The following is a 72089-nucleotide window of genomic DNA, read 5'->3' as shown; positions in this document are numbered from 1 at the left end:
GGAAACAGTGTCACACTTTATTTTTGGGGGCTCCAAAATCACTGCAGATGGTGACTGCAGCCATGCAATTAAAAGATGCTTACTCCTTGGAAGGAAAGTTATGACCAACCTCGATAGCATATTCAAAAGCAGAGACATTACTTTGCCAACAAAGGTCCGTCTAGTCAAGGCTATGGTTTTGCCAGTGGTCATGTATGGATGTGAGAGTTGGACTGTGAAGAAAGTTGAGCACTGAAGAATTGATGCTTTTGAATTGTGGTGTTGGAGAAGACTCTTGAGAGTCCCTTGGACTGCAAGGAGATCCAACCAGTCCATTCTGAAGGAGATCAGCCCTGGGATTTCTTTGGAAGGAATGATGCTAAAGCTGAAACTCCAGTACTTTGGCCACCTCATGCAAAGAGTTGACTCATTGGAAAAGACTCTGATTCTAGGAGGGATTGGAGGCAGGAGGAGAAGGGGACAACAGGATGAGATGGCTGGATGGCATCATGGACTTGATGGACGTGAGTCTGAGTGAACTCTGGGAGATGGTGATGGACAGGGAGGCCTGGCATGCTGCGATTCAGGGGGTTACAAAGAGTCGGACACAACTGAGCGACTGAACTGAACTGAACTGAACTGAACTGAAGGACACAAGGTGGAATCTGCGAGGGGATCTCTGGAGAAAATTTCTACCTTGGCACAAAAGTCAAACTGTGAGGAAGGCGGAGTAGAGGTTGAAAAAATCCTGTGTAGTGGATATCCTTTTTATGATTCTGATCTAACCTATCTTTAAATAGTCATACTTTCCAATTTTGAAGTAGGCTAATGAATGTCTTACTGGCCACAGCATTTGGAGTTGGGACATTAATATGAACATCCATCTCTACCCTAAATGGATACTATTAACCAGGAATTGTTTTGTACACTTAGGTCCAAGTAAGACCATGTGGCCAAAATGTAATAATTATAAACTAGTCCATCTTCTTTTAAATTTATATTAAATTTTATGTTAAATCAAGTTGAAACATAAAGTCATGTTATTTTTAGATTTTTAAACTATGTTTACTTCAGAAACAAAGTGTTCTAATGAAAGTAATTATTTGAGAATTTTTCTTATGTAAGTAAAGCTTATAGTTTTGTGTGTGATAGATAATCCTTAATTATGAAGCACATTTCAATCTTCAGGTTTGCTTTGTTTTGCCACTTTTGATTAAAGTAATACAGTAAAAAAGATTATCCAATAATTAAAATGAATCAAATGAATTATAAAAGTGAACATTTTTATTGGATCAAAATTATCTCAAATATTAGTGATTCCATGAGGATTTCATGTTATGTAACATATCATTTCTGGAAACCTCAGAGATAAAATTCACATATCAGGGATGATGTCTATACACTCCATACCTGTGAAACTTACTACTTGACATTGATGGCTTATAAATGATTATTTCCAGGAAACCTGCCATATGATTTGGGAGTAAAGTGTAGTTTAATAACCTTTTTTTATCGTTCGATTGTTTCCATTGTACCTCTCTGATTAGGGACCATCAAATCGCTCTTGTGTTTTAGATCAATAAAACCCTTTGGGTGGCTATCCCAAAGGTAAAGAGATAAAAGAATATTTCTATATTTCACTTGACTTCAGATTAAAAAATTGGCCTATAAAAATTACTTTTTAATATTACAGAATGAAATGCCACTTAAAGGGCTACATTTCCAAAGATATCCTCTGAAAATGACCCCTATGTCCTGTGTGCTAAAAGTAATCACCTTCTTTCCTGCAATGAAGGATTTTATTAATTCCCAAATTTTTATGATCTTTATTTTTCATCATATTCTCCATTGCATTCATAGCTCAATTCTTAAAAATCAGAACAGTGTGCTGAAACTGATAGCTGACATTTACTTGAATGAAAAGAGGCATCATTTAGTGTGAACTTTCCTTTTGATCTTTCCATACCCTGATTCCATTCCACACATTTTATTTTCTCTTTATCACAGATGTGAAACCAGTATTTCCTGAACAAGCTCCTTTGTTAAGTGACTCATCTATGAAATAAAATTGACTTATGCTCTAGGAGTCCAGAATATAAACACTGTAATATTAACTTTTTTTCCTGAACAGTAAAGTGATTATTAGTAAAGATCTAGAGCATGCATTTGGACTCTGACATTCTGCACTTATGAGATATAGTTTAATGTGGATGAAATTTGTGAAGCCTGAAGGTTAAATTGACATTTAGATGCCAGATACAGTCTATGGGTATTATATTCACACAATGAAAAGATGAAGTAAGTATTGGTTTTAAGAGAATGGTCAAGCTCTATAGTTCCTTCCACTACACTTTAATATGTATAATAGCCTTCAGTTTTTCCATTTAGACATAAAGTCAATGAATACATGACCACCACTAATATAATAATTTCCCACAGCAAAAATCTATAGTTCAACAACTGGTCATATATTTGAAGAAATAACTGTGAGGCTCTGAAGCCCTGGACAGAATGTCTGTGACTTTAATTAGGCAACTGATTTAAGGAATTTAATGGGGTTGGCAAAATAGTTTGGACCCAATAAGCTGAAAGTGTAAATACCTAACTTTTTTTAAAGCTCTAGATTTGATACACAAAAATACAAATCATTATTACATAATTTCTTATTTTTTGTGGCAAAACATAGATACACCAGAAATAAGGAAAAGATGCTGAGGGATACTTTTAGACTATCTTACATTGCTACTGCACTTCTGCTTCTTTTCACTATTTTCAGTTCAGTTCAGTTCAGTTCAGTCGCTCAGTCATGTCTGACTCTTTGCGACCCCATGAATTGCAGCACGCCGGGCCTCTCTGTCCATCACCAACTCCCAGAGTTCACTCAAACTCATGTCCATCGAGTCGGTAATGACATCCAGCCATCTCATCCTCTGTCTTCCCCTTTTCCTCCTGCCCCCAATCCCTCCCAGCATCAGGGTCTTTTCCAATGAGTCAACTCTTTGCATGAGGTGGCCAAAGTACTGGAGTTTCAGCTTTAGCATCATTCCTTCCAGAGAAATCCCAGGGCTGATATCCTTTAGAATGGACTGGTTGGATCTCCTTGCAGCCCAGGGGACTCTCAAGAGTCTTCTCCAACGCCACAGTTCAAAAGCATCAATTCTTCGGTGCTCAGCTTTCTTCACAGTCCAACTCTCACATCCATACATGACCACTGGCAAAACCATAGCCTTGACTAGACGAACCTTAGTTGGCAAAGTAATGTCTCTGCTTTTGAATATGCTATCTAGGTTGGTCATAACTTTCCTTCCAAGGAGTAAGCGTCTTTTAATTTCATGGCCGCAATTACCATCTTGCAGTGATTTTGGAGCCCCCCAAAATAAAGTCTGACACTGTTTCCACTATTTCCCCATCTATTTGCCATGAAGTGATGGGACCAGATGTCATGATTTTCATTTTCTGAATGTTGAGCTTTAAGCCAACTTTTTCACTCTCCTCTTTCACTTTCATCAAGAGGCTTTTTAGTTCCTCTTCACTTTCTGCCATAAGGGTGGTGTCATTTGCATATCTGAGGTTATTGATATTTCTCCTGGCAATCTTGATTCCAGCTTGTGTTTCTTCCAGTCCAGCGTTTCTCATGATGTACTCTTCATATAAGTTAAATAAACAGGGTGACAATATACAGCCTTGATGTACTCCTTTTCCTATTTGGAACCAGTCTGTTGTTCCATGTCCAGTTCTAACTGTTGCTTCCTGACCTGCATACAGGTTTCTCAAGAGGCAGGTCAGGTGGTCTGGCATTCCCATCTCTTTCAGAATTTTCCACAGTTTACTATTTTACCTATTTTCAATTTATTTTCACACATATATTTTTATATATACTATTTACTGACTGAAGACATTTAATAGAGTTAAGATGAAATTGAAAAAGTTATCTGTGTTTACAATAGTTTAAAAAAAAGAAGGGAATGTTATAAATGTATATACAATGGTGCTTTGCATATAATAACAGACATGGGAATGATAGTATCTTAACCTATACTTCTATGTAGATAATAATCACCATTGTCATTATCATACTATAGTTTTCATTATAGAAAATAAAATTTCACAACTTAAGTATTAACATGACTAAAATTATTTCTGGTCTCTGCCAAGTGCTGAATTATTTCAGCATGAAACATGGTAGAGTTCTGGAGTCTTTTCCTCTGTTCTAGGGGCCCAATTTGGAATTCTTCATAAGCCAATAGACATTCATTGTAAGATATACACATGCAACTCATTAAATTCCAGAAGTTTGGCAAAAATCATGATGACATATCTGTTTTCCTAATTCTACAGTCTCTTAATCAGTCTCTCCAATTATGCTGCTTATATTTCCAATACTTTCACTCTCTGGAATGCTCATAATATTCACTAGTTTATAAAATTCTTCCCATTTTGGTCTATGAGGACAAAAACATTGTCCTTCATTATTCAGTATTGTGCCCATTATTTACTTGTAAAAGCCTCATGTATCATAGATTTTCAACAAATATATATTCAATTAGTGACATATAAAACTGGGGAATGTTAATGGCATTCCACAAAGCTAAGCATAAGCTTTTGAAAAAATGTTTATTCATAATCTCCAGTGTTTGTGACTGAAAATATGTGTCCTATAGTTTATAAATATTCAAATTTTATAGGTCTTATGGTTTATTAAAACTTAATTCAATTATAGTCATTTTGATTATATGATTATTCTTTGTGAATGTTTAAATATTTTTGAATACATGTTTCCAGATTTGATCCTTTTGGGGTGCCTTGTAACATTTTTATTCTTACCCCTGTCCTTTTAAATGTATTTGGTACATGTTAGGATGTTTGCTATATTTTAGGGATATTGACAAAGTAATACACACTGGAATATATTAAAAAATTTGCTAGGTACCACCTGACCCCAAATTATATATAAAGAAAGACTCACAACCAGAAAATATGACATCTGTAACCACTCCCCTTATGGTTTTAGAAAAACATGATACTTAGTTGAGGTATTTTTAAATAAGGAGGGGGCTTCCCAGATGGCTCAGTGGGTAAAGAATCAGTGTGCAGTGCAGGAGACACAGGAGACGTGGGTTTGATCTCTGGCTCAGGAAGATCCACTGGAGGAGGGCATGACAACCTGCTCCAGTGTTCTTGCCTGGAGAATCCCATAGATAGAGGACCCTGGTGGGCTACATTCCATATGGTCACAAAGATTTGGACATGACTGACAATACACCTTAAAAAATGTTTTGTTCAGTGCTTCAAGTAAATTGTATGAATATGTAAAACAATTCTAATTTTTCCATTGTTTTGAAATAATGATTTCCACATCATGTTGAATGACTGTCAGAATCTTCCAAGTTTCTTCTGAGTTAGTGAGAAAGTGAATTTTATTCAGCTATTTTTTTAAATGTTAAGTAAGTCTCTGGTCGTCAAGTAGAAACCTCAGTTCCCTAATAAAATGAGCTTAGAAGGAAAGAATGGACATTATAGACATGTGTTGAACCCATTCTTACAAGGTATTCATATTTCCCTACAACAATCCCACTTTTTAGTTATAATAAAGCAAAAGTCTATGTTTTATACTTTAATTATGGTCCAGGATAGTGCTTTGAAAAATAAAATATTTCTTAAAGTGAATCTTGATTAAGACAAGTGTTTATTTAATGCTTTTTATAAAATGGAAGAATTCTATTTCTTACAGGTTATAATGATGACTTTGAGATCCATAAGTAAAGTTTTAAAGTAGAACTGTATTTTAAGAAAATATTAAATTGATTTCACAGTCATGGAAAACTATCTGAAGTAATATATCAAGAAACATGATAAATAGCAATATATTACATTGAGGAAGTTGTCTTATGGTCTGTCACAGAGGTCATTCTTTGACTCCATCTGATTTAATATCCTGTTTAGCATTTTAATTAAGAATTTTAGAAGAGCAAGTAAATGGAATATTAATAAGGTTCTAATATGATACAAAGTAGAGAGGTGTTACAAACTATGTCAAAAACAGAGAAATAATACAAATAGACATAATGAGGTTAGTAGCAGGGACAGTATTGAATAAAATGAAATGTATTTATTAAAAAGATGAGTTAATGTGCATTTCACAATTCAGGGGCATGTAAGTATAAAAATGTGTAGATGAAGAAGATGAATAAGGAGAAAAAATTGTGCATGCGGAATGCTTAGACATATTGTAATGCTTTCTATTATACAAAGATGCTACCTGGGTTCAGCTATAGAAATTAAGGTCTAAACTAATGATTGCAATACTAAGTCCAACCCAACATTTTGAAGAGTATAAAACCCACATATTTTGATTAAATAATTAAAATACATAAACAAGCTAAAGCTATTAAGTAAGTAATGTCCAATTCTCCTACCTTGAAGAGATATCTTTATAGTCTTCAGAAGAACAGGTATGAACTTTAAGAACTCTGTTCTGGAACACTGATGATATGAGAAGAGCCAGCACCCTGGACACCAGTGCCTCTAGGACTATACTAAGTGACAAGTGTCTTTGCACTTGCTTTCTTGGACATTCCCATCCAGCACTTTAGCACTTTCTAAAGGACTCTTGAGAGTCCCTTGGACTGCAAGGAGATCCAAACAGTCCATCCTAAAGGAGATCAGTCTTGGGTATTCATTGGAAGGACTGATGCTGAAGCTGAAACTCCAATATTTTGGCCACCTCATGCGAAGAGTTGACTCATTGGAAAAGAACCTGATGCTGGGAAGGATTGAGGGCAGGAGGAGAAGGGGACAACAGAAGATGAGATGGCTGGATGTCATCACCAACTCGATGGACATGAGTTTGAGTGAACTCCGGGAGTTGGTGATGGACAGGGAAGCCTGGTGTGCTGTGATTCATGGGGTTGCAAAGAGTCAGACACGACTGAGTGACTGAACTGAACTGAACTGAAAGGACCAATTGCCATAACTTTCAGGCTTAGGGATGAACTCACCAGTCGTATGCTTCTCCCAGGGATGAACTCCCCAGTAGTATGATTCTCTCATACTTTGGCAACACATTTTGGGAAAAAAGCCAATACCAGGCATAGACTTTAGCTTAGTTTTGTGGTAAGAAGTCCAAAGTCCTGGGAGCCTGGACTGGAGTCTACAGAAGTGACCTGAGGTCATGTGTATAAGAATCCATTCTTCAAGTGCCTGAATCAATAGTAGGAGATACAATTAGAGAAAGGCTAGAATATATATTCTCTACCAAAGCCAAGCAAATTACCCCTCTTCCCAGCATTTGAAAATTGTACTGTGTGATATAATAGAAGATACCATTATTGGATTACTCAGCTACTCAGCTGACCAAAGGCAGGGGCTTCCCTGATGGTTCAGCAAGTAAAGAATCTGCCTGCACTGCAGAAGACTCAGAGACGTGGGTTTGACCTCTGGGTGGAGACAATTCCCTGGAGAAGAGGTACCCACTCCAGTATTCTTGCCTGGAGAATTCCATAGACAGTGAAGTCTGGTGGGTTACAGTGCTTGGGGTTGTAAAGAGTGGGACACAACTGAGGGACTAAATCACAGAGTGACAGGTTTTGTAGAAACCTGTACCTATAGAGCAATGGCAGGAACATACACAGTTGGTCCTTGAACAGTGCAGGTTGAAAGTGCAAGGGGGTCACTTCTATGTGGATATTTTTCCATACATATGCATTACAGTACTATATGGTCCAGGGTTGGTTAAATCCGCAGAGGCAGAACCACAGATACATAGGGCCTACTCTAAAGTTATAACCATATTTTCAACTTTGCAGGGCTCAGTGCCTCTAACCCCCAGGTTGTTCAAGGCCTTACTGTATCTTTAATGGATTACAATGGAGAAAGTGTAAAATCTGTACCTTAAATTTAAAACCTTATGGTGACAAATTGTCTTAGTTTGGCTTTCCTGGAAGCAGAAGCTGATACAGGGTCTTAGTTGACCATGGTTTGTTTAAGGAATTTTCTCTCCATCTCAAAATAGAGGGAGTGAAGTAAGAAGAATAGGGCAAAAGTTGAATGAGATCATAGTGAGGAAGCAGCTTCTGATTCCATGCGATGTTCTGGAGCATGAAGAGTTCAACAAATGGGTCTCAGCTTGAGGCAGGAGGAAAGCTTAAGCATCCTTGTCAGCCAATCATTGACTGTAGGTTGCTGCCTGCAATGAGCATAACATATCCTTTTTGGACAACAGTAACCTTTTGAAAGGGAGGGAGCTGTGAATCAGTAAGAGATAACTCTCAAGGCTAGGATACATTGTCCTAATAAAGGGGACTTAAATGGGACATCATTAGTCTCCACCATGGTCAACATGTTGCATTGCTCAGATCTGCTTTGTTCTCACATTTGCTTCATTGCATCAAGGCCAAATGTTGGCCACAACTTAGGAGAAACTTTATAATAGAAAGATTATTACAAAGAACTGCAGTACATGCTGCTAGAGTTGATCTAAGGCTGTAATTGATACACATAGTCTAGCTTTTCTGCTGCCCACCGCTATTACCTTTAAGTAGTGCTTCCACTAGTCTATGTGGTTGCATGGTGGAAATTCTGATCCCTAAGGATTCCAACCTTGGTCACTGTATTTGTATCAAGTTGTGTCTATTTACTGACTCATTTACAATTAAAGTTAAGCAAAAAAATTACTAAGAAATACCCACAGGATTTCCTGACTGCCAAGAACATTTTACCTTGGCCTGTTATGGGACAGCAGTCCTCATGATGATCACCTCTGCCAGTATAGTAACATCCTTCTGGACCAGCTGATCAAAGAGCCCAAAGACACTAGGTAGCAGTTACAGCTTTAAATCCATAAGGGTAATATCTTTAAGTAAATAGTGATAATCTTAGTGCATCTCCTTATGGAAGTGACCCGCTAAACATTTGGTCTAGAGGAGACAGGAAGCACAAACTGGTCACTGGGATGCTGGTGAGTGGAACCACTGGTACTTCCACTCATTCCCAGAAAGATGCATTCCATTTATTGGAAACAAGACACTGTATCACAGCCATTGCTTTAAGGATTATTCCACATTCTGAATAAAGAATCTCATTCTCTCAAAGAGTCATCTTCAAGTTGGCACTTCAGTTGTTTCTTCAAGAGGCTATTAACCTGCTTTATCAGACAAACAGCTTCAGGACAGTGAAGTCTGTGGCTAAACCAAGGTCATGTGCACACTGCTGCAGTACTTCTACTGTGAAGGGTCCTTTTTTTGAGAATATGTTATAGGAGATCCCACATTGGTATGTATTTAAGTAGTGGGGTTGGCTGAGCCATGGCACAAATGGAAAGCAAAACTATTTCTAGAATACATGACAATTCAGGACAAGCCATTGTCCTTTCCAGATTCTAAGGAATTTATTGTAACCAAATTGAAACCAAATAGCTTCTCAGGTGGTGAAGTGGTAAAGAATCTCCCTGTCAATTCAGGAGACGCCAAAGATGAGAGTTCAATCCCTGGGTTGGGAAGATCCTTTGGAGAAGGAAATGGTAACCCACTCTAATATTATTGCCTGGAGAATTCCATGACAGTGAAGCCTGGAGTGCTACAGTCCATGGTGTCACAAAGAAGCAGAGATGACTGAGCGACTGAGCACACACACAGCATAATTGGACCTTCTACTTGAGGGATGATGCTTTACAATGGGCTCAGCACTGTTCTCTGGTACTGACATGTCATATACTCAGCACCAGGAAGAACTACAGCACACTGGTTTAAGATAACATGCTCCTGGATCTCCATCTGTACTACCATGGCTGTTCCTTTCATGATCTATAGCATAAGCACCAGGATGTCAAGTGACAAAGACTGGCTGACATTTAATGACATTTAATTTAATATGTATCTTGTGCACTTGGTGGTTTAGTGCTTCTACTTCAGTTGATGCTCTATGAAGGGCATTAACTCTTGATGAAAATATTCACACAGAATATTTTGCATCTTATAGGCCCATCCATAAGCTTCTTGTATACATTTCCTCAGGCTAATTCTCTTTCTATACAAAGTGGATTATCAGTAACACTGCCTAAACTCTGCCTCTTGAGAATACACTCTTCACCACTGTCTTTCAAGGTTGAGCTGGCTTAGGACTACAGAACATAAGCAGACCATGACATGCACACACATACCAAGCTACCTTATCCTTGATTTAACCTTGGGCTTTTCCATTCTCCATTAGGAAGGTATAGGAAATCTCAATAAGGCCATAGTTGCAATTTGCCAAAGAATTATCGGTGCAATAATGGAAGATAACACTGGAGCTTGATCATCTTTTGTGTAGTTTACATGTGCCCTCTGGACCCCCTGCCCAGTTTCAAACTGACCACTTTCAGTCTATAGTGGATGTCTTCTGGGCTCACCTGAACTTAAACTCAGTTGTCAATGCTGCCTTTTTGGTAAATTGATGTAAAGATTCTAGAAGGAGCCAACAGCACGCAATGAGATGTTTGCCAAATGGTACATACTTATCTTCTGGAGGTCTTTGAGCCAGAACTCTAAGGTATTCAGTGAGTGAATATGTTATTAGGCCTTGTCATTGGTTTCACCAGCCTTACTTCTTACCACATTTACCCTCAATACCTTGGAATCACTTTATTCACATGGCAGGAGTGGAAAAGCTGCTGTCCTAAAGTGTTGACTTTCAGAAGAGACCTTTTATGTTCAGGAAAACGCTCAAAATAAGCAGCTCTTTATGTAGCTTGATAAATTATCTGTTTAAGAGTTTTCTCCAAGCATTAAATATATGTCCTAAAAACCTCAAGGAAATCTCCCATGTGTTGTGTTTCTTTTAAAGTGGTAGGAATTACTTACTGATCTATCTTGTCTTTAATTTTGCAAGGAATATCCCAGGGTGTCACAGAAATACTAAAACTCCTAAAGTATCACAACTGTGGTAGGTCCCTTAGTATTTTTATGGTTTATCTTATACCAGATCTACAACCCTTAAATAGTCTGTAGAACATCACATTAGTCCTCTTTATTGGTGACATAATATTAATTAAAACTAATCAGAGGAAATGGAAAGTACTCGGATACCTTGGTAAGACACACAAAACACATACCCACACCCACCCAAATACATATATACATACATATTGTCAGCAGCATCATTTGGATTACACAACTCCCATTTATTTAGTGGTAAATTAGTACTAGTTAGAAAATTTTCCAGAGGAGTATTCTGCTGAGAGATTTCACCAAACAGCACTGAAATACTCTACTGAAAAATCACTGACACGACTGTCTATGTAGAAAATCTGAGAAAATAGGCAAAAAAAAAAAAAAACTTCATGGAAGTATGCAAGTATAGCAAGTTTGTGGATACAAAGTTAATATACAGAAGTTAATTGTTTTCATAAGTATCAGCAATAAACAAATGGAATCTAAAATTGAAAACACAATACAATATATATTAGGTTCAGTTCAGTTCAGTTCAGTTCAGTCACTCAATTGTGTCTGACTCTGTGACCCCATGGGCTGCAGCACTCCAGACTTCCCTGTCCATCACCAGTTCCTGGAGCTTGCTTAAACTGATGTCCATTGAATTGGTGATGCCATCCAACCATCTCATCTTCTATCGCCCCCTTCTCCTCCTGCCTTCAATCTTTCCCAGCATTAGGGTCTTTTCCAGTGAGTCAGTTCTTTGCATCAGGTGGTCAAAGTATTGGAGCTTCAGGTTCAGCATCAGTCCTTCCAATGAATATTCAGAGCTGATTTATTCTAGGATTGATCAGTTTGATCTCTTTGCTCTCCAAGGGACTCTCAAGAGTCTTCTCCAGCACCACACTTCAAAAGCATCAATTCTTCAGTGCTCAGCTTTCTTTATGATCCAACTCTCACATCCAAACATGACTACTGGGAAAACCATAGCTTTGACTAGATAGACCTTTGTCAGCCAAATAATGTCTCTGCTTCCTAATAGGCCTGTCTAGGTTGGTCATAGCTTTTCTTCCAAGGAGCAAGCATCTTTTAATTTCATTGCTGCAGTCACCATCTGCGGAGATTTTGGAGCCCAAGAAAATAAAGCCTGTGACTGTTCCAATGTTTCTCCATCTTTTTGCCATGAAGTGATGGGACCGGATGCCATGATCTTAGTTTTATGGATGTTGAGTTTTCACAATTTATATTAGCACCCATCACAAAAAGTAACTCAAAATGATAGAGACTTCCATGCAAAAAGCGAAACTATAAAACTTGGAGAAGATAACATATAAGAAATCCTGGATGACCTTGGATTTGGCAATGATATTTCAGATACAACACCAAAGTGAATCATCATAAAATAAATAATTGTTAAGCTGGATTTCACTAGCCACAGATTGGGAGACAATATTTGCAAAGATGTATCTGGTACAACCATGTGACATTCTGGAAAAGCCAGAACTATGGAGAAGGTAAAAAGATCAGTAGTTGCTAGGGACTGAGTGAAAAGAGGGATGAATAGGCAAAGCACAGGAGATTTTCAGGGTAGTGAAAACACTCTGTGTGATACCGTAATTAAGAATATATGTCATTCAACATTTGTCCAAGCCTGTAGAATTGTATAGGCTTCCCAGATGGTGCAGTGGTAAAGAATCCACCTGCCAGTGCAAGGTATGCAGGTTCAATCCCCGCGTTGGAAAGATCTTCTGGAGTAGGAAATGGCAACCTGCTACAGTATTCTTGCTTGGAAAAATTCCATGTACAGAGGAGCCTGGTGGACTACTGTTTCCATGGGGTTGCAAAGAGTCGACAATACATAGAATTGTACAGTATGTAGACTGAACTGTAAGGTTGACTATGGTTTTGGGTGATCATGATGTATCAGAGGGCTTCTATGCTGGCTCAGACAGTAAAGAATCTGTGGAGAATGCAGGAGACTCAGGTTCAATATCTGGGTTGGGAAGATCACCTGGAGAAAGGAATGGCTTCCCATTCCAGTATTCTTGCCTATAGAATTCCATGGGCAGAGGAGTCTGGCAGTCTACAGTCTATAGGGTCGCAAAGAGCTGGACATGACTGAGTGACTAACAAACACACATGATGTATCCACATAGCTTTATCAGTTATAACATAGCTTCCACTCTGGTGAGTGATGCTGATAATGCATAAGACTATGCACATGTTGGGTTAGGAGGTACATGGGAAATCTCTCTACCTTCCCACAAATTTTCTGTGAACCTAAAATTACTCTAAAAAATATAAAACCCTATAAAAATACACTACCAAACCTGCAATTAAAATTATTTTCTGAAGTAGTGCTAGAAAGAAAATGTTTATAAATATTAGAAACAGAAAAGGCAAAGCATGCCTTGCATTGAGGGGGAAGTATAAAGTGAGATATCATTGTCGTATCTGGTTAAACTAAGATTTTTAAAAAATAATATTTAAAAAGTTTTCACCAACATTTATTTGTATCTTATATATCAAATATTACTTGGTAACATATACTTACACATTTGCTAACTTGTATAGACAACTTATTAAAAACGTTTGGACTTTTCTATAACAATCAAGATTTTATCATTAAAAGAATGTTCAGGAATATATGTAGGTGTCTACCTTTTTTAAAGAAATATTTATTTTAACTGGAGGTTAATTACTTACAATATTGTGATGGGTTTTGCCATACATCAACATGAATTGGCCACAGGTATACATGTGTTCCCTCCCTCCTGAACCTCCCTCTGAAATTAGAATAAATGTTTTCTTTCAGGACTTTTATGTGATTACTTTTAAAAAATGAAGAAATGTACAATGCTATATTCAATTGTAGGAATATATTTTTAGCTTCAATTTAATATAATGCAAAAAGTTTCTCTACAATAATAAACTTTAAAATAAAAAAATAAAAATCTATATATATGAATATATTTTTAAATGATTTTTAAATATAAATGACTAATTAATGAACAGTTTGTGTAAAATTTTACAGAAATTTTTTTTCAGCTGCTACATAAATAAAGGCAGTTAAACTAATAAAAGACCAATATGCCATTTTGACTATTATAATAATATTTGACATTTTGATGGCATTCTCATAGGACTTATTTTAATTTAATTCTTAAATATTCTTTGTTTCAAATGCCCTATTATTCCAACTTTCATAATAGATTGCAAAACTCAATTATAGCAAAAATTTATGGTCTTAAAAATGTCAAATAATGAATAACAATGAAGGATTGAGATGGTTTTTGTTTGAAATAACTATTAATTTAACTTAGAAATGAATCACATAAATTGATAACTCTATATAACCATATGGGCTTCCCAGGTGGCACTAGTGGTAAAAAATCCACCTGCCAATGCATGTAGACATAAAAGATGTGGGTTCAGCCCCTTGATAGGGAAGATCCCCCAGAGGAGGGCATGGCAACCCACTTCAGAATTCTTGCCTGGAGAATCCCATGAACAAACGAGTCTGGCAGTCTGTAGTCCATAGGGTCACACAGAGTCAGACACAACTGAAGTGACTTAACATCAGATATGACCATATAATTTCACCCTCCAAAATAAAAAAAAAAATCATATTTCAAAACAAATTTCCCCCTAATTCCAAACTCATATAGCATTAAATTGTGAAGAAAAATAAATTGTTTTATGTTTGTTGATTTTTTAATTGTTTATGTTTGTAATTTTGCCTTTAGTTAGCTATGTTTAAAGACATATAAAAAATATAGATGGTAAATATCTATGTACAGATATTTAAATTTTTATTGTGATAAGCACATGTGATCTACCCTCAACAAGTTGTATGTATACATAACACTATTATTGGCTATGGGTACAATATTGTACAGCAAATCCGTAGAGCTTATTTATCTTAATTGAAAATATATCCATGTTGAGTAATAACTGCTTGTTTCCTCCTCCTTCCTGCGTCCTGGTAACCACCACTCTAGTCTTTGATTTTATAAATTTGACTACTTTAGATACCTCATCTAAGACTTGTCTTTCTGAGCCTGGTTTATTTCTTTCAGCTGAATGTCTTCAAGAATTTTTGGTCTTTTTTAAAAAGACTTTCATCTAAATCATACATATATAAAATTACCCATTTGAAGTTAAATGTGGAAAAGGCTACAGTCAATAATTTATGCAAAACACACAAAATAATGAAATTATGACTATGTGTTTTTGAAGGAAATACTTTCTATACTTGTGAATGCTTAAAACTATTTAATAAAAAAGATCCAGTGAGAAAGAAAGTTTCTTCCTGCCATTATTTTTGGGCTTTACTTCTTAGTTTTATTTTGTGTGTATTTTTAAAAGAAAATACAATACCACATTCTTTGGAAAAAATTAATGATGGTTAAAAATTTTGCATTTAAGAGTCTTAATTTGTATCTGTCCCTTCTTTCATTCAATCATTTTGATTTTTGTAAGTCACTTTCTCAGTATCCATGTTTTCTTATTAGTGAATTAGAATAAGACTTTTATTAACAACAACAATAATAAAACCTTCACAGTAATCAGGATCATTGTACAAATTGTATTAGGCAGTGCATGTATTTGGAACTCTCATGTAAGTGAATTTATATCAAAAATTTTTCAGTTACTTGAATTCCTGGCTTTTGTTAATTTTTAAGAACTAACTTAAAAAGGAAAGGGAAACTAGGACAGACAGGGAAATTGGAGTCGATGTTCTCTTCAATAAAACAGCAAAATATAGTAAAAGAATAAATAGGTCAGAAAGAACTGGTGATTAGATGCAAGAGATCTAAAGAAAGAAAACAGACTGCAAAAGAAAGAAAGGGACTCAAGAAATTTTTGTAGATGTAATAATTCTCATCCTGTAAACCTTTATTTCTCTATGTTACTTTAAAAAGAATTCTCCTGTATGCCCTTGTGCCCCCATTTCTGTTCAAACTCATTTTCCCTTATAGCCACTGCTTTCCCTGAGATTCCTCTTGCCACTTTTCTGTGAAAGAAGTATTGATTGAGTGATAAAGCAAATCCAGTTACATGTCTGTAGTGATCTCATTTCACAAAAGAGTCTGGAGAAATAAATGTATCCTAAGAGTAAACTTCAGATCACTTAACAGTTTTGAAATCCTGAAATGCCAAATAAAAGAACATTTCCAGGGGAAAGGAATAGCGAAAAGAGCATGAGTCAGAAGCCAGAACAAGCGAAATATCCAGCCCTGGAAAAGAAACTGAATGGAGAAACAGAGAGTGACCAATGCTATTAAAACTTTTCTCTGGTTGTTTCCAGTATTAGAAACCAGGCCTGCAGTAGGATTCAAGAGACTTATAAAAGTGGAACCATGACACAATTTGTTCATTTTTTTTCTTCTTTTCTTCCGTCCTTCTTGTTTTTTGCCCTCTGTTCAAGTTTTTCAGGTAAGTTATTTCTAAGACTTTCTCAGCATTATTTGTAACGCCTTAAGTGTATGGATTTAATTAAAAAGGTATTGTACCACGCAGACTGCCTTAGATAAGAGGTGGTGCAAGGGGATTTTGAAACATGATCTAATAGGAGGCTGAAGAATCATATTCTTCTGGGACTACCAACAGGGAAAGGGACACTGACAGCAATCAATAATCCAATTTGAGGATTTAGGACTAAGAGTCAGGTCAAATGTTTCAGAAAATCCTTGATGTTGATAGAAAGAGAGTCCTGATCAGCATAAAATCACACAGGGGGCAAGTTAGATTATGAGAGCAAAAGTAGAAATGCACAAAATGGTACTAAGTCATGGCCAATTTTACTTCAACCTCAGAATATAAGTTTAACTTACTAAAGAAACAATGTATTTACCATATTAATATTATTAAAAATAAACGTTATCATCTCAATATATGCATACACAGTTGATAATTTTTAACATCCATTTTTGTCTCAAAAAAGTCTTAAGATATCCAGACCTAAATAAATTGTTCTTAATCTGATAATAAGAGATCAACTACTGACCTATATTACATAATTTTATCAGCAGTTTGAAAATTTTCCTCTGGGATCAGGCACAAATAACGATTCTGCAATCTACAAATTTCATCCATATTAAATCTTGTACACACAGTCTTAGCCATTGCAATAAGGGGGAATAAAAAGGAAATCAAAGGATTGGTGGCAAAGAAATATAACAACCATAAATACCATTATGTTTAAAAACCATGATCATTGAGTTAAAGTGATCTATAATTAAATTATACAAATCAACAGTTAATAAATGAATTCTACAAAGTCCCTGAACTCAATACACAAAGATCAGTAGAATCAAAGCATTAGAAAATTGTAAAAGATCATACTATTTGATGTACAATCAAAAATATTGGAGGGAGTGACACCACCCAAATACTTTGGCATAAATTTAACTAAGGAAGTGAAAGACCTCTTCAAGTCCTATAAGACATTGATAAAAGAAATCAAAGAAGATAAAATTAAATTTAAATGTATCTTTTATTCATGAATTGGAAGAATTAATATTGTTAAAATGTCAATACTATCTAAGGTCATCTATAGGTTTAGCCTGTCCCCACAGAGACTTTAATGACACTTTTTACAGAAGTAGAAAATATACTGTGAAAATTTATATAGAACTATAAAAGACCACTGAACAGCTAAAGCGATACTAAGAAGATCCAAACAGGAGACATCACATTTCCTGTTTTCAAGCTGTTTTAAAGCTACAATAATCAAAAAGAGTATGGTACTGGCATAAAGACAGACAAATACACCAGTGAAACAGAATTGAGAGCCTAGAAGTAAACCCAAGCATAAACAGTCAAGCAATATTTGATAAGGGTGCCAGGAATGCTCACTAGAGAAAATATGGTCTGTTTAGTAAGTAGTGCTATGATAACTGGAGATTCACATGTAATTAAACTGGACTCCTTTCTTATACCACTCACAAAAATTAATCAAAATAGATCAAAGACCTAAGTGTAAAACTTAAAACCATGAAACTCCTAGAAGGAAACAAGAGTAAAGCTCCTTGAAACAGGTCTTGGTAATGATTTTTGGGTATTATACCAGAGCACAAGCAACAAAATATAATGTAAACAAGTAGGACTACATCAAGCTAGAAAGCTTTTGTTAAGCAAAATAAATCGTCAACAAAAGGATAAACAATCTATAAAGGGAGGAAAAAATTTGCAAACCATTTATCTGATAAGGGATTAATTTAAAATATATAAATAACTCATACAATTCAATAGCAAATAAATAAATAACAACTCCCCAAATCCCAGATACTTCAATTAAGAAATGAGCAAAGAACCTGAATAGAAACTTATCTAAAGAATATATATAAAAGGTCAACATGTTCATGAAAAGAAATTCAAAATCACTTGTCATTATTGAAATGAATATTAAAACCACAATGAGATATGACTTCAAATCTATTAGAATGGCTATCATAAATATACACAATAAAAAAATGATGGCATGGACATGGAGAAAAAGAAACCATATTGGACTGCTGTAGGGATTGTAAATTGGTACAGCCACTACGTGAAACACATGGAAGATTCTCAAGAAATTAAAAACAGAACTACAGTGGGATGCAGTAATTCTACTCCTGGGAATATATCCAAAGGAAACAATCCCATCTTCATACCTGCAATAGTGACACTGTCTAAGACATGGTAACAACCTGAGTCTGAGAGTCCATCAAAAGATGACGGATAAAGAAGTTATACATACATATGTGGGATTCCCTTGTGGCTCAGCTGGTAAAGAATCGGCCTGCAATGTGGGAGACCTGGGTTTGATCCCTGGGTTGGGAAGATACCCCAGAGAAGGGAAAGGTTAACTACTCCAGTATTCTGGTCTGGAGAGTGATTATATTATTTTCAGTCAAAGATGAAGAAGCTCTACACAGTCAGTAAAAACAAGACTGGGAGCTGACTGTGGCTCAGATCATGAACTCATTGCAAAATTCAGACTTAAATTGAAGAAGTTAGGGAAGAACACCACACCATTCAGGTATGACCTAAATCAAATCCCTTACAATTATATAGTAGAAGTGACAAATGGATTCAAGGGATTAGATCTGATAGACAGAGTGCCTGAAGAACTATGGATGGAGGTTCGTGACATTGTCTAAGAGGAAGTGATCAAGACCATCCCCAAGAAAAAGAAATGCAAAAAGGCAAAATATTTGTCTGCGGAGGCCATACGACTAGTTGAGAAAAGAAGAAAGCTAAAGACAAAGGAGAAAAGGAAAGATATACCCATTTGAATGCAGAGTTCCAAAGAATAGCAAGGGAGATAAGAAAGCCTTCCTCAGTGATCAATGCAAAGAAATAGAGGAAAAGAATAAAATGGGAAAGATGAGATCGCTTCAAGAAAATTAGAGACACTAACGGAGAATTTCACACAAAGATGGGCACAATAAAGGACAGAAATGGCATGGACCTAACAGAAGCTGCAGATACTAATAAGAGGTGGCAAGAATACACAGAAGAATTATACAAAAAGGATTTTCATGACCCCGATAACCACAATGGTGTGATCACTCACCTAGACCCAGACATCCTGGAATGTGAAGTCAAGTAGGCCTTAGGAAGCATCGCTATCTCTAGTGGAGGTGATGGAATTCCAGTTGAGCTATTCCAAATCTTAAAAGATGATGCTGTGAAAGCGCTGCATTCAATATACCAGCAAATTTGGAAAACTCAGCAGTGGCCACAGGAAGGAAAAAGTCAGTTTTCCTTCCAATCCAAAAGAAAGGCAATGCCAAAGAATGCTCTAAATACTGCACAATAGCACTCATCTCACATGCTAGCAAAGTAAGGGTCAAAATTCTCCAAGCCAAGCTTCAGCAATATGTGAATTGTAAACTTCCAGATGTTAAAGCTGGATTCAGAGAAGGCAGAGGAACCAGAGATCAAATTACCAACATCTGTTGAATCATTGAAAAAAGCTGAGAGTTCCAGAAAAAACATATACTTCTGCTTCATTGACTATGCCAAAGACTTTGACTGTGTGGATCATAATAAACTATGAAAAATTCTTCAAGAGATGGGAATATCAGACCACCTTACCTGCCTCCTGAGAAATTTGTATGCAGGTCAAGAAGCAACAGTTAGAACTAGACATGGAACAACAGACTGGTTCCAAAATGGGGAAGGAGTATGTCAAGGCTGTATATTGTCATGCTGCTTATTTAACTTATATGCAAAGTACATCATGTGAAATGCTGTGCTGGATGAAGTACAAGCTGGAAATAAGACTAATGGGAGAAATAGCAATAACCTCAGACATACAGATGATACCAACCTTATGGCAGAAAATGAAGAAAAACTAAAATTCCTCTTGATGAAAGTGAAAGAGAAGAGTGAAAAAGTTGGCTTAAAACCCAACATTCAAAAAACTAAGATCATGGCATCTAGTCCCATCACTTCATGGCAAATAGATGGGGCAACAGTGGAAACAGTGACAGACTTTATCTTTGGGGCTCCAAATCACTGCAGATGGTATAAAAGATGCTTGCCCCTTGGAAGAAAATCTTGATCAACCTAGACAACATATTAAAAAACAGAAATATTATTTTGCTGAACAAGGTCTGTCTCATCAAAGCTATGGCTTTTCTAATAATCATGCATGGATGTGTGAGTTGGGCTATAGATCAAGCTGAGCATTGAGGAATTGGTGCTTTTGAAGTGTGGTCTTAGAGAAGACTCTCAAGAGTCCCTTGGACTGCAAGGAGATCAAAGCAGTCAACCCTAAAAGAAATATTCATTGCAAGGACTGACGCTGAAGCTGAAACTCCAGTGCTGATGGGAAGAACTGACTCATTTGAAAAGACCCTGATGCTGGCAAAGATTGAAGGCAGAAGGAGAAGGGGATGACGGAAGGTAAGATGGTTGGATGGTATCACTGACTCAATAAACATGAGTTTCAGCAGGCTCTGGGAGCAGCTGATGGACAGGGAAGCCTGGTATGCTGCAGTCCATGGGGCTGCAAAGAGTCAGACACGACAGAGCAACTAAACTGAACTGAACATACATATGTATGTATATATAAATCTATATTCACAAGAACGATGGATTATTGTTTAGCCATAAAAATGGGTGAAATATTGAAGGCATCATACAAAGTAAAGTAGGTTAGACAGTGCAAGATAATACTGTATGAGCTCACTCCTATACAGAATTAAAAAAGGAGAAAAAACTTGTAGTTATCAAAGGCTGAAGATGAAGCAAGAGGGGATTGGAGAAAGATTGTCGAAACTTATAATCTTCACTTAGAAGTCAGTGTCCTTAGTTGCTCCGTCATGTCCGACTCTTTGTGACTCCATGGACCGTAGCTCACCAGGTGCTTCTATCCATGGAACTCTCCAGGCAAGAATACTGGAGTGGGTGGCTGTTTCCTTCTCCAGGGGATCTTCCTGACCCAGGGATTGAACACAGGCCTCCCTCATTGCAGGCATATTCTATACTGTCTGAGTCATCAGTGTAATTACAACATGATAACTATAGCTAATATTATTATAAGATAAAATATAGGATTTTTAAAGAGAGTAAATCCTAAGATTTCTATGATAATTTGTTTTCCTTTTCTTTCTTATTGTGTCTATTGGCGTATGTGCATGTTAACTGAATTTAATATGGTAATCAATTCACAGTACATGCATACCAAATCACCCTTCTGTATACCTTAAACATACACAGTGATATATGTCAATTATTTCTGAATAAAACCAGAAAAAAAGACCTGCAAACAAATCTAAAAGATGTGCAAGCTCTTTATGAAGAAAACTTTGAAATATTATGAGACACTAAAAAAAAATTAGATGATTTATAAAGTCTATGAGTCAGAACATAATGTTATAATGATAAAAAATGTTCTCCAGATTAATCTAAAAATTTTAAAAACCCCAAATACATCCCAGATTTTTTTTTTTACAGAAATAAAGTTGGTGACTTCACAATATACATAGCAATGTAAAGGAATATGATCATCCAAGACAATACTGAAATCCAACAAAGTCAGAGACCTTCCTTCACCAAATTTCAAGATATGCTATGAAGTTACAGCAAATAATATTATGAGGTTTTGGTGCAAGAAGAGACAAATAAACATATGCACTAGGGAGAAAAGTCCAGAAATAGATTGATATATGTATTAACATTTGGTTTATACCACACATGACATTGTAGAACAATCTGGAAAGGACAATCTTTTCAAAGAATGGTATTCTATCAATTGAGTATTTATGTATCTATGAAGAAATTATAAAAATTATCTCCTGCCTAAAAAATAAAATTATTTTTAAGTGAACTATAGATATGAATATGAAATTAAGTGAACATTTTCAAGAAAATAATTCAGGGAAATAATTTCATATTCCAAAGTAGGGAAAGATGACTTAAGTGAGACAAAAAGGCAGCAACTATAAAGAAAAAAAATGGTAAATAACATTACATAAAATAAAAGAAAATTTTATTCTTCTCATGAATAAACATCACTAACAGAGAAAAACAGAATATTTCATTTGTGTTTTTACAGTAAATGTATTATATTCATGTGAAGGAATACCATACAAAGTAAAAATAGGAAATTAAGTTATAGAAAATCACATGATTCTCAAAAACATATTAAGGCAAAGAAATTAGCTGTTATGGAAAGCATACTGAATACATATTTCCACATGTCTATTTGCAAAAAGAGGCACAACATCTACAGTATTAGAAGTTAGAGGACAGTTTTTTGGGGAAAAGGAAGACAAATATTGATTTTGGAAAGGAGAAAAGAAAGTCTTCAGTGTTGTTGGCAGCAATATATTTCTTGACTTGGGTAATGTTAAATGTTAATACTCTGCTACTACTTGCTAAATTCTACACCTAATGTATTTTATACTTTTTAATGTATTTTACTGCAATAAAATTAAGTTAATAAAATACCAAGAAACTTCTATTTTCCAGACATTGTTTTGTGTCCCTTTACACATAGTAACTCATTTATTTAACCTCCCTGATCTCTTAGGTAGATATTATTATGCCTAATTTTAAGATGAAAACATAATTAAAGACTAAGAAGTAATGGAGTATTTAAGTATTATAATGAGTAAGTTGCTGATCCAGGATGTCCATCTAGATATCTGGCTGCAAAATTTGTATTATTAACTAAAATACTTTGCTCTATTTCAAATTCACATTTTGCATAGGTGGAAAATTTTCCAGTCTTCAAATGCAACATTGTTTTATCTCCAATGGCAACTGAGCATCAAATGACTCACTACAGGAGAAAGGTTTCAGGTCAAGACTTTATCAATCTATACCACCCACATATATGTAACACTTCGTGTTTATACATGCTTATTTTTTTTTACAACTTTATCTCAATTATATTACTTTTAATGTATAAGTTTAAATTACTCATACAGTCATTAATCATACTTATATTTGAATAATTATTTTTGTATTATTTTGTATTCTGCATATGGAGCATGCCCTGAGAATATTGTTTAAAAATTCAGTGCATTATGTAGTGAAAAGTTGGATGAGTCTCTCTTTCCTGATAATTTATTGAACAGGCTACCCACAGATAAACTTAGTGACTATGTTACAGTAAATTATTTTGTGGATTGATGATTCATGGAGGTTCCGGGGTTAATAAATAATATGGACCAAGCTATTTTTCTACTGTTCTCAGTTGTATCTGACTCTTTGTAGTACCATAGACCGTAGCCTGCCAGGATCCTATGCCCATGCAATTTCCCAAGCAAGAATACTGGAATAGGATGTCATGTCTTTAAGTGGGGTGCCATTTCCTACTCCAGGGCGTCTTCCAGACACAAAGATCAAAGCCACATTCCCTGTGTCTCCTGCATTGGCAGGCAGATTCTTTACCACTAGTGCCACCTGTGAAGCTCATTTATTTTTTCCCATTAGCAGATATAAATATATTTTTTACTTACCTATGTATGTGGTTCTAGTTCCATATACCTATGTGATTGGAGAAAAAAGCACCTACTTTTGTAATGTCATCTACATTTTGAGAAGGATGGACTAAACTGTTTTAAAGATAACTTTGTGTGATTTCAGTATTTGTAGAATCAATGCATCATATGACTGTTGTTTCAGCAAGTTGACACTAGGTGGAGATTATATTTAATAAATAACGTTTGTCTTACAAGCTACATTTTTCAAATATAGGGTTCCCTCACTAACTGAAAGTAGAGCTGCTGCTGCTGCTAAGTCGCTTCAGTCGTGCCCGACTCTGTGTGACCCCATAGACAGCAGCCCACCAGGCTCCCCTGTCCCTGGGATTCTCTAGGCAAGAACACTGGAGTGGGTTGCCATTTAGAGCAGTCCTGTGAAATCTTTCCTGAGGCAAAATGGCCTAAAGTAAAGATGTGGTTACCTTAGGACACATCTTACTAATGCACACACAAAATAAACTGAGGTAAAGCACACATGATCACATAGTTCAAAATCATGGTGGCTTGATGCTGTGATACTAAGTGTAGTTCCTGGGGAAGGAGCTTGGCATTGTCACTGTCCCTCAGAGTGTTGGCTTCCTCTATCATAGAGACCTGCTACAAAACAGACGTTGAACACTGTATTTGCTTTTTGTCTTTTTTCTTTCCTGTAAAGTCAAAGATCCTCTTTGGATTTCTTTAGGTTAAGAAAAATAGGTAGTAATGTAGGTCTTTCATAAAAGTGAAGTGGTATAAAGAGAATGCTCAAAAAGCGGGAGATACCTGTACTTTGATTTTCAGAGTAAAACAATTATTCTTCACATATTTAATTATTTTGAATTTATTAACATGTAATTTTTAAAAATCAACAATTGACATCATTATAATTAAATTGCTTGAAAGGAAAAAAAAAGTATAAAAGAATAACTGCATGGAGTTTCAGCTTTAGCATCATTCCTTCCAAAGAAATCCCAGGGCTGATCTCCTTCATAAAGAACTGGTTGGATCTCCTTGCAGTCCAAAGGACTCTCAAGAGTCTTCTCCAACGCCACAGTTCAAAAGCGTCAATTCTTCGGCGCTCAGCTTTCTTCACAGTCCAACTCTCGCATCTATACATGACTACTGGAAAAACCATAGCCTTGACTAGACAGACCTTTGTTGGCAAAGTAATGTCTCTGCTTTTCAATATGCTATCCAGGTTGGTCATAAGTTTTCTTCCAAGGAGTAAGCGTCTTTTAATTTCATGGCTGCAATCACCATCTGCAGTGATTTTGGAGCCCAAAAATTTAAAGTCTGACACTGTTTCCACTGTTTCCCCATCTATTTCCCCTGAAGTGATGGGACCAGATGCCATGATCTTCGTTTTCTGAATGTTGAATTTTAAGCCAACACTTTCACTCTCCTCTTTTCCCTTCATCAAGAGGCTTTTTAGTTCCTCTTCACTTTCTGCCATAAGGGTGGTGTCATCTGCATATCTGAGGTTATTGATATTTCTCCCAGCAATCTTGATTCCAGCTTGTGCTTCTTCTAGCACAGCATTTCTCATGATCTACTCTGCATACAAGTTAAATAAGCAGGGTGACAATATACAGCTTTAAAGTACTCCTTTTCCTATTTGGAACCAGTCTGTTGTTCCATGTCCAGTTCTAACTGTTGCTTCTTGACCTGCATACAGGTTTTTCAAGAGGTAGATCAGGTGGTCTGGTACTGCCATCTTTTTCAGAATTTTCCATGGTTTATTGTTATCCACACAGTCAAAAGCTTTGGCATAGTCAATAAAGCAGAAATACATGTTTTTCTGGAACTCTCTTGCTTTTTCAATGATCCAGCGGATGTTGACAATTTGATCTTTGGTTCCTCTACCTTTTCTAAAACCAACTTGAACATTTGGCAGTTCACGGTTCACGTATTGCTGAGGCCTGGCTTGGAGAATTTTGAGCATTACTTTACTAGCGTGTGAGATGAGTGCAATTGTGTGGTAGTTTGAGCATTCTTTGGCATTGCCTTTCTTTGGGATTGGAATGAAAACTGACCTTTTCCAGTCCTCTGGCCACTGCTGAGTTTTCCAAATTTGTTGGCATTTTGAGTGCAGCATCATCTTTCAGGATTTGAAATAACCCAACTGGAATTCCATCACCTTCACTAGCTTTGTTCGTAGTGATACTTTCTAAGGCCCACTTGACTTCACATTCCAGGATATCTGGCTCTAGGTGAGTGATCACACCATCGTGATTATCTGGGTCGTGAAGATCTTTTTTGTACAGTTCTTCTGTGTATTCTTGCCACCTCTTCTTAATATCTTCTGCTTCTGTTAGGTCCATACTATTTCTGTCCTTTATCAAGCCCATCTTTGCACGAAATGTTCCCTTGGTATCTCTAATTTTTTTTTGAAGTGATCTCTAGTCTTTCCCATTCTGTTATTTTCCTCTATTTCTTTGCATTGATCACTGAGGAAGGCTTTCTTATCTCTTCTTGCTATTCTTTGGAACTCTGCATTCAGATGCTTATATCTTTCCTTTTCTCCTTTGCTTTTTGCTTCTTTTAGGTCCTATTTTGGACCACATGAACTGAATCTGTGAAAGTGGCCCCCAAACATTGGTATTTAAAAACATTTTTCTACAATTTAGAGTTACAGTGAGTATTGAGAACCACTCTACTAGCACCTTAATTCAATTCTCCTAGAAGCTTGATTCTTGGGGGAACCTCCATCAATAACTTCATCAATACTTTTATTGGCAAATTTACATGTGATCAAATGGAGAGGGCATCCTATATTTTATGCAGTTGATGCCCCAGTTTAGAATGCTGAAAGGCTTAGCTGAGATCACAATCATCTTTATCCAAGTCATGCCAATAGTAGGTATAGGAAGTCAGGGCTGAAACTCAAAGCTTTTTCAGGAACAAAATTGATGGTTATTTTTTTCTTACTCCATTTACATATATGTGCCACATAGCCAATTCTTTTAATTGATATATTTTTCCTGCTCTTTACTCTTTTCTGGAAAGATTGTTTGAAATCCTATTTTAAATACAATGAAACAATTAATCACTGGTTTTGCTTTATATTTAGGTTATCAAATAATCTTTAAGACAAAATTATATAAATATATATTATAGCATAAAGGATAAATGTTTGCTTTAGTTACAAAGTGTTAAGCAGATTTCTTCATATTGTCATATGTTTCTCTTCACTTCCATTTTCAAGTGAAAATTGCTTTTCAAAAATAAAATTACCCTTAATTATATTGAAATAATTACAAATTGAACAACTATGAGATAATAATACAATCAGATGTCAAAATGTTAAGTACTATTATTCTCACTGACATGTGAAAATATGAATATAAAATATTAATCTTAAGTATAATAACTTTAATTTATGAACCATCTTTCATAACTTGTATTTAAAAGTCACTTTTAAAATGTTTCAAACACATAGAGCATCTCTTTTAAATAACACTGTGTATAAATTCATTATACTGGTTTATTTCAGATGTGCATAAAAAATTGCAAACATAAAATACTGAAAGAGTGGGGAGTTACAAGTAGTAGAAAGTATAGGATGGTGAAACCAGATTTTATATTGCTTAACTGAATAAAGGAGAAGGCAATGGCACCCCACTCCAGTACTCTTGCCTGGAAAATCCCATGGATGGAGGAGCCTAGTAGCCTGCAGTCCATGGGGTCGCTAAGAGTCAGACACAACTGAGCGACTTCACTTTCATGCATTGGAGAAGGAAATGGCAACCCACTCCAGTGTTCTTGCCTGGAGAATCCCAGGGATGGGGGAGCCTGGTGGGCTGCCGTCTATGGGGTTGCACAGAGTCAGACATGACTGAAGTGACTTAGCAGCAACTGAATAAAACAAACTCTGGAATTTGTCCTTCTTTATAGATTACTACAAATTCCCTTATCCCAGTTCCTATTTCCTCCCAAACATCTGAGGAAAATTATCCAAAAGTTTGTCTCCTTACACAGGTGAAAGTCATTCTATTCTGCATCACTTTGAAATGAAGCCAGTATAAAGAAATCATACCATAGAATTTCTACCAAATTAATTAATCATTTTTATATCTTTTGGCTTTTTAAAGTATTTAAAATCTTTATTTAAATTTTAAACAATCATTAACTTAGGGAAAAGATAAGTACAGTACAAAGACCTTTTTCTCCTGAGACCTTTAAGAGGAGATTGCTAGCCCAAAATACTTTAGTTTATATTTTCTATAAACAAGGATATTATCCTATGTAACCACAATACAAGCATCAGTATAAGAAAGTTAGCATTGATATATTACTACAACCTAATCCACAGGGCAGTGGGATTATGCTGATGGATGTTGATATACTTTCCCTGACTTCGAGAGCCAGGATATAACGGCCAAGAATCTGTCACAATCAATGACCTTAGAGAGTACAATCTCATTCTGTCTTTTGGTTTAGAGGCATAGGTAACCTCCAGGGGATCTTCCAGATAGAATCCAGGTCTTCTGCATTGCAGACAGATTCTTTACCCACTGAGTAACCAGGGAAGCCCAACCTAAATGGAGCTGCCTCAATTTCTAACACATTACAATTATGACTGTTCCTGGTAACATTACTTACTCCTTGGGCCTTAGAACCACCAAAATCACAGAGGCTCAATCATTGATGAGTTATTAGGTCTAATGGTGAGGAAAGCCACACTTACCCTTTTATAACAGGTTATTGGCCCTTATATCTTGGCTCTTGGAGAGATATCCACTGGTTTAAACCAAGGCTCATATCTTGTGGAATCACATGCGGTGTATGTGTTATATTAGGACATTATCTCCTAGAGTGAGGCTGCTTTTCTCTTTGCTGACATTGGAGCTGAGTCCTTAGTAAGACAGTCCACATTTTTCTTGGTCTGGACACTTTGGAATCAGGGAAAACATATCAAGATCCACAAGCATAATCTCACGGTCCCACTTTTCTATAACTTCCCTGGTGGCTCAGATGTTAAGGAGTCTGCCTGTAATGCAGGAGACCCTGGTTCAATCCCTGGGTCAGGAAGATCCCCTGGAGAAGGAAATGGCAACCCACTCCAGTATTCTTGCCTGGAAAATCCAATGTATGGAGGAGCCTGGCAGGCTACAGTCCTTGGGTCACAAAGAGTTGGACATGATACAGTGACTTCACTTCTTTACTTCATTGTCATAAAGTTGGAAAAATGTGTTGTGAAATATAGCATGATATTGAAGTTATTAGATAAGAAATGGTGCTTATAGAAACACTTTGAACAAAGAAAGCAAAGTCCATACCTGGACATATGTCTATCTCAATAAAGAAAAAAAATGCTACTTGTTTCATGGTAGGAAGAATATAATGTTCTTTCCTCAGGTTATTCCATTGGACAAATTAGCCACTATGAGTCGATAACATCTTTCTTTCAAAGCAATGTGGAAAATTAGATGTATTGTTCAAACTTCTGCCAAAAGGATAGACTTCCTACTACCATTTTTTATAGGGTGGTGGCTTTAAGATATGCATGCACACCCGTGGCAGATTCATGTTGATGTATGGCAAAACCAATACAATATTGTAAAGTAATTAGCCTCCAATTAAAATAAATAAATTTAAATAAAAAAACAAATACTAAAAAAAAAAGAATGAAATTTAACAGTTTGTGAAAGCAGCTAGTAAATTGTAAAGTTCAACAAAGATGTAACACAGCCATTATTCTCATGCTGTTCATTTCAACATTATGTGACTTGTGAGGATAGACGCTACAAGGCTAACTAACTTTTGTTTCACTCATTGAGAATATTCACTTTGAAGCCCTTTAGCCATCATATTAAAACTCCAATCTTTTTCAGCCACTATGTTGCAAGAGTCATGAATAGATTTTCCAGTTGACCACCTCACGTAAGTGTATCCTTCCTGTTATTCTTGCCAAGTCAATTGGCATACAAGTGAAGCCATCTTGAACATTCCAGACCAGACATTAACCAATGAGTACTGTCAGATGACCTTCATTGGCAGCATATAGAACAGATGATCCACCCAGCTTAGCCCTTCCCAAATTTCTGACCCATAAAATTATGATATGTAATAAAACAATTATTGTTTTTCAGTTGTTGCACCACAGTGGATAACCAAAGTACAGAATGACCTCCTGAGTCACTTCAGCTTTAATCCACTAAAAATTCACTTCTGCTCTTACCATCTAAAATTGAAATCCACATATTTTAATATTCATTAACTAATCTTATGGAACTCCTCACAGGCCCTTAGGCATTTTTAAGCTTTGCTGAATCAGAAGTAAGTACTATAGGAATTACAATGATGCTTGCTTACAAATAGCTTGTGACTTTGAGGGCTGAGTTCATGCTATTTTAATTAATGATGCAATGATACAACATCCCTCAACTCTTTAAATCACTGGATCACATAACACTAAAGATGAGGAGTTGAAGTAATATGTTCATGGTTTTCTCTTTTTTAGATATTCTTTCTCTGCAAAGACTCACTGGTAAACCAGGAGGGTCCAATAGAGAAAGCAGAAGTCAATGAGGCATCCAGTCACTGTTGCAAATAAACACAAAAGAGAGAAGTGAAGCAATATCCTGGTCTAATTTCTTATCTGTCCTTTAATCTCCTAAGCATCATGTTGATCAAACTCAAACAAAATTATTCATTTAAGGGAGGCCATGTGATCATTCCACAGGGCTCAGCATCCTGAGGCAGAGAACACAATCAAAACAAACAAACAAAAACTGAGAATACGGCTAAACACAGTGAAGTCAATGCTATTGAATAGTACATTATATCCCTGACTTGAAGGACATAAGAATCCATACACTTTGAAAAGCTACAGGCTGTTTCCAGGCATAGAGACATTTAAGAACTATCTGTGCATGAGTACTTAAACACAATTATTAATTATTTTGTGCCAAATGTTTTTTCGGGTGATACTAGAATTGAGAGTCCATTGGGCAGCAAGGAGATCAAACCAGTCAATCCTATAGAAAAATCTACCCTGATTATTCATTGGAAGGACTGATGCTGAACCTGAAGCTGCAATACTTTAGCCACCTGATGTGAATAGCCAACTCATTGGAAAAACCTTGATGCTGGGAAAGATTGAAGGCAGGAGAAGTGGATGAAAGAGGATGAGATGGTTGGATGGGATCTTTGGTTCACTGGACTTGGGTTTGAGCAAACTCCATGAGATGGTGAGGGACAGGGAGACCTGGTGTGCTGCAGTCCATGGGATCACAGAATTGGATATGATGGAAGGACTGAACAAACAAGCCATTCAACCACAACCAAAGAAGAACATTTCTAAGCTAAATAGTAGGGCTTGTGGCTGATTCTGTTGAGATCTACCTGCTGTTTCCTGCCCTGTCCTAGAATTTGAACTGGCAAGTATTCTGTAGGCAGTACGTGATTACCTAGGTGCAATCTTATTGCTCATGTATTAGATCCTGTATAACAGGATACAGAGTATAACATAGCTCTAGGAAAGAAACTGTGCCCCAGACCTGAATATTAGATAAGGAAGCTTGGTTTATAAATATACTTTTGTGAACATATCAAGTAGTCTGATGTTTCTTAGGGTGATATATTTGGAAATAGGGGTTTCCCTGGTGGCTTAGAAATAAAGAAGGCACCTGCCAATGCAAGAGATGCAGGTTCAATTCCTGGGTCAGGAAGATCCCCTGGAGAAAGAAATGGCAACCCACTAAAGTACTCTTGCCTGAAAAATTGCATGGCCAGAGGAGCCTAGCAGGCTATAGTCCATGGGTTGACAAAAGAGTTGGACATTATTTAGGGACTAAACAACAACAGCAGCAACAATTTGGAAACAGCTCTTTTGATGATCCTTAATAAAATGCTTCCCACAATCTGGCAGCATTGCATCCTCTAGTTTCCTATAAGAATCTGGACACAGTCAAGAAATTATTTTCATTGAATAACTGCCAACTCAATGGCTCCTAGTATGCTCTGCTGAAAATATATCCTTAGCACTTTGTGAAAGCAAACTTATGTGTCATAAGCTATCTATTTCTCTAAGCCTTCAAACCAGTCAACTGAAAGATGTCGGACACAAGCTGCATTACCAGCAGGTCAGCTTATCCCAGTCTTCCCTAAACTCTAGGAGCCACAGCCTATTCAAATTAAGCACTCTTAACACCCAGACTCTTAAAGCAGATGATTATATAATTATGAAGCAGAATACTACATTTTTTTTCCTCATAGGTTTATGATAAAAAGAACAGAATTTCCAATTGAGCTTTCTCTGTTCAGTCTGGAGATTATTATAGGAAAATCTTTCAGTCCCTTTCACCATCCTCTGCATGGTAGAAACATTTTCTATTTTTATTGGAAAGAACCTAGCATTAACTCTGTGGAGTTTTACTGAGGCATGAACAGAAGCAGAGCAGAAGTAGAAGAACAAGCATGCCTTGTTTCTTATTTTATTTAACACGCCCACTTGCTAGTGCTTTTTTCTTCCCATTTCCTCCTGTGCTTCAGGAATAAAAGAATAATCTGACTAAGCAGTACATGCCTCACAAAGTCAGACTACAGTCTGATTCTTCCTGTTCTGGCTCATCTTTTGTGCATTTAGAAGATAAATTAATTTTAAAATGCACTCTATAGTCCCAGACTTTGTTCAGGGGATAGGTGGTAGATTTCTGTAGAAGCTAGTCATGTTTATGCAAACTTCTAGCATCATTTGTAAAAGATTTTCTGCTTTTTCAGGATTTTTCTCTGATGCTTGCATGACACTAATATACCGTATATTATCTACTATTCTCTTGTATGTTAAGATGGAAGAAATATGCATACAGTGTTAAGTCAATAAAGTCCCAACAGTGTTGCATGGGTAATTTTTCATTCACTTGTTGATACCTATGCTGAGACAGTTCTCTGCAAGCTTGTGTCTTAGGGGGCGAGGCGGGGGGGCGGGAAGAAACAGAGTAGGCAAGTGAAATTGGCAACTGTAAAAACAACTGCATATGCCAGGACATTAAGAATAACCAAATAAGAAGGCAACAAGAGCTTGTTCAGAGATGATCTGGTTTCATATGATTTACCTGACAATTATACCCAATCATTTCACTTGACACAGAGCACCCATCCTTTTAGTACTTAAGATTATTTCAGTAATAGGAAACACAACAACAAAAGTACAGGAATGTAGCTCCATGTTCTGTAAAATTAGATGGCAATAGTTAATGGTAAATTACTCTGTCATTCTTTATTAAAGATTTGTTGAAATGCTTTCTATTGGGTATTTTCTGTTTATATGAACTCTATATTTCAACCAACTGCAGACAGTGCAATATTATAGGATTTAAATACTATTGAAAAATCTGCATTTAAAATAGCTTGTGTATTCCTAAACATGTTATTCAAGGGCCAACCATATTTGGACATCCGGCTATATGTATATACCATCATTCACTTCTTTCCCTCACCTATAGACAAGCTTTTTATCTATACGACATTGAGAACAATTCAACTCTTCATATCAATACGTGGTACATGTACTACTAATTTAAATGTACATGTGTCTATTACTATTAAAACTAAATATTTGCTCATATGCTTTATGAACATATGTGGTTCCTATTCTATGAAACACTTGTTCAAGGCTTTTAACAATTTCTGTTGGAATTTGGGCTTTTTCTAATTTGGTTTTTATATATTTCACAGTAATTGATGCTCAATTTATGTAAGTGCAAAATTTTGATTTTGAGTACGTAAATCAACAAGATGTCGTAAACATGTTCCTTTCCTTTACATGTATTTAGAGAACTTACAGATGTTCAAGCTAAATTTACAGAAAACAGAGATCAAATTGCCAACATCTGTTGGATCATAGAAAAAGGAAGAGAGTTTCGGAAAAACATCTACTGCTTCATTGACTACGCCAAAACCTTTGACTGTGTGGATCACAACAAACTGGAAAACTCTTCAAGAGATGGGAATACCAGCCTACCTTACCCGCCTCCTGAGAAATCTTCAAGCAAGTCAGGAAGCAACAGTTAGAACTGGACATGGAACAATGAACTGGTTCCAAATTGGGAATGGATTACGTCAAGGTTATATATTGTTATTCAGTTTATTTAACTTATATTCAGAATACATCATGTGAAATGCCAAACTGGATGAAGCACAAACTGGAATCAAGTTTGCTGGAAGAAATATCAATAACCTCAGATATTCAGATGACACCACCCTTATGGCAGAAAGTGAAGAGGAACTAAAAAGCCTCTTGATGAAAGTGAAAGAAGAGAGAGAAAAAGTTAGCTTTAAACTCAACATTCAGAAAACGAAGAACATGGCATCTGGTCCCAGGACTTCATGGCAAATAGATGGATAAACAATGGAAACAGTGAGAGACTTTATTTTCTTGGGCTCCAAAATGACTGCAGGTGGTGACTGCAGCCATGAAATTAAAAGATGCTTCCTCCTTGGAAGAAAAGCTATGACAAACCTAGACAGCACATTAAAAAGCAGAGACATTACTTTGTCGACAAAGGTCCCTCTAGTCAAAGCTATGGTTTTTCCAGTTATCATGTGTGGATGTGAGATTTGGACTATAAAGAAAGCTGAGCACCAAAACAACTGATGCTTTTGAACTGTGGTGTTGGAGAAGACTCTTGAGAGTCCCTTGGACTGCAAGGAGATCCAGCAAGTCAATCCTAAAGGAAATCAGTCCTGAATATTCATTGGAAAGACTAATGCTGAAGCTGAAGCTCCAATACTTCAGGTACCTAATGTGAAGAACTGACTCATTTGAAAAGACCCTGATGCTGAGAAAGATTGAAATCAGGAGGAAAGGGGACGACAGAGGACAAGATGGTTGGATGACATCACTGACTCGATGGACATGAGTTTGAGCAAGCTCTGGGAGATGGTGATGAACAGGGAAGCCTGGTGTGCTGCAGTCCATGAGGTGGCAAAGAGTCAGATACGACTGAGAGACTGAACTGAATTGAACTGAGAGAATGGTGATAATGGTCGTTTAGTAGCTCTGTCATGTCCTACTCTTGCGACCTCATGGACTCTAGCCCACCAGACTCCTCTGTCCATGGGATTTCCCAGACAAGAATAATGGAATGGGTTGCCATTTCCTTCTTCAGGGGATATTCCTGACCCAAGAATCAAACTCTGGTCTCTTGCATTGCAGATGGATTCTTTACTGACTGAACTACAAGGGAAGCTCCACTTCAAGAATAGTTTTTAATTACTGATTAAACTTCTGCTGTGTACTTCTCTTTCCAGTTCAACTGAGATACCTAAGGATAAGAATGGTTATGTTCTGTGCTCTTTCCCTGGCTCAATGGTTCCAATTAGGTGTTGGTTTTGTCAGGAGACAAACACCCTCTATATCACAAGCAAATAAAAAATAGTCATGACTGCTGGGTATAGACTTTAGAGAGTTTTGTATAAACATATTTATTTTTTAAGGAAATTTCACTTCTATTCAAGTGTTAAGCAATTCTAATTCAAGCGCCTTTCATTTACAGCATAATACAAATTCATTAATTTGTATATGATATACATGGGAATTTATTTTTTCCAATACTTTGTATGAGAAAAGATAAGTACATCAATGATTATCTGTAACAAGATATTTAGACATAGCTTCCTTATGTTCAGACATATTATCTTTCAAAGAAAGAATGATGAAACCCATTAGTAAAAAGTTCTATAGAAAAAAATTAAAAACAAAGCACCTTAATCCCATCACATATAGATAATCATAAACAAAGATTGTTACACTTAGAGCATCTCTACTCCATGAGTACATTTTAAAAAATGTTATGAGAAATTATTTTGGCTGTTATATATGGCTCAATTTTCTTTTGCCTATTTTATGTATTTATACATATGGTATACATGCATTTTTATTTGAAAGTCTTCTATAAGGTAATTACATTAATATTTATCATGTTTGCAATAGAAATACAGGTATATATATGATTAAAAATCATTGTAATATCTTGTTATAACACTTTAATTTTGCTACCAGATATGTCAATGATTCAAATTGCAGCTTTTTTCAGAATTATTTAGAAATTAAAATTCTATATAAACATATAATTATATCTGTAATACTTCTATTCATAACATTATCATCTTCCTTTTTTCTGTTATATATTATTGACATATATAAGTAACATTAAATATTCTTCTAAATATATTCTCATCATGCCCATATCATCTATCTGTATAGATTTATGTATTTCTATATAACAACACGTAGTTGTATTGTGTCCTCTATAATTTTTAAAACTATGTACTTTGTTTTTGTAGTATGAATCATATCTTAAGCTTCTCAAAAACATATCTAATTTTATTGTCTTAATAGGTTATTCAAAATACCAGTTCAGTTCAGTCGCTCAGTCGTGTCTGATTCTTTGCAACTCCATGGATCGCAGCATGCCAGGCCTCCCTGTCCATCACCAAATCCTGGAGTTTACTCAAACTCATGTCCCTTGAGTCAGTGATGCCATGCACCCATCTCATCCTCTGTCATTCCCTTCTCCTCCTGCCTTCAATCTTTCCCAGCATCAGGGTCTTTTTAAATGAGTCAGTTCTTCGTATCAAGTGGCCAAAGTATTGGAGCTTCAGCATCAGTCCTTCCAATGAATATTCAGGACTGATTTCCTTTAGGATTAACTGGTTGGATCTCCTTGCAGTCCAAGGGACTCTCAAAAGTCTTCTCCAACACCACAGTTCAAAAGCATCAATTCTTCGTTGCTCAACTTTCTTTATAGCCTGACTCTCACATCCATACATGACTACTGGAAAAGCCATAGGTTTTACTAAAGGGACCTTTGTTGGCAAAGTAATGTCTCTGCTTTTTAATATGCTGTCTAGGTTGGTCATAACGTTTCTTCCAAGGAGCAAGCATTTTTTAATTTCATGGCTGCAGTCACCATCTGCAGTGATTTTGGAGCCAAAAAGATAAAGTCTGACATTGTTTCCACTGTTTCCCCATCTATTTGCCATGAAGTGATGGGACCAGATGCCATGATCTTAGTTTTCTGAATGTTGAACTTTAAGCCAACTTTTTCACTCTCCTCTTTCACTTTCATCAAGAGGCTCTTTAGTTCCTCTTTGCTTTCTGCCTTCATGGTGGTGTTATCTGTATTTCTGAGGTTATTGATATTTCTCCTGGAAATCTTGATTCCAACTTGTGCTTCATCAAGCTCAGCATTTCTCATGGGGTATTCTGCATATAAGTTAAATAAGCAGGCTGACATATACAGCCTGAACATACTCCTTTCCCTATTTTGAAGCAGTCTGTTGTTCCATGTTCAGTTTTAACTGTTGCTTTCTGACCTGCATACAGATTTCTCAGGAGGCAGGTCAGGTGGTCTGGTATTCCCATCTCTTTAAGAATTTTCCAGTTTGTTGTGATCCACAGAAAGGCTTTGGAGTAGTCAATAAAGCAGAAGTATGTGTTTTTCTGGACCTCTCTTGTCGATGATCCAATGGATGTTGGCAATTTGATTCCTGGTTCCTCAGTCTTTTCTAAATCCAGCTTGCACATTTGGTAGTTCACAGTTCATGTACTATTGAAGCCTGGCTTGGAGAATTTTGAGCATTACTCTCTGCAAGAGTGTGAGATGAGTGCAATTGTGAGGTAATTTGAGCATTGTTTGGCATTGCCTTTCTTTGGAATTCAAAATACAAATGGTTTTTTTCATATAAATTTATTTATTTTATTTTATTTTATTTTTTTGAGCTGAGAACATTCTGAATATTTATGACATAGTCTGAAAGAGAGTACATTTTACATTCTTAGGTTGTCCAATTGAATTGGAGGCTAATTACAATATTGCTTGGTTTTGCCATACATTGACATGCATCCACCACAGGTGTACATGTGTTCCCCATCCTGATCCCCCTCCCACCACCCTCCCCATCCCATCCCTCTGGGTCATCCCAGTGCACCAGCCCCGAGCATCCTGTATCATATATCAAACCTGGACTGGCAATTCATTTCACATATGATAATATACATGTTCAATGCCATTCTCCCAAATCATCCCACCCTCTCCCTCTCCCACAGAGTCGAAAAGACTGTTCTATACATCTGTGTCTCTTTTGCTGTCTCACATACAGGCTATCATTACTATCTTTCTAAATTCCATATATATGCATTATTATACTGTATTGGTGTTTTTCTTTCTGGCTTACTTCACTCTGTATAATAGGCTCCAGTTTCATCCACCTCATTAGGACTGATTCAAATGTATTCTTTTTAATGACTGAGTAATACTCCATTGTGTACATGTAACGCAGCTTTCTTATCCACTTGTCTGCTGATGGACATCTAGGTTGCTTCCATGTCCTGGCTATTATAAACAGTGTTGTGATGAAAATTGGGGTATGCATGTCTCTTTCAATTCTGGTTTCTTCAGTGTGTATGCCCAATGGGTTTTTAAATTTCTGTATCTGAAATAAAGATCAAGATTTAGGATACACCTAATTATTCCTCACCCTCACATTTGGAATATATTAATATTATCTGCACTGTTTGCTGATTCATGTGTATTTTTTTTTTAAGACCTATGCTTGGGTGAATAATTGTATATGTATTAATAATTTTTTAATTTGACTTCTCTGTGTTACGTGATAACTGTTTATATCTGGTAATATCTCTTGATTTGGTGTCTGCTTTTCTTATATTAACATAGTTGCTCTAATTTTCTTTGGATTTATGCTTTCATGATATATATTGCTAACCTCTATATATTTTTATATTTAAAATGCTAATATTGTAGATATATAATCGGACTTATTTTCTTTAATCTGAAAATCTCTTTCCTTTATTTGGTATTATTATCAAGGTTACTTTTGATGTAAAGATTGTCATTTGATTAAAATCTCTTCTCCTATTATTTTTTATTTCTTCCCTTTGTCTTGTATTCTGCTTCTGTATTTCTCTACCCTTTTTTTCCTGAATATTTGAGCTTTCCTTTTTTTCATTTTCTCTCTACTATTGGCTTACAATTTAACCCCCTTTTTGTAATTTTGTTAGTGATTGCTCTAGGACTTTCAATATATATTTATATTTAATTAATCACAACCTATTTTTAAGTAACTCTACTGCTTCATTTATAGTGTAGGAAATTTATAACTGTATAATTCCAAAATATGTTTTCCTATCTTATGTTCTATTTTTCCCATACTTTTATTTATAAGCATGCTCTAAAACAATAATACACTGACACACTTTTCCTTTTCAAGTGTTTTTTAATATAACTGAAATAAAAATAAAAGAAAAATATTTCAAATTTAGTTTTAACTTTTAAGAAAAGGCTTTATTTTGTTATATCAACTAACACAGGTTTTTGAAAGATATAATTATTTTATATGAAGAATTTCATTCGGTGTTTCTTACAGTTCAGCTTAATAGTATTTTTTCCTGTGTGTTTGTGAGAGAGATTTTTTTATTTTGAAAAATTTTTATACCCTGCAATTTTGAAAAATAATTATGCTGGTATTAAAGTCCTGGTTGACATATATTATTTGTGTTTTTTTTTTTTTTTTTATCCTTTTCAGTTCAGTTCAGTTCAGTCGCTCAGTCGTGCCCAACTCTTTGCGACCCCATGAATTGCAGCACGCCAGCCCTCCCTGTCCATCACCATCTCCCGGAGTTCAAACTCACCTCCATTGACTCAATGAAGCCATCCAGCCATCTCATCCTCTGTCATCCCCTTCTCCTGCTGCCCGCAATCCCTCCCAGCATCAGGGTCTTTTCCAATGAGTAAACTCTTCGCATGAGGTGGCCAAAGTACTGGAGTTTCAGCTTTAGCATCATTCCTTCCAAAGAAATCCCAGGGCTGATCTCCTTCAGAATGGACTGGTTGGATCTCCACGCAGTCTAAGGGACTCTCAAGAGTCTTCTCCAACACCACAGTTAAAAAGCATCAATTCTTCAGTGCTCAGCTTTCTTCACAGTCCAACTCTCACATCCATACATGACCACTGGAAAAACCATAGCCTTGACTAGACGGACCTTTGTTGGCAAAGTAATGTCTCTGCTTTTCAATATGCTATCTAGGTTGGTCATAACTTTCCTTCCAAGGAGTAAGCGTCTTTTAATTTCATGGCTATAGTCACCATCTGCAGTGATTTTGGAGCCCAGAAAAATAAAGTCTGACACTGTTTCCACTGTTTCCCCATCGATTTGCCATGAAGTGATGGGACCAGATGCCATGATCTTCGTTTTCTGAATGTTGAGCTTTAAGCCAACTTTTTCACTCTCCTCTTTCACCTTCATCAAAAGGCTTTTTAGTTCCTCTTCACTTTCTGCCATAATGGTGGTGTCATGTGCATATCTGAGGTTATTGATATTTCTCCTGGCAATCTTGATTCCAGCTTGTGCTTCTTCCAGCCCAGCATTTCTCATGATGCATTGAAGTTAAATAAGCAAGGTGACAATATATAGCCTTGATGTACTCCTTTTCCTATTTGGAACCAGTCTGTTGTTCCATGACCGGTTCTAACTGTTGCTTCCTGACCTGCATACGATTTCTCAAGAGGCAGGTCAGGTGGTCTGGTATTCCCATCTCTTTCAGAAGTTTCCACAGTTTATTGTGATCCACACAGTTGAAGGCTTTGGCATAGTCGATAAAGCAGAAATAGATGTTTTTCTGGAACTCTCTTGCTTTTTCCATGATCCAGTGGATGTTGGCAATTTGATTGCTGGTTCCTCTGCCTTTTCTAAAACCAGCTTGAACATCTGGAAGTTCATCATTCACATATTGCTGAAGCCTGACTTGGAGAATTTTGAGCATTACTTTACTAGTGTGTGAGATGAGTGCAATTGTGCAGTAGTTTGAGCATTCTTTGGCTTTGCCTTTCTTTGTAATTGGAATGAAAACTGACCTTTTCCAGTCCTGTGGCCACTGCTGAGTTGGGGTTCCGGATCCCCCAGCCACTGCCCCTCCCGAGTGCACAGTGGCCACCGTGGCAACTGCCAGAGCACGTGAGCAGAAAGCCCCCCGCCTCCCCTCTGTGGGAGGGGGTTGTGAGTGTGCCGGCCCCATGGTGGGGCTGTGTGTCGCTCCTTGTTGTTGTTGTTTTTTATCCCTTTAATCCTTTGCAAATATCAAATTATTATCTTCGAATCTATGTAGTTTCTGATGAGAAATCTGCTTATTTTCTTATCATTGTTTTGTATGTGACATGTTCTTTTGCTTCCTTTAAACTTCTGTCTTATCTTTGGTTTTCATAATTTTGGTATAATGTGTCTAAATAATCTGATGTTTTCATTTTTATTTTTTATTTTATTTTTTTGATATTTTAGATAAGTTATTTTTGATATAATTATTGTGATTTGATAAAAATATTTTCTTTTTAATTTTGTATTTCTTCCATTTGTTCTTTGTGTCCCGTTTCTCTATTTTTCTCCACCTATAATTTTCTGTTTTGTTTTTATTTTCTTTGTAATTTCCCCTGCTGCTGCTGCTGCTGCTATGTCGCTTCAGTCATGTCTGACTCTGTGCGACCCCATAGACGGCAGCCCACCAGGATTCTCCATCCCTGGGATTCTCCAGGCAAGAACACTGGAGTGGATTGCCATTTCCTTCTCCAATGCATGAAAGTAAAAAGTGAAAGTGAAGTCCCTTAGTCCTGTCCGACTCCTAGCGACCCCATGGACTGCAGCCTAACAGGCTCCTCCGTCCATGGGATTTGCCAGGCAAGAGTACTGGAGTGGGATGCCATTGCCTTCTCCGAATTTCCCCTACTATAATATAAAGTGAATTTACTCTTTTCATTCTTTCTTTTTTTTTTTGACATTTGTTTTGTTTACTGTTCTCTGAACTTCTTGGATCTGTGGTTTTTTGATGCCTTTTATTTTTTGTGGGAAATGTTGATTCATCAAGTTTTCAAACATCTTTTGCTCTTTGCATCTCTCTTCATCTTCTGGGATTCCAGTTGCAAACATGTAAGGCATTTGATGTTGTGTGCTAGAGCTTGGGTGCTCTGCCCTGATTGTTTTCTTCTGTTGTTTGGTTTGTTTCCTTATACTCTATTCTTTGTTTGCTTTAGTTTGGTTTATTTCCACTCATTTAAGTTCATGTTCATGGATTCTTTCCTCAGCTGTGTTGTTTACTGATAAGTTTTTTGAAGGCATTCTTCACTTCTGTTACCATAATTTTTACATTTCACCTTTCCATTTCTCTCTTCTTTCTGTCTCTCTGTTGAAATTCTTCATGATCATGCATGTTGTTCTGCTAAGGGTGTTAAGATTTTCATTTTAGTTATTTTACTAGTCTGAAGTGGAACTGGTTTTGGATATTGTCATTGTCTTCCTTCATCATTGCTTTCAAATTCCTCTAGTGTCACAGTGTGCTTAACATAAGATTTGGTTTTCTAGAAAATCTTTTCCATGTTCATTTCTATCCTCAGCTTTAAGTCTTTGGTATGTGTTTGTGTCTCTACTTGTTCTTCTCTCCTCTGTAGACTGCTGTTTGTTAGCCAAAGAGAGTTAACCTGGTCTGGGGCTTGGGGAGGGAGCAGAGGAGGTTTTTTTGGTGTCCTGTCCCAGTCTCAGTCTCAGGCAGGTCTTAGGTCACTGAGTCACAGTTGTAGGGTTTTCTCAGGAATCTATCCTTTCCCAGGTGACTCAGATGGTAAAGAATCCATCTGCAATGTGGGAAACCTGGGTTCAATCCCCTAGTGAAGGGAATGGCAACTCATTCCAGTATTTGTGACTGGGAAATCCCGTGGACAGAGGAACCAGGTGGGCTACAGCCTATGGGGTCACAAAAAGCCGGACATTACTGAGTGACTAACACAACTCATCACTTCCCCCACACTGAGTCCTCTGATGACATTGAAGATAATTTCCCCTCTCCAGGGGTAAAGGACTTTTTCTTTTCCCTTTCTTCAGCTTTGGCATTCTTTTCTGTTCCTTTGGTGTAACAAATTTGCTACCCTTGTCCTGCCAGTTTAAGGCTTTTGCTTCTTGGAATAAAATAATCTGGGTGAGTGTTCATTCTTTTACTATAGTAGCAGCTGCTTCCCTGCTCCACAATTGCCCTATGGAAGGAGATTTATCCAGTGTCTTAACTAGCTCCAGTATTTCTCATGAGTACCATATGTCGGACATCATTGGAGAAGAGCCTGGGAGTCGGTGTAAACCCTTTATGTTTTTGTCTATCAGATATCATGCTTTCATATTAACTAGCAATTATACAGTCTTTTAGTTCAACAGTTTTAATTATCATTCTATCATCAAGACCTAAAAGAGTGCCTAAAAAGAGGAAGTCTGTGGTAATATTTTTAAAATTTTTTGGTTTAGTTCATATGTTACTGATTTCAATTCATCATATGGTTACATGAGAAGTTTAGGTAATGTTCCTAAATATAACAATTCTAGATTTTGTTTTATCAGTACTAAACATGATGTGTGTGTGCATGTTTGAGTGTTTATTCTAAAGAAATGTCCCAACCCAGTGATTGAACCCAGGTCTCCCACATTGCAGGCAGATTCTTTACCAGTTGAGCCACAAGGGAAACCTGAAAGTTATACATAGTAGACTTTATTTCTGCAAAATAATTCCCCAAAAGTGATATTATTTGAATGTATAATAAACATATTTAATTTTTTATAAAAGTTCTTTACTGCCATATATTGTTCCAAATGACTTTAGCAATTTACTCTTCCCATCAATAATGTATTAGAGTTCCCATACACTCTTCTTTAATAGGCACTAGATATAGCTACATGTTTAATTTTACAACCTATGCATTGACAATAATTTTTGACTTTTTTGATAAGCTTTTCCGTGACTAGTAACTTAATAAATGTTCTTTTCATATATCCCTGATGGGTACAGTCCATGGAGTCGCAAAGAGTCAGACACAACTGAGCAACTGAGCATAGCAAAGATTTTCATATATCAATTGGATATTTTCACCATTTTCTATGGAGTTCATCTTTGTAATTTTGACCCATTTTAAATGATTGTTTACTTTTTCTACAATATATTTGAAGACTTTTTAAAATGTGGGTATTTCTAATATTCTTTATTAGGTTTTTTCTTTATTTACATTCTACTTCTAATACTGAGGTAACATTTTTGTATAATTATGAAATTTATAATACTAATGTATGAGAGAGAAAGGATGGGTATGTAAGTAGACTCATTATTAATACTTGGATAGTCAGTTATTTTAAAATATGCTAGTTGAATTGATTGTAGTTCTTATTGTATCTACAAAACATGCTTATTACACTCACTTTTAAACTTTTCTCTTGCATGCGTTCATGTAGGACTTTTCATACCAGAGTTTATATCTGTTGTCAGTGGCCTTTTCAGGCAGAGATCAAAGAAAGAATATGCAATATAGATCCCAAACAGAGAGAAAAGATCTAAAGCAGAGAATCAAAGAGGAATTTCCCTTGAGATTTCATTTGCTCATTTCTTCTCACTGTGGTGAAGAATCAAAATGTTAAATTCTGAATTCTAAAAAAAAGACGAACTGAAAATCACTCTGCTCAAATTCTAACCTCCTATCAAGTTTAATATTTAGTATTCTCATGATTTTTCTATCACTCAGATTACAATCACATTACTTTCCTCTTTTATACTAGTTTTGCTTACAAAAACATGTGTGTATGTTTAAGGAGTTATTTGAAATATTATATAATAGTGCCATACTTTACACAAATTATTTCATTTCATTCTCATAATGATTCTGAAGTGTGAGTATATTTTTCTGCATCTTACAATTAAAAAGGAAAACATATCACAAAAGGCTAATTGACCCTTGAAAGATCACACAAGGAGTGGAATAAGAAATCTGGGACTTAAAGTTCCTTCTTGTATTTGTGAGGAAATTTATTAATAAGTATTAATTTCTTCTTCTTACAGGAAGGTGACTACTGTCCACACATCAGTAACAGAGATGATATTGTTTTCACTCAGAGATAAAATGCCAATTATTTTCTAGATATGCTTCTACATGGTTTTTCTGGTGTAAAGATTGCCAGGGTTAAGGGAACATGGCAACATTAAGTTTTAGCATAAAATTGGGTACTTGTCTTTTTATTTTATATGGTCAATTTTCCATTCAATATTGAATACCTTCCATTTATCATCATTTCAACATACATCAATTTTTAAAAATCCATTATGTGTTGATAATGATAAACATCTTGCTAATTATACAAGGTGTTAATACATTCTTGGTTGATTGCAGACAAAACTTTTTAAAAATTGGTTTTTAATTTAATTATTTAATAATATATTAACAAAGCCATATGTATTCTTTTTGTGTTCTATAACATTATAATAAAAGCAGGAAAATTTCCAGATCACTTAACTAGGATAGGTTCTGTAAGATGTATAATTAATGTTTAATTTTATAAACTTCAATTAATGCTCACATATATATTAAATATCTCTATGACAAAATATTTTGACAGATATTGTGAAAAAATTTTAAATGTGGAATAATGATTCCTATCTCAATGAACATGAAGTACTTTGTAAAAATTTTAAATGTAGAATAATTGATTCCTATCTCAATGAACATAAAGTACTTTGTGAAGCACTTAGAGACACAGTGGCTTCCCTTGAGGCTCAGCCGGTAAAGAATCCGCCTGCAATGTGAGAGACTTGGGTTCGATCCCTGGGTGGGAAGATCCCCTGGAAAAGGGAAAGGCTACCCACTCCAGTATTCTGGCCTGGAGAATTCCATGGGCTGTATATAGTCCATGGGGTCGCAAAGAGTCGGACATGACTGATCAACTTCACTTCACTTTTCACTAGAGACACAGAAAAATTTAATCATTAGTCCTTAACATGTTTTACACTCCCATTGTTAAAATCAAGGTCACCATCATCTCTCTCCTGATGGCAATCTCTTAAATGAAAATATCACATGGACTCTGGTATCCATTCTAAATTTACCCGTTTTTCAAATTTTGAGTTGCTTCTCAGATTTAAACTTTTATACATACCACTTTCTTTGACAGAAAAATTCTATAATAGCCCACTTGAGCTGCTATAACAAAACTGCACAAACTAAATGCCATAAAAAACAGCAATTTGTTTTCTCATAATTCTGGAGGCTGGAAATCCAAGATCAAGATGCTAGCAGGACTAGTTTATGTAGAGTTCTCTCTCCTTGGCTTGCTGATGGCTACCTTCTCACTGGGCTTCCCTGGTATGTTTTTCTATGTTCAAGCACACAGAGAAAAAGAGAGATTTCTGATGTCTTTTCCTTTGCTTACAAGGACACCAGTCCTATTGTTTTGGGTTCCACCTTTATGACCTATCGCATTTAACTTCACTTCCATAAAAGGTCCTATCTCCAAATATAGTCATACTGGTAACAGGATTTCAACATATGAATTTGGGAAGCTAGACACTATAACTGTTTCTAAATTAAAATTCCATGTTAGGGTCATCCCAAGAAAACAATACAATGGTTAGGTTCTTAACGTATAGTGATAAAACAGGAACCCTAACGATGGAACCCATATATTAGTGTTTTTTACAGTCTACCCAAGCGATTTCCAAAAGCAGCTGGTGCTGAGAATGTGTAACGAATCTAATTTTGGTTTAGTCAAACAAGTTTAAGTTTCATTTTAAATATCCTCAGTATTTCCAAATCTTCAATCTGCCCAGTAAGCCTCTGTGTAATATGTACACTGTGAATCTTAATATTATATTTACCACATTTTAATACAATTGCTTATTTGACTGTCTTCCTACTCTGCTGCCAGAACAATTCTCCTGTCATGTTCATTATTGTATCCCAACATCCACCACAGAGCTTAAATCTAAACTGAGAAGTCTAACAAGAAATATTTTAAAATAAATTCAATCATGAATGTTGAGTGATGCAGGCAATATATGTTAAGATGATACTGTTATATGGCTTAACTGTCACACTGTAAGTAACAGAGCAAAATGACTACATATTTAAACACCATTATAGGCTTCAAATTCAACATTAAAGACTATCATAATATTTTGCTTTTTATTGTTAATTTGACAGAAAGAAAATCATGGGCAGAGTCAACAAATAATATTTATTTTATTAAAAGCCTTCTCTTTAACTGCTAGAAAGTATTTCATAATGTTCAAAATAAAAACTGTTTATAATAGCCAAGACATGGAAGCAACCTAGATGTCCATCAGCAGATGAATGGATAAGAAAGCTGTGGTACATATACACAATGGAGTATTACTCAGCCATTAAAAAGAATACATTTGAATCAGTTCTAATGAGGTGGATGAAACTGGAGCCTATTATACAGAGTGAAGTAAGCCAGAAGGAAAAACATAAATACAGTATTCTAACGCATATATATGGAATTTAGAAAGATGGTAACAATAACCCTGTGTACGAGACAGCAAAAGAGACACTGATGTATAGAATAGTCTTATGGACTCTGTGGGAGAGGGAGAGGGTGGGAAGATTTGGGAGAATGACATTGTAACATGTAAAATATCATGTAAGAAACGAGTTGCCAGTCCAGGTTCGATGCACGATACTGGATGCTTGGGGCTAGTGCACTGGGACGACCCAGAGGGATGGTATGGGGAGGGAGGAGGGAGGAGGGTTCAGGATGGGGAACACATGTATACCTGTGGTGGATTCATTTTGATATTTGGCAAAACTAATACAATTATGTAAAGTTTAAAAATAAAATAAAATAAAATAAAATAAAATAAAATAAAAATTTTAAAAAAAATGAAAAAAAAAAAATCTGTTCCACAAGAAAAACTGCATTTTAATAATAATATAAAAATAAAGTTATCGAAGAATTTTATCTTTATTTTCTTAATGGATTAAACAATCAACATGCTTATGTGATGATCAATATCGTGATGTTGATGTATAGTATCACACCTATTGTTTCTTTCTGCTTGTAATAAGACATTGTGCAAGTTACATGTTATGCAATCTATGATGAATAAACAAAAGATATTAAATAAACATAATGCATATCTCATATAAAATCAATGACATGTTAAAATTGTAAGTGAATGTGAAAGTGAAAATTGCTCAGTCCTGTCCGACTCTTTGCAACCCCATGGACAATACAGTCCATGGAATTCTCCAAGCCAGAATACTGGAGTGGGTAGCCCTTCCCTTCTCCAGGGGATCTTCCCAACCCAGGGATTGAACTTGGGTCTCCAGCATTGCAGGCAGATTCTTTACCAGTTGAGCCACCAGGAAATGTCTATATGAATGTTTGTCTAATTTATTATCTTTATTATTTTTAGTAGTAGAACCTATTTACTAGCATGAATCATCCAGTTTGTTAAACATTTTATTTTGCTAAATTTTAGCTTATTTACTATTCCTTTTTAATAAAAAGATGGAGTATATTAATTTTTATCACTTAAAATGCCAAGTCTTTTGAATAATATTATCTCAGTCATGAAAAATCATTCAATGTTTTCTATAAGTTTTGTATATATAAGTAATATATATATATACATATTTTGTCAGAATCCTTGCACTAAAAGATGAATAAAGCTGTAGAAAATATTTTTCTATTTACTCATTATGAGACTACTATGTCAATAATTACACTGTAATGAACTCACATATGACAATCTCTTCTACATTTACTTATCAGCCTAAACCTGTTAAGGTTTTTCAGAAACATTTTTTCTATTTCTTGAAAAGACAAGAGAAAATTTTTTTCTCTTTTTAAATAGAATATATATCTTCTCTTATAGCTGAAAAAGGTAACTAAATAATACTTTATGTAAATACAAATGACAAAAAGTCATATTTCACACAATATTTCTTGCTTTGAGGATCCTAAAAGCAGTGCTTTTTGAGGAAAAAAAAATGTCAGTACAACTTGACTACAATAATGGTGGGTAAATCTTGCTGGGTAGATAATTACAACAAAAAAACAATAAGAAATAGGAAACAAGCACTAAGATGTATAATTAGTTGCTATGAAAATTCAAAGACTGGGCATGGATTATTTTGAACTGGTTGTGTTTGTAACACTTTAGAGGATAGAGATGTAATCAATGAGGTAATGCTTATTTGGGGGAGAATTATATTTTATAATGAGACATAAAACTATGTTTATATATATGGCATGAAGGCAAAAAGACAGTACTCTATAAATTCTTGAAAAAATTATAATGAGTAGGATAATAGACTCAGGATCAAATTACATTTAATCTCTATTAAGTAATTAACCTCCAATTAAAATAACTAAATTTATATTTAAAAAAGAAATAATAATTTTAATTAAAAAATCAAAATAGATGAATTTAAATGTTTCAAAAAATTGTCCTGGAAGTTCTCATTTTAGTTTGTAAAGTCATTCTATCACCCATTCCATAAATATTTGTCCATGATTCTATTAATATGTTAGTGCAATTTGGGTACTAAAACAGGGTTGAAGAAGATGAGGTCCTGCTTTTAATTACATCATATTCCAGTAATGGAGCAGACAATACCCTAGTGAAACATTCATTAATTGTATAATTTCAGAGAGTGATTAAAACAACACAAAAAGAAAACTAAATAATGCTGGGTAACTATTTCTTGGAGTCAGGAATTCAAGTCAGATTGGGTGGTTAAGGAAAGTTTAGATGTGGAGGTGATATCTGAGCTAAGATCTCAATAACAAAAAGGACTCATATGTGAGTTGAACTGGACTCCTGGACACAGGACATTACAGACAGAAAATATGAAGGACAAGGTTCTAAAGCAAGAACAAATCTAGTAACACTTAGAATTTTAGCATGGTTTAAACATATTGAAGGAAGGATTACTGGCCATTGATATAGACAGAGATATCAAATATAATCTGCCCTGAGAGTAGTGAACCAAATTATCAATATCTAAGGACTGAAGGTGAAAGTGGAGAGTGAAAAAGTTGGCTTAAAGCTCAACATTCACAAAATGAAGATCATGGCATCTGGTCCCTCACTTCATGGGAAATAGAAGGGGAAACAGTGGAACCAGTGTCAGACTTTATTTTTCGGGCTCCAAAATCACTGCAGATGGTGACTGCAGCCATGAAATTAAAAGACGCTTACTCCTTGGAAGGAAAGTTATGACCAACCTAGATAGCATATTCAAAAGCAGAGACACTACTTTGCCAACAAAGGTCCATCTAGTCAAGGCTATGTTTTTTCCAGTGGTCATGTATGGATGTGAGAGTTGGACTGTGAAGAAAGCTGAGCACCAATGAATTGATGCTTTTAAACTGTGGTGTTGGAGAAGACTCTTGAGAGTCCCTTGGACTGCAAGGAGATCCAACCAGTCCATTCTGAAGGAGATCAGCCCTGGGATTTCTTTGGAAGGAATGATGCTAAAGCTGAAACTCCAGTACTTTGGCCACCTCATGTGAAGAGTTGACTCACTGGAAAAGACTCTGATGCTGGGAGGGATTGGGGACAGGAGGAGAAGGGGATGACAGAGGATGAGATGGCTGGATGGCATCACTGACTCGATGGATGTGAGTCTGAGTGAACTCCAGGAGCTGGTGCTGGACAGGGAGGCCTGGAGTGTTGCAATTCATGGGGTCGCAAAGAGTCAGACACGACTGAGTGACTGAACTGAAATGAACTGAACTGAGAAGGACAAATATGTCTTCATTGGTTGTCATCAACCAGAACTACATGATAAAGCAGTTTGTCCTCTAACCATGGCAAAGCCCGGCAATTTGTTCTGAGTGTTTATATTGTACATCATGATGAGAAATTTTGATTTTATAATTTTAGTGTAAAAATATAAATAGGTCATATGTTTTGCAACTCATATAGTTGATAATCTGTAATTTTGATGCTATTACAATATTCATTAGAGACACCAAACTATTCCTCTGGGAATTTGTGTGGGGTTGAAAAATGCAGAGTGCACTCTGATAATGTGGATTGTTATGGGGCCTTTATTCTGGCACACCAGCAGAAGGGTATTGAAGGAATCTAGAATGGTTTCCCTCCGAGTTCTTTTAAACAATCTGATGTCACCAGTAATCTATGTTCTAAGGCAAGATGATGGATTGTATTTTAGCTTATTTCTTCTTATATGAACTGAGGTTCCAAATTAATTATTAAAAAGACTTTTTGATCTCTAATATTTCATAAGTTATGAAAATTGGATAACAACATTCTAAATGTTAAGATCCTCAGAACTAACTGGACTTAAAATACAGTCATTCTCAGAGGGTCACATTGAGCTGATAAGGTAAGCTGGAGAGGTGAGGATGTCAAACTATGAGATGAATGATTCAAAACTGCACTTTCGGCTTTAGGAACCTTTCAGTTGCTAATTTTGCCAGTATTGTATATTGCTTGACTCAGAACCTGCTCCAGTATTTTCTATAGTGTTTTGTTGTGCCACAGAGCCTAGAAAGAAAGGAAAGGAAAACATTTCCAATATTTTCTCAAAGCTAAGAGACACACAGGATGTGTTCTTCCATGTAGATGCTCCATGTAGATGTGAAGACAGAATTGAGCAATGTGAGATAACACTCCTCTGGGAAGAGGCCATCTCTTTACAAGTAGAGTAGCAGAAGCATATGGTTATGTAGTGGGGTTTCCAATGAACAGTTCCCACCATCAGTGAGGTTACAGGATGGGCAGTGATAAAGTTTAACCACTTTTCCTGCCTGGCAGATTCAAACAATTTTCCTTTTTCATTCTGTAAATTTTAAAACCTAATAATGTGTAAGGAATTCCTGTGTGATTAAGCTAACTAGAGTAGATTACACATCAACAATAGAATAAAACTGTGCCTGACAAACTAGATTATGCATTAAACAAACAATGGAAATTATTGACATATGAAAACATTAGAATGACGTTAAGCTATCTTCAGTGATATCTGGAGCCAGAGGTTCAATATCTCAGCATCTTACTTTAATTCTCTCTTAGACCCTATCTATACTGTATTGAAAATCAAGCTTAAAATATCCACAAAACTTGCAATCACAAAAGAAGTAAAAAAAAGAGATTAAGTTCAGTTGCTCAGTTGTGTCCGACTCTTTGCGACCCCATGAATCACAGCACGCCAGGCCTCCCTGTCCTTCACCAACGCCAGGAGTTCACTCAACTCACATCCATCAAGTCGGTGATGCCATCCAGCCATCTCATCCTCTGTCGTCCCCTTCTCCTCCTGCCCCCAATCCCTCCCAGCATCAGAGTCTTTTCCAGTGAGTCAACTCTTTACGTGAGGTGGCCAAAGTACTGGAGTTTCAGCTTTAGCATCATTCCTTCCAAAGAAATCCCAGGGCTGATCTCCTTCAGAATGGACTGGTTGGATCTCCTTGCAGTCCAAGGGACTCTCAAGAGTCTTCTCCAACACAGTTCAAAAGTATCAATTCTTCAGTGCTCAGCCTTCTTCACAGTCCAACTCTCACATCCATACATGACCACTGGAAAAACCATAGCCTTGACTAGATGGACCTTTGTTGGCAAAGTAGTGTCTCTGCTTTTGAATATGCTATCTAGGTTGGTCATAACTTTCCTTCCAAGGAGTAAGCGTCTATTAATTTCATGGCTGCAGTCACCATCTGCAGTGATTTTGCAGCCCCAAAAGATAAAGTCTGATACTGTTTCCCTTCTTTTCCCATGAAGTGATGGGACCAGAAGCCATGATCTTCGTTTTCTGAATGTTGAGCTTTAAGCCAACTTTTTCACTCTCCTCTTGCACTTTCCTCAAGAGGCTTTTTAGTTCCACTTCACTTTCTGCCATAAGGGTGATGCCATCTGCATATCTGAGGTTGTTGATATTTCTCCTGGCAATCTTGATTCCAGCTTGTTCTTCTTCTAGCCCAGCGTTTCTCATGATGTACTCTGCATAGAAGTTAAATAAGCAGGGTGACAATACACAGCCTTGATGTACTCCTTTTCCTATTTGGAACCAGTCTGTTGTTCCATGTCCAGCTCTAACTGTTGTTTCCTAATCTGCATACAGGTTTCTCAAGAGGCAGGTCGGGTGGTCTGGTATTCCCATCTCTTTCAGAATTTTCCAGTTTATTGTACTATCAAATATCATGGAAATGGGTGTCACTGTATTAATTGCAGTTCCCAGCCCTTATCCCCAAAACCAGGACTATTGCTAGATTTTGGAATAAACTGATGATTAATACTGGGCCATGTATTCACTAATGCAGCAAGAATGAACAGAGCTTCAGTTTCACTTGGATGACATATATAAGAGTAGTGAAGTGGTGATTTCCCATAAACTGTAGGTTTAGCAAAAGAGGAGCATGGATGTTGGGCACAAAAAATCACACATAAGCACATACATTCTCTTTCTGTTTCTGTCTCACACACACTCACATATATTCTGTTAAGGATTTTAATTTCAGAAGTGGCAAAATTCAAATATTATTGATGAAAACTAACAAAATTATATGACAAAGTTATTACAAAACTTAAAACACCAAGTCAAAGGTTACAAACTTTCAGTTATGAGTAAGTTTGAAGGATCTAAGGTTGTGGTGATTATATTTAACGACACTGTATTGTATACTTGAAAGTCACTATGAGAGAAGAGCTTTAATGATTTTATCATAACAACAAAGACAAAATGGTGACTATATGAGGTAAAGGACAGATTAATTAACCTTATTAGGATAAATATTTCACAATAGATATGTGTGTCAAATCATTACACTGTACAATTTAAACTTGTACAATATTTAATGCTTCAATACATCTGGAGGGTTTTACCCAGAATAATTTGAAAGGCTGCAATTCTAGGAAATCATAACACCTGGAAATATCTGCTATACTGAGTTGATTATAATTATAGTTTATGGAATCAAACATCTCTAGGTTTAAATCCTAAGTCAGTCTCTTATTAATACATGTCCTTTAATAGTGAAATGCCAATAAGTTTTAGCTTCCTTAGTTTCAAAATGCCAATAAGAGCACTGCTACTCTTGAGCTATTGTGACAGATATGTAAGGTAAAATGCTTAGGACAAATTAATTGTTAATATATGCTAGAGTTTATCAACTTACTAATTATGTATAATTTGGGTAGGAAAATAAATATGTTAATTGTGGAAACAAAAGGTAAAGTCTCAGATAACCAGAATTTCACAAAGTTTGGTATGAAATGCTATTCTCTGTAGTTTCATATGATGGGTCATATATATTACTAAAATTTTAAATAATCATTAATTAATAGTAACAATATGATTTATTTATATATTAAACTTAGCAGTATCACTTGGTTAATCTCAGCAAGTAAAGATGAGGGATATAAAGTCTTCACATTTCCTCTTCAGCAATTTTTGTGGCCAGAAGAGCATTTCTACAAATGAAATATAAAGAAAAAACACTCTTTGTAAGTTAGTATAAGGAAGGAAATCCCTATGGTATAAGGATCTTAGAATATGTTATACTGTGTCTGCCCCACCAATAGTATTTTGCAGGAAAATTAAAACTTAATTAACCATATGTGACAAAATTTGATGGATAAAAGTGTAAAACAACACATAACCTAGAAGTAATGCCTAAAATATAATAGGAAATATTAATATAATTGCCATTGGCCTAGAAAATTAGTCAACACATTTCTGTTCTGATTGTGTGCTGAACTATATGCATCTAAATTCTTCACAGTCATTTTTTTGGGAAATTACTTCCTTCAGTAACAGAAAGTGTGACATTAAGCAAATAAAACAGAAACTCAAGTAGCCATTAGGTATACTATGATAACTAAAGGAAGAGACTACCAATACACATATGTTTATAATAAAAGCTTAGTTTAAAACTATATAGTTAAATAAGATACTAAAACAACAACTTACAAAAGCTGCAAAATTTTATCACTCCATCTACAACTGATTTTTCATTTATAAATCCGTATGCTATTTTAGGATCCCTTGGAGAAGGGAATGGCAACCCACTCCAGTATTCTTGCCTGAAGAATTCTATAGACAGAGGAGCCTGGCAGGCTATAGTCCATGCATTTGCAGAGAGTCAGACATGACTGAGTGACTAACACACACACGCATGCACACACACACACACATGCACACTATTCTCAACATGTTAGAGAACCAAAACTCAGAACCTTACATATTCAATTTTGAGGACAGTGTAAAACAAACAAACAAAAAATATATGTTTCATATTTGCCTAAAATGACTAATACAGACACATAAAATCTGTAAACTAAAATTATGATTTACAATTGCAATGGTACAATAACAACTCTGATTTTGCTGCACTTTCTGATACCTTAGGCACATCTCTACAGTTATTGTTTAATAAATAAGTATGATAGTCATAATTATAGGAATAAAAAGCTAAAATTAATTTCTTGGCCAACTATTTTCCTTTGTAATCTTAATAATGTGGAGCCCCCTGTTCATTATTTCTTACAATAAAACTACTTCACAATGCCTTAGGTATTTGACCTATAATGATGATAATTTTCTCTTCGCTTGAGAAAATTACTTTTAATTTAAAATTTCTTTTTAGTCTTAAGGGAATGATTCACCTTGTCAATTCATTTGTTTTTGATTTCCCATTTTAATTAGTCTCAATTTAATTACAATTGATTGAGCTAAAATATCAAATAAGAAACTACCTGCCTGAAAAGGAAGATCTCATTTTCCCAATAGGATCAACAAACTCTTTAGAGATAAATATCCATACTTCTTTGTGTGTGCTTACATAAGCTTTTATGTCTATTTTTTGGTATATTAAGAAAAAATGACATTTATAAAAATGATAAAATTATTCTTGAGACCAAAGTCATTTTACTCTTCTTTATTTGGAAAACACCGAAACAGGAAACAGACACACACACAGGTAATTCTAATGCATGAACAAAACTGAGAACTGCAAAATTTTATATCATTTGTCATTTAGTTTCCTTCCCCCTGCTTTTCTCTAATCAAAATATACTGATATAGTTAAACACCTTTTAAGGAAACTATAATTGCCATTAGAAATTATTAGAAAAAGTTTCAACCTGTGTTCTTTTCCCAACTAATTATAAAAATAGCTGGCATTTCTTCTCATTTTTTGTTCATCCAGATTTCTCTGTTGTACAAATGAGATTTAAGAAATTATCACCAACAGAGTATTTTTAGGAGAAAGCCTTATTACATACTATTAATACCATGTGGGAGACATCGATTCAGGGCAACTCTTCAAGGACAGCAACTTCTCTTTATTCCCATCTCTGTCTCATTGCCAATCTATTCATCTAATACTCATTCCCAATTGTGAATGATTATTTTCAATTTTATTATTACATTTTTATAAGATTCCCAAGTGATAAGTATTAAAATTTTCAGCAAATTATAATACATGAGAAGATTAGCATTTAATATCTGATTAAAACAAAACTATAACTGTAAAATTTTAATTACAACTAAAGTTGACTTTAATACTACTGAGCAATGAATATTCTTAACATTTGGTATGTTTTCCTTACTTTTCATAAAACATAAGTTTCAAATGATAAAATTTCAAAGTAATTCCCCCAAAATGTTAAAAATGATTCCTAAATTAAAGGATTTATAAATCAGACAATATAATAAAATAACATTTTGGTAGAATACATATGTTCTTACAGATGATGTATTTTATGTTATATAAAATACAGAAGCTCATTAATAAATAAGCTTTTCCATTTTCATGTACCTAAATGAATGTCACATTTTGGCTCAGAAGGTAAAGAATCTGCCTGCGATGCAGGAGACCCAGATTCAATCCCTGGGTTGGGAAGATCCCATGGAGAAGGGAGTGGCAACCCATTCCAGTATTCTTGCCTGAAGAACTCCATAGGCAGAGGAGCCTGGCAGGTTACCATTCATGGGATCACAAAGAGTTGGACACAACTGAGTGATGAAGATAATTGAATGTCATGCATTTTATAGTTTTTTGGAAGTATGTGAATTTAATGAAATCATAACTCAAGAGCTTTTGAGAACATTTTAGTTGAATGCTCTTCAAACATTTATTTTTCATCATCAAAAATAAAATTGGGATAAGTTTCATTTTTGGAAGGTGTCATTCATTCCAAAATTATATGTTGAAACATATGTTTCTAGCATGAGAAGCATGGTAATGAAAACACTAGATAAAATCTTACCCTAAGTTACCTCTTTTTTTTTTTTTAATGGGGAGAAAAATTAAATAGTGTTAAGTTTGCAAAATATTTAGCATAATATATACTTTTAAAATTAATTATAAGACAATAGGCATAATGGTTGTTGCCAGGCCTGTGAGGAGAGGGGTACAGGAATTGCTGTTTAAAGGGTATAGAGTTTTGGTTTTGATAGATGACAAGAATTCTGGAAATAGGTTGCCCAACAATGTGAATTTATTTAACACTAGTGAAACACATACTTGAAAATGGTTGAGAGGCTAAAAGTTATATGTATCAGGAAGGTGTATTAGCTAATTATGGGGGTAATCATCTTGCAACATATAAATTTATCAAATTGACATGCACAATATAAATTTACACAATGTGATATGTCAATTATATACCAATAAAGCTGAATTTTTAAAAATATATAAGTGAAAGTGAAGTCGCTCAGTTGTGTCTGACTCTTTGTGACCCCATGGACTGTAATCTACTAGGCTTCTCCGTCCATGGGATTTTCCAGGCAAGAATACTGGAGTGGGTTGCCATTTCCTTCTCCAGGAGGTCTTCCCAACCTAGGGACTGAACCCGGGTCTCCCGCATTATAGGCAGACACTTTACCATCTGAACCACCAGGAAAATAAAATAAATAATAATAATAATATATAACATATACATAAATGAGCCAGTATATGGTGATTAAGCGATAATATAAAATATAAGAGAAGGAGAAGGAAATGGAAGCCCACATGAAGTGATGCCACTTCAAGGAGGCATCACAAGTGCAATTGCCCCAGTGCTTATATAATTAGAAATTGTATATATATATAAAATAAATACAAAGTCAAATGAATTTGAATAATTAAATTTAAAAACAAAATCCAGAAGATGAATGACTTTTTCACTATTACAGAGATCTGCATTGAGGTGATTGGATAACACTTCAATATTAGAATATTATCTTTCTTAAAGATAATAACTCAAAAAAGTGATTGAATAGCAATAAATAAAACAATAATAATGGCAGGGGAAAATGCCTTGCTGATATTTCCTTTGAGAGAATAAAACAATGCACTTTTTCTACATGATTAATAAATGGCAGTCCACCAGAAGCCAAAATAATTACCAAAAATTCACACTTTCTTTTTCTCTCTGGGAGGAAATTAGGAGAATGTCAGGAAAATAATTTTCTAAAATGTATTATCTCCATTACATTATTTTCCCAAAAGAAAAAGGGAATAAAATAACAAATGTAGATGCCAGTGACTCAGAAAGAAAATGCTCAAAAGGGTCTCAGGAAAGCTCAGTATTTCACTACTGATGACACATGCGGTGTCATAGTTGCAAGAACTCCAAATTCAACTTCTGTTCCACTTCCCCATCATTAGCTAAGGCTATTATTCTCCTAAAGCTAAACTAATTCAACTTAATGAAATATTCTGATTCAAGAGATTAATCTAAAACAAAGAGGAATGTCTTATGCAATAAATATTTCCAAATGAAGGTAAAGTGTCAGTCCGATGATGTTATTTAGCAAAATTTAGATAGAAAATTGGAAAAAGTGAAGAAAGGCCAAAGTCACCCAGCTTAGTGCATAAATCCTCCAACTGTTTCATTCTTTCTTCCTGGAATAGACAATAAAATAAGTGAATGCATTGATAGATGCAGATTGTCTACAACAAGCATTCAAGTGGAAACTCCAAATAAAAAATACAAGACTGAAATACAGCAAAAGGCAGAATAAGAACAATTTAATTTCCCTGTGATTTTACAAATAGAAGGGCTATGGAGCCATTCTCATCCCATATGAAGAAGCCAAGAAGAATCAGCATGATACTATTCATAACTATTATAGAAGAACTAAAAAATTGTCTTGCAAATAAACATGTAAAAACTTTATTTCATGAACCTTAGAAAACAAATTTTGAGCAGAAAGAAATTACATAATCAAAGAAACTAAAGAGAGCTGACGTGATAGTCTACAGAATGTCACTAATTAAGAACTTGAAAAAAGAACAAAAACACATCGATGGAAAATGACACTATATCAAAAAAGTAATCAGAAACAAGAATTATTACCAGATTAATGACATTAAATAAAATAGTGAGAAACATAAAATTTATAAGAAGAAAGACATAAATATATGAAGTTGGTGCAAAAGTAATTGTAGCTTCAGATCATGAATTTTAAATCATTATATTAAGCTCCAAACATCTGTAGTAATCAAAATAGGAACCATTACAATTAACACATTTTTGTCAATGAGAAATGAGTTTGTTTATTCCTGTAGCATAAACTGTGCTATGGGATTCAACAAACTCTTGGAAAGACTTTTCTGCCTCCTGTTCATTTTGGAAGCATTTTCCCTGCACAAAGTTGTAGATATGCTTGAAGAAATAAGTGGTAGTTGGTTGGCAAGAGGCCAAGTGAATATGGCAGACGAGGAAAAACTTTGTAGTCCAATTTGTTCAGCTTTTGAAGCATTGGTTGTGCAATGTGCAGTCATGCATTGTCATGGAGAAGAACTGGGTCCTTTCTGTTCACCGGTGCCAGCTGCAGGCATTGTAGGTTTTGGTGCATTTCATCATTTGCTGGGCATATTTCTCAGATGTAATGGTTTTGCTGGGATTCACAAAGCTGTAGTGGATCAGAGCAGCAGCAGACCACCAAACACTGACCATGACCTCTTTTTGGTGCAAGTTTGCCTTTGGGAAGCCTTTTGAAGCTTTTTCTCAGTTCAGCCACTGAGCTGGCCATCACTGGTGGATCACATGTCATCAACAGTGGATCATATAAAATCCACTTTTTGTCATAGGTCACAATCCAATCAAGAAATGGTTCATTGTTGTTGTAGAATAAGAGGAGATGATTTCTTTTTTTAATTGCAGTCAGCTCATGAGGCACCCACTTATTGAGCTTTTTCACCTTTCCAGTTTACTTCAAATATGAAATTACTGTAGAGTGGTTGATGTTGAGTTCTTGGGCAACTTCTAGTGCAGTTGTAAGAGAATCAGCTTCAGTGATGCTCTCAATTAATCATTGTCAACTTCTGATGGCCAGCCACTGCACTTTTCATTTTCAAGGCTCTCATCTCCTTTTCAAAACTTTTTGAACCATCAGTACACTGTATGTTCATTAGCAGTTGCTAGGCCAAATGCATTATTGATTTTGTGAGTTGTCGTCACTGATTTATGGCCCATTTTGAATTCCAATTAAAAATTTCTTCAATTTGCTTTTTGTCTAAAATCATTACTATAGACTAAAATAAATGTAAAATAAATATTAGGTAAATAATAAATCATTAACAAAAAAAATATCAAAAGAGTCAGTTCAGTTCTGTCACTCAGTCATGTCAAACTCTCTTCGACCCCATTTACTGAAGCATGCCAGGCCTCCCTGTCCATCACCAATTCTCGGAGCTTGCTCAAACTCATGTCCATCGAGTCAGTGATGGCATCTAACCATCTCATCCTCTATCATCCCCTTCTCTTTCTGCTTTCAATCTTTCTCAGCATCAGGGTCTTTTCCAATGAGTCAGTTCTTCGCATCAGGTGGACAAAGTATTAGAGCTTCATCATCAGTCCTTCCAATGGATATTCAGGGCTGATTTTCTCTAGGATTGACTGGGTTGATCTTGCAGACTGAAGGGATAGAGTTTATATTAATTATTTCAACAACACAGTGAAAATATATGCTTACAAATGAAAACTACTAATTTTAAAATTTGTTTAATCTAGATATGAATATAAATAAAAGACTGAGCAATAGATTTATTTTCTAAATGCTGCTTACTATAGCAATAAGAAGATGAGAAATGGTTCAATTGAATAAATGAAAAAAATCAGAACAAAAATGAACGTAAGTGTTATATATTTCATGAAAATTATATGATTTATTAACAGTATCACTGAAATAACTAGAGCCAAAATTCACAGCATGAAAATAAAAGTTGTTTAGGTAACATCAGGAAGAAATTTAAACTATAATTATCATTCTTAAGATGATTTGATAATGGGCAACATTATCAACTTTATTTTTATTTTTAAAATAAAATAAAATAGATGGTAAAATGTATTACTTAAACTTATGTTACCAACAGGAACAGCAAATACTCTGTTTTTCAAAACAATGGAAACAAATATGTATATACTATTATTAAAGAAAATACAAAAGCAGAAAAGATTAAAATGAGAAAAGAACAGAACAAAATACAGAAATGCTCAACATATTCTCTATTTGCAATAGCATGTAATGGGATAAGTATGTCTGTGAGAAAAAAAATCCCTGATGCCCAGTTCATAAATATGAAAACTTGTTTATCTGAATTATATCCTAGAAAATATTAATGAGGAAGGGTGAACGAAGATCAATAAAATTAAATAAATAAAAAGCAAAGAACTGCCTTAAAGGAAAAAAAATTCAGTTAAATTGATATCAACACATATTTAATAACTCATAAATTATCAGGCTTGTTATACAGAAAGTCTTGATAAAAATTAAAATGCAACTTCTATGAATCTGTTGCCACCAAATAATACAGGATCCATATATTTATAACAAACATAGTGGGAAGTGCAGACATAACAAAAGGGAAGCAAATATACTCAGAAAAATAAATTAACTTCTCTTAGGTTATGATAGATTACACAAAAAAGTTTATGCAAATATCCACCTGTTTAATTGCAAATTTTGATGTGATCATTATATTTTGGAATCAACTTCATGAAATTAGTCATTATAATCCTTAAATATTTACCAAAAAAGTACAAGTATTAAGTGGAATAAAACATCAATAAAGAGCACCAGTGTTAGTTCACATATGTAGTGCATGCTACAACTCTTTGGGACCCTATGGACTGTAGCCCACAAGGCTCCTCTGTCTATGTGATTTTCCAGGCAGGAATACAGGAGAAGGTTGTCATTTCCTCCTCCAAGGGATCTTCCTGACCCGGGGATAAAACCTGGTTCTCCCGAGTTTCCTGCAAATTCTTTACCATTGAGCCACCAGGGGCCTTCACTGAAAGATTTGCATATTTGTTACCCATTCTCTCCTTATCTCTAGATAGTATTGAATTCTAACACTTGTTTCTTCAAAATTGCAAGACTCCTGACTGCTAGCTACTTGCTGTAATTTTCAGATGCTCTGTATATAGGTATTTCTGCTCCTACCCACAGCACTGCAGCAAAGACCTGAAGAGGAAAATCAGCTATGGCAGACTGTTCTTATTCATTGTTTCTATCAGGATCTTATTCTCCCTAGGATCCAATTTTGTCTATCTTTATTCAGACACAAAATGATCTCCTGTTTCTCTTCGGCTCTCTTCCTGGGCAAAATTTTAATTCTCAGCATCTTGCATGATGTCATTGTTTGGCAAATGCCAGCAGAGAAACTAAAATTTCAAAAAGTTAGTGTTAACTCAAGGGAATTTCACTCAGTAAAAAATAGCCAATCTCAAAAGATTACATATTGTTTCATTTCTTTTATAAAGCATTTTAAAATTTAAAAAAATTAGAGATTAGTGTTTGCCAGAGGTTAGGGATGGAAGTGAGGGTGGGAGTATGTGGCAATGAAACAGAAGCAAGAGGGAGCCTTCTGTTAATGGGACAGCTTTGTATCTTGATTGTGGTGGTAGTTATATGAACCCATACATACTATAAAATTACATAGGACTATGTGTACACATTTGTGTCTACAAATGATTACATGTAGACTTGGGAAATCTGAATAATCTGTGTATTATACCAATGGCAATTTTCTGTTATATTGATTTATAATTATTAAAGATGGGAAACTAAGTGAAAAGTACATAATATACATATACATGTGTATTTTTTGCAATTTCACTATGAATCCATACTTATTTCAAAATTCAGTTTTTAAAAAAGTTCATCCTCAATGAGTGTACAATTTTGTGCTCCTACCAACAGTGTACTTTGCTGACAAAAGTCCGTCTAGTTAAAGCTATGGTTTTTCCAGCAGTCATGTATAGATGTGAGAGTTGGACTATAAGGAAAGATGAGCACTGAAGAATTGATGCCTTTGAACTGCTGGAGAAGACTCTTGAGAGTCCCTTAGACTGCAAGGAGATCAAACCAGTCAATTCTAAAGGAAATCAGTTCTCAATATTCATTGGAAGGACTGATGCTGAACTTGAAACTCCAATACTTTGGTCACCTGATGTGAACAGGCAACTCATTGGAAAGACCCTGATGCTGGGAAGGATTGAAAGCAGTAGCAGAAGGGGACAACAGAGAATGATATGGTTGGATGGCATCACCAACTTGATGGAAGTGAGTTTGAGAAAGCTCCACGGGTTGGTGAGGGACAGGGAGGCCTGGAATGCTGCAGTCTGGCATCAGAAAGAGGCACAATCGAGCAACTGAACTGAACTGAAACAGTGTACAAGGATTCCAATTTATTTATATCTTTGCCAACATTGTTATCTTTCTTTCTTTACTTGGCAACAACCATTCTAACATGTGTGAGATGATATCTCACTAAAATTTTAATTTTTATGCCCGTGATGTTTAGTAATTGTTGAGCACAGTCTAACATACCCTTTGGCCATGTGTGCTTCTTCTTTGGAGAAATAGCCATCAAGTCCTTTGCCTGTTTTTTAATCGGATGATGAGGAGGAGGAGGAGGATGACAGTGATGACCTCTACTGAATTTTAAGAGATCCTTATATATTTTGAAAATTAACCTCTTATTAGATATATGATTTGTAAATACATTCTCCCACTCTGTAGGTTGCTCTTTCATTCTGTTGATTGATACCTTTGATTGCAGAAGTTTTTGTAGTTTTATTTAGTCCCACTTGTCTATTTTTTCTCTATCACTTGTGCTTTGGTAGAATATTCATGAAAACAATATGGTGGTTCCTCAAAAATTAAAATGAACTACCATATAATCCTGTAAGCCCATTGATAGGTAAAATTCCAAAAAAAGTGAAATCAGAATCTTGAGGATATAACTGCACTCCCATGTTCACCAAAATCCCCTGAAGGAAGGCATGACAACCCACTCCATTATTCTTGCCTGGAGAATTCCCACGGACAGAGGATCCTGGTGGGCTACAGTCCATGGGGTCACAAAGAATCAGACATGACTCAGTGACTAACACATACACACTTTAACATTAAACAAATTAATCTCTGTACTTTTAAAATCATATCTTATAAAGTCTACATATTAACTATGTATTACTATGTTAACTAACATATTAATTAATTAACTGCTCCTGCTGCTGCTACTACTAAGTCACTTCAGTCATGTCTGACTCTGTGTGACCCCAGAGACCGCAGCCCACCAGGCTCCCCCGTCCCTGGGATTCTCCAGGCAAGAACACTGGAGTGGGTTGCCATTCCCTTCTCCAGTGCATGAAAGTGAAAAGTGAAAGTGAAGTCGCTCAGTCGTGTCCTACTCTTAGTGACCCCATGGACTGCAGCCTACCAGGCTCCTCCACCCATGTGATTTTCCAGGCAAGAATACTGGAGTGGGGTGCCATTGCCTTCTCCGTAACTGGGCCTACTATGAGTATATATCTATTTGATCTGCTATCTACTTACCTACCTACTTATCAGTCCTCAGCATAATCACTATCATCTACCATCCAATCATATATTTTAAGTCAAATAAAATGAAGATACATTGTGAGACTCTGAATGGTGATTTTCTCCAGAGCATACCATCTGAGCTGGGCAATACTATCTTTAGAGGTGTGAAACATTTCCTTAGATATTATACTACAATGATGTGTGGCTCTTGAGAGTTTAATCTTATTCAACAGAATTTTTTTCCTTGGTTATTAATTTCATGAAGGGAGCATGACTAACAAAAATATATAAAAAGTGTTCTTTAGCAGGATGATAATGAAGAGAAAAATACTAAGAAACACAACTCTTGAGAATAACTGACTTCTACTGTCAAGAAATTAAGTTAGAGCAGCACTCTTAAAACAGAACTGGACAACCTGTGGGGATCTGTCAGGAGGTCCACTGGGTCAAAATGATTTTTCACAATGATATTAAGATGCTACTTAACTTTTTTACACTTACTCTCTGATGACTGCATGGTGACATTTTCTTGAAATTTCATGACATGTTATAATACCACAGCATATGAAATGCAGGAGCAGATGTTATACTCTAATGGTCTTCTATCACAACAGACCAAGGATATTTCCACAAATATTAAACAGTGCAATGCCTCACATTTATGTTCTTTGAAAATACCTTTTGCATCAAGTACATTATTTGTGTCAACATATTTTAGGTTTTGCTACATGCAAATAAAAACTACATTTTAAAATTATACTTTGATCCTAATGTGATAAATATCAATAAATACAAAGCACATAAACAAACCACTTTGGAGTCTTCAATAATGTTTTACAGTATAAAAAGGTGTCCTTGTTCCCAGAAGTATGAGTCACTGACTGAGACTTTCATTCCCAGTCTAAAGTCAGGAATTCTGTTCTCTTGAAGGATGAGAATCTGGGAAAGAGAGAAACGCTCTATTTCATTATAGTGTAGCCTACCGTGTAGACTTTCAAAGTTACAATTCAAAGTTAAGGAAGCTTAGCAGGACACTTCCTATCTCCTGGAACCTTATCTATAATTTTGTCCTAATGATCTGTCAAAATATCTGATTCCTCATCAGTGTCTTAGTCACGGCTTTTGAATTTGGAAAGAAATGCTCCTAATATGTTGATCTTGCCCCTGGGGTTCTTTCTGTCTGGATCTTATGTCCAGGATTCATTTATGTTTAATTTGTATTATAAATAGGATGGTTTCAAAACAGAAGTAATTAAATTATAGATATTAATTTGGAAGACATTTTAAAATAGTTCTTCACCTGAAGAAAAGGGATGTCATGGAAATTTTGTTTTCTACTAGAAAAGTCTGTAATAGGAGAAAAAACAGTAAGAAAATTATAGGTACTGTGATAAAACTTTTATATGTATTGTGTCACATAATTTTCTTAACACTATTATTAATGGCATTTTACAGGTGAAAAAAATAAAACTGAAATATTAAAAATATTTCCCCTCTTCTTGTTCTCCCTTCTTGCCCATGGAGACCCACTTTCTGCTCAGAGTCTTTTATTAAGTTCTACTATTCCTAATAATAAATACCTATCTCATTGGTCTAATTCCTTCCTTTCATAAAAACTTGCTCTTGAATTGCTCAGTGAAAAAGAACTTACATATAAATGCACACATGTTTTTTATGCCAGCAAATTTCTGTTGAAAGATAAACATATGGGCTTGATAACTTTAGCCAGAACTAAAGAGCCTCTTAAAAAAAGTGAAAGAGGAGAGTGTAAAAGTTGATTTAAAACTCAGCATTCAAAAAACTAAGATCATGGCATCCGATCCCATCACTTTATTGCAAATAGATGGGGAAACAAGGGAAACAATGACAGACTTTATTTTTGGGGCTCCAAAACCACTGCAGATGGTGACTGCAGCCATGAAATTAAAAGATGCTTGCTCCTTGAAAGAAAAGCTATGACAAACCTAGACAGCATATTAAAAAACAGAGACATTACTTTGCTGACAAAGGTCCATCTAGTCAAAGCTATGGTTTTTCCAGCAGTCATGTATGAATGTGAGATGTGACAGTTGGACTATAAAAAAACTGAGCACCGAAGAACTGATGCTTCTGAATCGTGGTGTTGGAGAAGACTCTTGAGAGACCCTTGGACTGCAAGGAGATCCAACCAGTCCATCCTAAAGGAAATCAGTCCTGAATATTCATTGGAAGGACTGATGCTGAAGCTCCAATGCTTTGGCCACCTGATGCGAAGAACTGAGTCATTGGAAAAGACCCTGGTGTCGAGCAAGATTGAAGGCAGCACCAGTAGGGGGCAACAGAGGATGAGTAGGTTGGATGGAATCATCGACTCAATGGACATGAGTTTGAGCAAGTTCCTGGAATTGGTGATGGACAAGGAAGCCTGGCTTGCTGCAGTCCATGCAGTCGCAGATTCAGACATGACTGAGTGACTGAACTGAACTGAACTGATAACTTTAATGCACTTAATAATTTAATCGTCTGATATTACTTTACTAACACTAGACCCAAGACAATGAGATTGAGCTTTTGTGAATATAAGAAAATATATTCAAAATAAAAATGATTTGTATGAAGTGGTTCTTCTCACACCGTGTTTGCATGCTGCTAAGGAAGTTTAATCCATTGAAACTCATGAATACATCCCCAATAACAATACTGTGGCATGTTCCAGCATCACAAAAAAAGTCCCTTTTTCAATAAATTAATATGATAGACATCATTGTTTAAATATTTAAAATGTAAATAAAGAAGGGATTATTCATAAATAGAGAGAGGTGGAACAAGAAAAGGATGACTTGACTTAATATTCTTTTCTGGTTGCTTAATACTTCTACTCTATACTTGTGAGAAGAACAGAGGATTCCTGTGAATGGGGGAAGACTACTAACAGAACACAATCAACTTTAGAGATTCAATGAAAACGTTGAATATTTATGTTTAATAAATGTTAAATGTCATATAAGTTGTATATTATTTAAAATTATTATAATCATGAAATATATAAGTAAAACTATGCATAAATATCTTTTTGAAAGTTGAATTAGTATATCTTCAAAGGGATAACAGTAACATACAGCATATTACAAGATATGCTTCATGCTGAGGTAGAATTATTTTAGGTATTTTAAATTTAAAGTACCAGAAATTTAAAATATTCACTGGGCCTAGCAAACACCTCTTTCAACAACACAAGAGAAGACTCTACACATGGACATCACCAGATGGTCAACACTGAAATCAGATTGATTATATTCTTTGCAGCCAAAGATGGAGAAGCTCTATACAGTCAGCAAAAACAAGACCAGGAGCTGACTGTGGCTCAGATCATGAACTCCTTATTGCCAAATTCAGACTGAAATTGAAGAAAGTAGGGAAAACCACTAGACCATTCAGGTATGACCTAAATCAAATCCCTTATGATTATACAGTGGAAGTGAAAAATAGATTTAAAGGCCTAGATCTGATAGATAGAGTGCCTGATGAACTATGGAATGAGGTTCGTGACATTGTATACGAGACAGGGATCAAGACCATCCCCGTGGAAAAGAAATGCAAAAAAGCAAAATGGCTGTCTGGGGAGACCTTACAAATAGCTGTGAAAAGAAGATAAGCAAAAAGCAAAGGAGAAAAGGAAAGATATAAGATTTTGAATGCAGAGTTCCAAAGAATAGCAAGAAGAGATAAGAAAGCCTTCTTCAGCAATCAATGCAAAGAAATAGAGGAAAACAACAGAATGGGAAAGACTAGAGATCTCTTTAAGAAAATAAGAGATACCAAGAGAACATTTCATGCAAAGATGAGCTCGATAAAGGACAGAAATGGTATGGACCTAACAGAAGCAGAAGATATTGAGAAGAGATGGCAAGAATACACAGAAAACTGAACAAAAAAAAGATCTTCATGACCCAGATAATCACGATGGTGTGATCACTCACCTAGAGCCAGACATCCTGGAACGTGAAGTCAAGTGGGCCTTAGAAAGCATCACTACGAACAAAGCTAGTGGAGGTGATAGAATTCCAGTTGAGCTACTTCAAATCCTGAAAGATGATGCTATGAAAGTGCTGCACTCAAAATTCCAATAAATTTGGAAAACTCAGCAGTGGCCACAGGACTGGAAAAGGTCAGTTTTCATTCCAATCCCAAAGAAAGGCAATGACAAAGAATGCTCAAACTACCGCACAATTGCACTCATCTCACACGCTAGTAAAGTAATGCTCAAAATTGTCCAAGCCAGGTTTCAGCAATATGTGAACCATGAACTTCCTGATGTTCAAGATGATTTTAGAAAAGGCAGAGGAACCAGAGATCAAATTGCCAACATCTGCTGGATCATGGAAAAAGCAAGAGAGTTCCAGAAAAACATCTATTTCTGCTTTCTTGACTATGCCAAAGCCTTTGACTGTGTGGATCACAATAAACTGTGGAAAATTCTGAAAGAGATGGGAATACCAGACCACCGGATCTGCTTCTTGAGAAATTTGTATGCAGGTCAGGAAGCAACAGTTAGAACTGGACATGGAACAACAGACTGGTGCCAAATAGGAAAAGGAGTACATCAAGGCTGTATATTGTCACCCTGCTTCTTTAACTTATATGCAGAGTACATCATGAGAACCGCTGGACTGGAAGAAACACAAGCTGGAATCAAGATGCCGGGAGAAATATCAATAACCTCAGATATGCAGATGACACCACCCTTATGGCAGAAAGTGAAGAGGAACTAAAAAGCCTCTTGATGAACTTGAAAGAGGAGAGTGAAAAAGTTGGCTTAAAACTCAACATTCAGAAAACCAAGATCATGGCATCCAGTCCCATCACTTCATGGGAAATAGATGGGGAAACAGTGGAAACAGTGTCAGACTGTATTTTTGGGGGGCTCCAAAATCACTGCAGATGGTGACTGAAGTCATGAAATTAAGACACTTACTCCTTGGAAGGAAAGTTATGACCAACCTAGATAGCATATTCAAAAGCAGAGACATTACTTTGCCAACAAAGGTTCGTCTAGTCAAGGCTATGGTTTTTCCTGTGGTCATGTATGGATGTGAGAGTTGGACGGTGAAGAAGGCTGAGTACCGAAGAATTGATGCTTTTGAACTGTGGCGTTGGAGAAGACTCTTGAGAGTCCCTTGGACTGCACGATGATCCAACCAGTCCATGCTGAAGGAGATTGTCCCTGGGATTTCTTTGGAAGGAAGGATGCTAAAGCTGAAACTCCAGTGCTTTGGCCACCTCATGCGAAGAGTTGACTCATTGGAAAAGACTCTGATGCTGAGAGGGATTGGGGGCAGGAGCAGAAGGGGACGACAGAGGATGAGATGGCTGGATGGCATCACTGACTCGATGCACATGAGTCTGAGTGAACTCCGGGAGTTGGTGATGGACAGGGAGGCCTGGTGTGCTGCGATTCACGGGGTTGCAAAGAGTCCAACACAACTAAGTGATGAACTGAACTGAACTGAAGTTATAATTAAAATAGTTTGTGGCAGTTGAATTTTTAAGAAGATTTGTTGTTTTTGTTCCATGCTAACCACAGTTTAACTACTGTGTGACAATTTTTCATTTTAAATACAAATATATTGAGTTAAGTTGAACTATTTTAAGGATACTTTTCTTTGAAATTATTAATTCTGCTTTTTATTTATCTAGTATGGAATTGCATACATTAAGGAAAAAGAAACCTAATAGTGTCTAGGGATTCAAATTTCTTAACACATATACTCTAAATAAACATAATTAATTGATGATTAATAGTAGTGTAAATGTAAACAGCATTAATATAAATATTGCAATTTACTTCCAGTTATAGCTTAATAAGTTTCCACCAGAATCTTTATGCAAAATTTGGTTAGTTTTTAATGTACATTACATTATTTTTAAATTTGAAGTATATGCTAAGAATTAGTGTTATGTTTTACTATTTTTTTCATTTGCCCATTTCAAATGATATTTTATTTGCCTATTAAATAATCAGGTCATTCTCCTATACCTATACCTTTTTTTCTGATTAATTCATAAAGTTATCACCACTTGCTTATTTATATTGAAAAAAATCTTACTGATATGTATCTTTCTTAATATTATTTATTTATTCTCTATTTTAATCAACCATCCTTGACATTGATATCCACAAGGTTGACCTCTATGCTATTGCATTATCATGCCCTCTGGATTTAATATTTAATTATGCTCAGCTATTGGGAGATGAGGTTCCCAAGTGGCTCAGTGGTAAAGAACCCTCCTGCCAGTGCAGGAGACATGGGTTCAATCTCTGGGTTGGGAAGATCCCTTGGAGAAGGAAATGGCAATACACTCCAGTATTCTTGCCTGAGAAATCACATAGCCAGAGGAGCCTGGCAGGCTACAGTCCATGAGGTTGCAAAAGAGTTGGACACAATTTAGGACTAAACAACAATAGGAGATAGGAAAAGAGAAATCAGAGAATGAAGTACCCTGGTTCCTCTCCTACCTGGGCCACCATTTGACAGCAGCTGCTCCCTATATCTAATGCTACAGTGATTGTTTTAGTCGTCTGCTAACCACTGTGGACAACTTCATTCTAACCTCTGTATTTCAGGCCTTAGGATGATAAGGACTTCCTTCATTTCTTCCTTTGTCCTTATTAGTCCTAATCCTATGTTTTCTTAACCTTCCCATATCTTATACAGAATGTTTTCATTAAACTGTCTTCATCTACCCCCTTCTGAATATGCCATCTGTTTCCTGCTTGGATGCTGACACTTTCAACTTATCTACTGATGGGAAACAGTTTCAAGTTATACAGTAATACTGTACCATCTAAAGTCGTCCTAGGTCAGTAAGAAATTAAGAAGTAAATATTACTTTGAAAATAATGATTAATGTCTGAAATACATTAAATATCATTAAAAGGTAAAAAAAAAAAAACACCACATTTTGAACATACCAATAAAATCACATATAGGTAATCAAACATAGTCATTTCAAAATTAAAATAACCAAGAAATGCATATGTGTATGTCTTAGAACCACAGCTGAATGAATAACACATTTGTTAGAAAGAAAAACAAATTATGACCCTCAGGTATTTATTTATTTCCTTATCTCTGTTTCCATTCTCAAGTCAACTGTAAAATGGTTCCATTACACCTGTCATCTATAGATTTCCTACTGATGGTAAACAGTGATCATACAACTAAGAAATCCAAGCCTTTCTTCCATCTCTATCTTTTCTTTTCTGTTTCTATAGCTCAGTATTTCCATTTCCACTTTCTTGCTTTCTTTTAATAACAATGCAATCTATCTTCCACATTTGGACACTGATTTTTAGTCTATATTATTGGATCATATTCCTTTAGTGTTCTGCAGGTTTTCTTTTGTAAAACTTTTTTGCTGCTACAGAGGGACTCTTTTTTCTGCTTCACTGTCTCTTTCTTTTTCATACTGTCCCTGGATAATCTATTTTAGTGAATATCTCAAACTGAACTATGTTTTTTTCCAGTGATCTTTGGTGTGGTCGCCAGTTTATACAAAGTTAGTTTCCTCTGGCTCTTATATATAACAAAGCACCAAAAGCTGGGTGACTTAAAATAACAAATTTATT

This window comes from Bos taurus, chromosome 20 (assembly GCF_002263795.3).
Source record: "Bos taurus isolate L1 Dominette 01449 registration number 42190680 breed Hereford chromosome 20, ARS-UCD2.0, whole genome shotgun sequence".
NCBI classification, from domain to species: domain Eukaryota; kingdom Metazoa; phylum Chordata; class Mammalia; order Artiodactyla; family Bovidae; genus Bos; species Bos taurus.
The sequence above is the reverse complement of the archived record's forward strand: the minus strand, read 5'-3'. Positions refer to the sequence as shown.